A 72089-nucleotide genomic window follows, 5' to 3' on the forward strand; every position below is an offset into this window, starting at 1 on the left:
GACATGACGAAAAGACCATGTAGGAGATGTAGCAAGACAAAAATGATCAAATAAGAAGTAAAATATATAAAATGCGTCACAAGACAAAAAAAAAGAGGTAAAAGATGTAACAAGACCTTAAAGACCTGACCAGATGCACAAGAGTAGTAAAAGATGTAAAAGATATCACAAGACAAAAGATGTAACAAGATAAAAAAAGTAAAAGACGAAAAACTATGTAAGAGACGTAACAAGATGGAACAGACAGGGCTGCCTTTTATTTTCATACTTTTGAGAACATTTCAGAGCCTGTACTTTTTCACTTTTACTTGAGTAAAGAAGTTAAATAAGTACTTCTACTTGTACCAGGGTAATTTTTATACGAGTGTCTGTACTTCTACATGAGTAAAGGATGTGTGTACTTTTAATACGTCTATCTAAAGTACATATCTCTGTGCTGCACTGAGACATCTGAACCACAGACTGTACAATCTGAACCAATATGGTTTTGTTTACTTCTTTTTAAACACCTCTGTGCTGTGATTGGTTCCAACAGGACGACACCTCCTCCACACCTGCCATTTGCTCAGTAAAGCCTCACATTGCATTGTGGGACTGTGGGCCGCAGACAAACTCATATTAACTAACCCAACAACAATCTTTGAAATGTCTCTCTCCAAGCTGAAGAGAGAGTAAAGTTGATTTTGAAAACAGATTTGATCTTCTTTGCCAGCTGCTGCAGATAATAAACATTGCTGTGCAATTGATGCAGTGTTGGAATTATTGTGGACTAAGCAGTCAACGCACAAAGAACACAGGTTTAAAGTAAAAAAAAAGGGGTTATTTTCCCCAAAAAATAGATTTCACAAAGCAAATAACTGAAGGTAACGAAATTAGAGTTATAAAGCCGTTAACAGGGGAGTCAACAGACCTGACAGAATGAGACACTGGGGCAACATATATACCAGCTGATCGGACCAAATTAAAACTAGCACAAAGAAACCCTAACCCCCCCCCATGATGTCAGAGCTCTTGGTCTGGTCCATGGGATGCCTTCAGCATAAAGCCATGTTCTGCCCTCAGTCCCATCTTTTGCCTGTCTCCAACCAGGAAGTTCCACGCAGCAGTCAGGTAACTCAAAGACAAGAATTTATACAAACAAATAGAAAAGTGACAAAACCATGTAAACTAAATGCGCACGCTTCATCTAGAAAAACAGTGTGATGTCAAAGTGCTAATAAAGTAATTTTAAACAAAAACTGTGTGTTGAATATGTATTGCCTGCTTGCTCCTGAAAGATGAACAGCTCTGAAGTAGCGTTAAACACAGGTGTTACCAATGATACTAATTAAGCTTCCATGCCATTTATTGTAGCAGAGCCTTTCCAGTAAGCCAACATGCACAATAGCAGCACTTGGACTCAGTTTGACCTGGAAGGAAACCTTAATTAGTGTGATTGTTGTTTACACTGTTTCATGTCAAAATGACTTGTGAAAAAAGTCTGTTAACGTTTTCCAGTTCCAGGCCTGTGGGAACGAACATGCTGGCTGGTACAACTTACTGGGGCAACCGAATAGAATGGAGCCTTTGTTAATGTTATTAGTTACAGTACATGTGTGCTTTCCCCATTAGGACAAAACAAAATGTGATTTGTTCGGGGGCCCTGAAATCAGCTGTAGCCCTGCAGGTTTGCTGATGTTGGACTTGAACCTGTGGTGAGACATTCAAGTCCCTTTTATGGAAGCCCATGCCTGCCAATTTGATGAAAAACAGATCCTGTAAGTCATGATCATGAGAAACCTTTTCAAAAACAATGACTTAGTATCTTAAATGATGAATTAGTTTCTCAAAATTATAACTTAGTATGTCAGAACAATGACTTGGTATGTCAAAATAATGATAGTTTCTCAGTTTTAATGATTTGGTATATAAAAAATAATCACTTAATAATTAAAAATAATGAAAGTTTATTGGAATAATTATTTAATATTGCAAAATAATGACAGTAATTTCAAATAATTAAAAAAATCTCAAAATAATGGGAAAATTTCTCAAAATAATTGCTCAGTATCTCAAAATAATTACTGAACATTTCAAAATAATGACTTAGTATCTCAGTATAGTGAGAAGGTTTCTCAAAATAATGGATTGGTATCTCAAAATAATCACATAATAGTTCAAAATAATAAAACTTTCTCAAAATAAATATTTGGAGAAGTTTCTAATTATAATAATTTAAGATTTTTTTTCATCACATTGGTGGAAAAAAGAGCTTCCATACACTTAAACCTTTCATTAAACCTTTCAGGGCCTCATATTTTATTTTGTTCAAAATGAGTCATTTAGTCGTGAGTTATTTTAATGTTAGTTTTAAGTGTGGAAGAGGGATTTCCAGTGTTTCTATATAAAGATGTCCACAGGGTGGCACTGTGCTCACACTGGTACTCGCTGTGAAGCGGGCTAGATTTTGGGGTAACAAAGGTTACCATGGAGACCTCTCACATCCTTTGTTTTGGCCTGTAAAGTGGAAAGCTGCCTAACAGCTGCTACATGAAGCCCATTTTCAGGAAAAGCCACGTTATTAAGCCACAAACCAGTGACTACACAGGCAAGCAATAAGGAATGTGTCTGTGGACTCAACTATAAACTTGCATAATTCATTTATAGGTCAGACGCCCCAACAAACTGGCTCACTTTTAGCTAGTTAGTGCTAACATTAGCCAGGCACCGCTAACGCTAGCTAGGACTTCCTTGCTGCCAGCCGATAGCTAACTCACATACAAAGTCAGAGGGGGATTCGCAAATGGCATTCTCCGGTAAGAAGATTACATTTTTCTTCATAATATATTTGTTGCAGACTGTTCACGCTGGATGAAAGCTGTCATGTATCTGGTGTGACGTTACTTACAGGTAGGGTTGCCAGGTCTGTGTGACAAAACCAGCCCACCACCAGAACTCAAAAATGCCCGTACAAAACAATCGACACCAATTTGCGAAGTCCAACATCATTGTTGTCGTTGCAAAATATATAATATGTACAAAATGACACCATAAATGTTAAGTGTGCCAGCATTTAAAGTAAATTTCCCCAAACATTTTTTTTCCACGTGGGTCCTGAAACGGTCTTGTGTAATTACATACAGAATATTATTACTATTATTATTATTATTATTATTATTACATAAATAAATTAAAGCTGTCAACACAAATTAACCTCTTATTGCAACTCAGACACCTTACTTACTCTCTAAATTTTAATCATAATCATATACAGTAAATACATGTGTGTATGCCTGTTTGTGTATGTGCTGATCTGGCCCAGAGTCAGTTTGGTAGGATTTGGGTGTGAACGTATCATTTCATTAAAAATATGGATCTTTATCCATACATATTATTCATGTAATTGGTATACAAATAGGTCTGCCCAACCCGCGGACAAAAATGTTTTACCCGCGGCAGCACTTCAAAAGAAGCCAAATTCCGCGGAAAAACCGCGGACCTGGCAACAGAGCGTGGAGGACGTAGCTGTGGGCGGAAGTGTGGCAGCCAGTAGCTGGCTGGCTGAGGATCTTCGTCGGCGTTAGCCAGACAGGCTAGCAATGACGGATAGGATTATTCCTGCCGGGGTCTGGATTGTGAGCCAGCAGACATGATTTTATGGAGACCACCCTACAAGTAAGAGTTTATGTTGCGTCTATGAATGTAATTCTATTGACCGTGGTCCTTGTGTTAGCGAAAGTATGAGAGTATAATGGTAGATAGGGTGGATTTTTCTCTATGAATCCAGAGGAAGGAGGTCGACAGATTTGATAGGAATGCGCAGCCATCGTTTGGTTTCCTGCTGGCTTTTTCCCTCAAATGTTATTCTGTTTGATGCAAAGCAAACTTGCAAAGTGCAGTATTATTTTGCCAATGTAAATATACATTTCTGTGTGTACAATTTACGAATGTGCGGCTTCAGCAGGACTCAGTATGTGACAGTGACAGCCATCTTCAGCAGCCTACATATCCACTAGCTGCTGCCTACAGTAATATAGGCGGAGCTGTCTGTCTGTCTGTCTGTCTCTCTCTCTGTGTGTAAGGCTTTGCTTAAGAATTAGTTTTGTAATGCTGATTGCTTGCGTGTTGGAGTCTATTCAGAGCTGGGACAGAACACAGGGTGGTGTCGCATTTTTATGCGCTGTGTGATTAAAGGTCTTCAAGCCAGCAGTGTTTATGACAGGAGAGTGGAATGGCCTGTGCTGCCTTCAGGGACTCCAACTGAGCCTGTTCATCCGTACGTAAATTCAATTTGTGAGGTATGCTTTTTGAATGGAAATATCAAAATGTTTGTTGAATTAAGCACTAAGGCACAAAGCTTATTTAAATGACAGTGACAGGACAGAGAAGAGAAGTGTGGCAGTGACATCTCATACATTTGAGTTAATGTAATAACTAATAATAATAGCTGACAGATAAAATGTGAATCTGTGTTTCTAACTGTTCTATTATGAAAGACCGTTTCTGCCAGTAAAGAAAAAACATTCCCCATGTGCAGTTATTATGAGAGTTGTGCAGTTATATAAAATAAGAGTTTAAAGTCATAATTATGAGACATATGGTCGAAATGAAAAGAGCGAATTTTGAGATAAGCAGTCATGATAATAAGATTTTTAAAAAAATCTAAATTATGTAATAAAAACACGCAATTATGAGATACAAAATCATAAGTACTCAAAATTATCAGCTAGATCAAAACTATAACACAAAAGTCATGAGATTTTTAAAGTCATAATAATAATCATAGTCAAAATAAAGAGATCAAAGTCATAATTATGTGACATAAAAGTCACAACTGTGATAAAGTCAAAATGATAAGAAATTACGAGATAGGAAATTATGAGATAAAGTCTATGAGACAAAAATCATGATCCTGATATACATTTTAAAAAAAAAATCATAATTGTGGAATAAATTCTAGAAATTCCAAGATAAAATGAGATACTTATAATACGTTAGAATTATGAGATAATATGTCCTAATTATGAGAAATTAATGAATGAATTAGAAATTATATTAAAGTCCTAATTATGGGATTTTTTAAAAGTCAAAATTACGAGTAAAAAATAAAAAATATGAATGAAAAAGTAATAATTAAGAGAAGGAAAATCATCACTTCGTCAAAATTATATGATTAAAAAATAGAAACTCTTTTTTTTTTTTTTTTTTTTTTTAAGTTAGAATTGGGATATAAAAAGCCGAAATTAATTAGATTAAAAATCATAATCATGAAATAAAAAGTCTAAAAAAAGTATGAGTTACCAGGAAGATCTTTTTTCTTTTACTGACGGAAATGGGCCTCCGCAGCTCTCCACGCTGTTCGTGTCGGACTGGAAACGCTCTGATTCATATTACTGGATTGAGTCGTATCTCGTGTGTGTGATGCTGTGTTTAAAGATCCTGCATGAGAAACAGAGATTCAGAGCTCTGTGAAGGCGTCGTGTGTTACGTAATAGGGGAGGGCCGGGCGTGCAGAGAGGTGGAGGGAGGAGGGGGACGTAGGAGGAGGAGGAGGAGGAGACGTGCAAACACACACTCCAGTCCGTACACAAAGTGGCTATCTTACATTCCTGGTTTTTGACAGCTTTTGTACAGACACTGCGACAGACAGACGGACTGACTCAGTGACAGACAAGAGTCGGGACATTTTGACAGAGGAGACGCGGTGTACGAACCGAGGAGACCTCCATGTGATTTGTGTTCAGTGCTGCTGCTGGTAAGGCGCTTATCTTCATATCTTATATAGCTTTAAAATCGTGGCTTGCGATCAAAGTGAGAATACGAATACATATTTAATCAGTAGATATTCGTGGAAACGCAGCTGGGGCTCACGCAGCCAACACATGCAGCCTACAGAGACAGTATCGCTGTGTACCCTGGCTGCTTTATCTGTACAGTAAGTTAGAGTCCAGATAGCACCGCAATAAACACGAACGCAGCCTTCACTTTGCTTTATTTGAGTTAATAGTTGAGCGATTGTCCTTCCGAATGTTGCGTTCAGGTGCTACATGTCGCTGTGGCTCGTTGTTAATCCTCTAGGAGCTGTGTGGTGTTTACATCGGTGCTGGGCGCTTCCAACTCGAACACGTGTTGGGAGCTGGGGACCATGTGGCCATTGTAAACACTGCTGCCTTGTGGGTCTTTATCTGCTTCAGCTGCCTCGTTCTGGTTCTTTGAGTCAGAGTCATGGCCCAGATAATCCAGACTCTAGTGTTTCTGTTTTTTTTAAAAGTTTTGGATTTGATTAGGGCTGCGATTATTCCCATCTTTGATTTATCTGTCGTTTATTCTCTTGAGTGATTTATCAGTGGTTTGGTCCATAAACTGTCAGAAAAAAGTGAAAAATGTTGACCAAAGCCTAAGGTGATGTCCTCAAATGTTTTTTTTTTTTTTTTTTTTTTTTTTTTTTGTCAAAAACACAAAGATAATCAGTTTACTGTCATAAGAGGACTAAAGAAAGAATAAAATATTCACATTTGAGAGGCTGAAAACATTTTAAAATAAAAAAGCTCAAAATGATTAATCATTATCAGAATGAATAATTTAAGAATTGATTAAGACTTAATGGAACTTGGTTGGAAGTGGTTGACCAGGAGCCAGTAGAGACTGAGTCAGACAGGCTTCCATTGTGCTGTCAGGAGGAGTAGTTACTGTATGTATTATGTAATAACAATAATAGCCTTATTTGCATGGAGTTCTCTTTTCCATAGTATTGGGTCCAACTACTTATCAGCTTAAATGTCAATACAGTTGTAGGAAAGGTCAGAATCCCACACGAGGATCAACAGACAGTTTGGGATCATCAGCAGGTCATGGACCTCCCACATGTCTTTGTATATGTGCGTACAGCAGTTAATGGTGAGATTATGAGTGACAGTGAAAGATGAGGGAGAGGCTTTGTCAGACAGCTGCTCTCTCAGATCGTCTTTTGTTTCAGGGCTCTACGTCCACTTTATAGCTGCAACAATTAGGCTGATCGATTAATCCAACTATTAAATTAATTAATTCATTACTATTTTGATTATGGATTAATCAATTTTTTTTTTAAAGAAAAATCTGATTTTAGCTTCTCAAATGTGAATATGTTCTGGCTTCTCTCATTTTCTGTGACAGTAAATGGAATAATTTGGGGGGATGTGGAAAATTTGAAGAGGTCACTTTGGGCTTTGGGAAGCAGCGATCAACTGCCTAATGAATCAAAGGTAACATTAGTGCATCAACTAGTTGTTCATCAACTATATCAGTGGGCATAACACTAATCAATGATTACATGCTTTTTAAAGGGACAGTTTGGGCACTGTTACAGAAGCTAAGCATTATGTATATTAGCCACCTAAAAAATCAGCATCAGGATATCTGTACGCTATATTTAGAATATTTTCACTGCTTTACCTCGCTGTCAGACAGCCTTTTCTGACAGGAAACCACAGTTATACAAGCCAAATATTGCTCTCCCTGAAGCAACCAGACTCCTTTAGCAAAATCAGTGATTTTAACTTGCAAATGTAATGGGAGCTGCTGGTCTACTTGCACGTTTTGTGAGGTAAAATTTTCATTGATAGTCTGGTGGCTTTGGAGACATTGATGTTTGGCTTATATAATGGTGGTTTTCTGTCAGAGAAGGCTATCTGATGGCAAGGTAAAGTGGTGAAAATATTTTAAATATCGTGCACACAGGTGGGCAGTAGATTGCGTAGCTTCAATGCTGGTACTCCTCTGCTTCTCCAAACTGGGGGTGTGACGACCGCCGTGTACTGTAGGTAATCCACTGAATATGGATAAGAAACTCATACAACCCAACTTCAAATAACCCCAACTACCACTTTAAAATGAAAACATTTGTTTTGTTTCCAGGACCACACCCCACTGAGATGTATTCTGATTGCTTGTTTTATTTGTTTTGCAGTTCAGAACACAAAGACATTCAGTTTACTATCATATATGATAAATCCTCACAGTCGAGAAGCTTGAAAAATTACCGATGAATCAATTATCAAAATAGTTGCTAAAATTATTGAATGTATTTGTAGCCTTTTAATCAACCTAACTCTAATGTTTTCCAGCAGCTACAGACTTTGTTATGGTTTTAGTTTTCAACAGAAGTGGATTAAGAACGGTTTTATGTACATTACCATTAGAGTCTTTTCTATCCATGATTATTTATTGATACATTCACACCAAAGGTTGCAAACATTTGTTTAACCTGCATTTGACCCTTTTGTTCCAGAGGGTGTGTCTCTTTTAACACAAGACTGCAATTGTTGTTTCATACATCAGTGTTAAAGCACAGAATTACTCAAAATGTCCTAAAATAGGTTTGCTCATTGTTTCCACCTTTGAGTTCATTAACAGTTCGCTGCATCACCTACACTGGAAATTCAGTGGCTTTGCAAACAAAGTAGTTTAAAGGGACATTTCACCCCAACATCCAAAATACATACTTTTCCTCTTACTTGTAGTGCTGTTTATCCGTTTAGATTGTTTTGGTGTGAGTTGTGGGGTTTTGGAGATATCAGCCTGTCTTTCCTCCAGTATCATGGAACTAGATGGCACTCAGCTTGTGGTGCTAAAAACACAATGGCAGCAATGTCTCTTTCCACAAATCATGACCCTGGTATTCAAGATAATCCACAGACTTTGTTGTCAGCAGTTTCATGTAGGAACTACTTTCTTTCAACCAAACTACATCCACCTATCATGTGACTGCGCTGCATGCATGGATCTGCTCATGGACAAGGCATGTGCTTGTGACATAAGTGGTGGCTGAGCAGTAACCTCTCATCCATGAGTAGATGCACGCTTCGACTAAAACAGTTAATCTATTATCCAAATTAGAGCCTGACTGATATGTTGACTGATATCACAATATATGTTGCCCAGTAGGTGCTGATATCTTTTTTTTTTTTAAGATTAATTTTTTTAGCTTCTTAGGCAGCATTTTATGTGTATTTGATCCTTTCTCTTGAGTTTCATTTATATATATAGTTGTATTTGTGTTTTTATGTATAGAGCTGCAACAATTAATCAATTATTAATTGACTGTGGAATTAATCCCTAACTACTTTGATAATCTATTAATCATTTTTAGTCATATTTTTACTCTAAAAAAGGCCAAACATTTTTGGGTTGTGGGTTGAGAAACAGTGATCAATATTTTTCACAATTTTCTGACCTTTTATAGATCAAAAAACGAATCGATTAATTGTGAAAATAATCGACCAATTAACCGACCATAAAGATAATCATTAGTTGCAACCCTAGTTATTTATTATTATGAAAGATATCAGTGAAAGTTTGCTGTTTCAGTGCCCTTATGTGATTTTGGACAATAAAGTTTATTGTTGAACTGTAATATATCCTGCATCCATATCTTTGTCACAAATGTTTGATAACTACATTTGAGGCATCATTGCAAAATAATGGGTGTATATGTATATATATATATATATATATATATATATATTCTATATTCTATATATCATATTTGTATAAAGAATATTGGCGGATCGATATCAGAATTTTTATACTATCTAATATTGGTGTCCCCAAAAAAATTTGTCCCCAAAAAAAACATATTGTCGGGCTCTAATAAAAATAGTTGGCAATTTCTTTCATCTTGACTAATAGATTAATGAACTAATGGTCAAGCAGCATCAACTGTGAGGTAATAGTACATTTATAGTTAATTGTGTGTTTGAGACACCTGTATCCACACCTTCAGACTAATGCAGAACGGTATCAGATCAGAATGGAAGCAGTGCTGTCATGCCAGCATGTGTGTTAATACATTCAGACCAACCATCAGCACAGCTAATGAGATAATAACTCATCAGTTTTAAAGGCAGTTCAGCATGATGTATGGTGAGGTGATGGTGCAGATCAGTGTGTAAGTGACACAGGCGGCCTGGAGCTCAGACGAACAAGGTGTCTAAAAGTTCAGACTGAAGGTCGGAGGACATTCATTAGGACATGGCGACTGTGTGCGACTGTCCCTCTGATCTCTCCTCACCTAAACCTCACCTTCCTCACACCACCATCTCTCTCTTTGTCTCTCATCCTCTCTCCCTCACACACACACACTCACACACACATTCGCTCCACTATTGTCTCATTAATATCATTGCCATCTGCTCCATATGTAACAGCCCAATTAGAGAGATGCACTTTGACCCTACCTGTCCAGATTTAATTTGAAAGTCTACAGCCACACTCCTCTTCCCTCACACAGACACCCACACATATGCAATCACAGCATTCTCTTGGCTATCCAGACTTTGACCTTTCATTGTTGTCTCTCTGCAGGACCTGAGCTGATTTGTCAGCCTTGTGTAGGTTTGGTTTTCACCCCCCAAGTGTCCTCTGGATATCAGCTGACCATGGTGGTCTGAGCAGAGGGAACCTGGCACAGTGTGTTCACTCTAACACAGCGAGGCTCGACCGAAAGAGGAGCAGAGACGGACCGAGGAGGAGCAAAGAGGAAAAACGTATTTAAACACAAAATGTCTCAAAACAGAGAACTGGTGGTTTTCTACATAAACTATAAACTCTCGCAGAGAAACTATCCTCTCACCCACATGGGACTCATAGAGCCTCCGAACAGGACTGACGGGGGGGAGGCGGGGTCGGGTGAGGAGCAGCGGGTAGCGACGCATGCCAACGGGACTTTTAATGGCACGAGTCCTGGGACCCCGCCAGCGTCCCCGCTGCGGCAGCAACGGTTGCCGTCCACGACGAGCCTGGACGCGGTGAAGGAAGCCCTCCGGGACTCAGCCAACGAGTTTGAGCTGCGGTACGCCCGCGCCTTCAGCGATCTGCACAACCAGCTGCACATCACGCCGGCCACGGCCTACCAAAGCTTCGAGAACGTCATGGACGAGGTGTTCCGGGACGGAGTCAACTGGGGCCGCATAATAGGGCTTTTCGCTTTCGGCGGGGCGCTGTGCGTGGAGTGCGTGGAGAAGGAGATGAGTCCGCTGGTGGGCAGGATCATAGAGTGGATGACGCTCTACCTGGACAACCACATTCAGGAGTGGATCCAGAGCCAAGGAGGATGGGTGAGTCTCAATCAGTGTCATTCACATGCTCAAAAACACAAAGAGAAGAGAAGTGTATCCATGTGTAGGGCTGCAACCAACAACTATTTTCATCATCAATTAATCTGTTTATTATTTTACCAATTAATTGATTAGTAATCGATCAGTTTAGTCTATAAGAGGTCAGAAAATGGTGAAAAATGTTGATCATGTTTTCCAAAACCCAGTGATATTCAGTTTACTGTTATAAGAGGAGTAAAGAAACCAGAAAATATTCTCATTTGACAAGCTGAAATCAGAGAATTTGGACATTTTTTATTAAACCATAACTCAAAGCAATTTATTGATTCTCAAAATAGTTGCCGATTAATTTAATAATCGATTAATAGTTGCAGCTCTATTCATGTGTTTGCAGTGTGATGCTGTTTGCTGTTGTAGCCCCTTACATGTGTAAGATAAGCTGTAAGAGGTCGCCTGGATGGAAAATTTCCATGTTGACACTTAGCCTGCACACCACAGCTGGCAACAACACTGAACAGTGGCCAGTTGGAAAATTTGGGTGAATCCCGCCCTTATTTTTCCCTACTAGCTCTGGAAAATGTGAAAAGATGCTGATGTCTTTTGTTGATATGATAACCTTTTTGGTTGCCTGGTGGTTCTCTGTTAAACACTTAATGTCACTGAAGACTTGGTTTGAAATAGTAAAAATGCATTTATGATGTCAAAGTTTAGTTTCTCATTAAGCATCTACAAAGATCTGAATGAAAATAAATGCCCAGTGGGGGAAAATGTTTTTATCAGTGAAGTTTTGGGGCCGTGAAGAGAGCACAGACGGCAGCTTCAGTTAGCCGTCAGTCGAAATTGTAACAGCAAAGTAAAGAGGGGAAAATGTTCCAAAAAATGTGTATGCTTAAACCAGTAATGATTTGGGAGCTAGGTAAAAATCACTGTTAATTGTTAAAGGAGTGATATAACAGCTTCAGCTCCCAGTCTGAGTTGGCTCAGACTCGGAGAGCAGCTGCAGCAGCAGGAGGAGAGAAGTTTTGTTGCACCCACATAGCAACTGACGTGGATCTTTTATGATTGGTTTGTGGAATTGATTGTGTACACCATGCCCAATTCAAATGCAAGACATGAAAGTGTACAAAAACTTAATGACAATATAAATCTGATTTCTAATACTTTTTATATGCTCACTATTATGCACATAAGACCCTAAATAACATGGTCAGAAGACTTTAGTGGATTTGGGTTTACAGAGTCTTTAAAGGAGCGGATTTGCTTATAGTTTCTGGAAATTTGTCTTGAAGTAGTAAAAATGCATACATATCAAACTTGAGTGTCTCATTAAGCAGCCACAAAAAATTGAGCAAAAAGAAACATTCATAACTTTTAGAAAACAGCTATTTTAGTTGTTAAGGCCATTTCTCAACACTGTGTAGGCATGGCAGACCTTCAGGAGTAGTGGCGTAGGAAGCTAAGCAATGTATTGCTGTGAACAGTGCCAGCAGCAAAATGTATTTTAGCCACCTAAAAAAAAATCAATATCAGTTGCAGAGTTTGCTTTATTTAGAATATTTCTACCTCGTTACTCTGCCGTTAGACAGCCTTTTCTGACAGGGAACTGAAGCCGCCATCTTTGCTTCTGTCAGAACCACCAGACTGCTTTGACAAAACCAGTCATTTTACCTCACAGAATGCCAAGAGATGCTGGGCCACCACTTCCTTGATTGGTCTGTTTGCGTGATATGGATTTTTTAACAGATAACAATAATTACCTGCTTTTCATGGCTGATACCAATAAGATAACTGATAATTTCATATTTTTGTATCTTAAAAAGAAGCTCACATAACCTGTAGTTTATGCACACTGGAGAGTAAGAAAAGCTAAGATGTAGTGAGCAATAGATGGATGATTGGATGATTTAATGTTCCACAGCTCTGACTGAACCAAATCTGACATCACTATGACAACAAAAACAAAGAACAGTTCTGACTCTTCAAATGTTCATTTATTTTATTTTATTTTTCCTTGACAGTCTGTCCAATCAGATACTAGTATAGCTGATATTTGTCTGCTAATATATGCCAGTACCAGTAGAAACCAATACTATAGCTTGATTGGCCGATATGTTGTTTATCTTGCCCATTTGGTGGGAAAACTGGGCTGCGTTCAGTCCTGACAAAACATAGCACAACGTTTTTGTAAACAGAAACGGTGCTGCGTTGCGCACCCTGTTCTGTACACAAGCGCGCTGCACTTTACTGCCTTTTTAATCCGGCGGTGTTTACATACATATCACTTCTGTTTGGTTGGCACACCCACCAGACAAGACAAAACGTATCTCAAAGCCTCTTGCACACCAGAGCGCACCATTCTGAGGAAATGTGTCGTTCAGTCTGTAAACCATAGCAAAACATTGCACAAAGTTTTCAGATTGAACACGCCAAAGATTTTCCAATGATTGCTTGCGGAGTCAATTGCAGAATTGTTGTAATAAATGTCTGAGTATAATGATGCCATAGTCAAGCTGAATATCAGCAATTTCTTTTATATGCTTACTCTTCTGGACATAACAACCTACATTACATAGTCAGGAGGCTGTTGTTGATTTGTGTTTCCAGTGGCTTTAAGTGACTTTGTTTTGGTACGTTGTATTTTTCATGTATCTGTTGGTCAGTTGTCGCTGTCTACACAGTGACCTGACCTCCAGTCATACTGTATCATTAGTGGGGAGTTGTAGAAAGAAAATCCAGCGTTTTTTATTCAATCATACGTGTTGTGACTGAGCTCATGCAGATGGACCCAGATAAGCCAGCATGCCAACATCTCAACTATATCAGGCTCCATGATACTGTGACACGGCGCAGGGGCGGGGTTGGCTCTGCGACCGGTAGAGGAGAAAAGACTCCAGATAAGATATAACAGAGAAGAACTAGATAACAGGCAGCACACGTGCTCCAAAGTGACCGTCTGTGCTTAAAAATGGTAAAAAACAGAATGTTTGTGTGGTCAGCAGCTGGTTCAGCTGTTCTCTAATTGATCAGCAGCATGGGGCTCAATGAGCTGAATCGAAGTGGGAGCTTAACAGGCTACATCAGGGCTTTGTAGCTCTGCTGCCTGGGGATCGAAGTTCTCTCATCACAGGGTGGGATGAAGTCCAGGGCTTTTACAGATAGCCCTTTGTTTTAGTCCGGTCAGTTGATTGGCTCTGTGCTTTCACATTTTTTTTCCTTCTTCCACTATCTGTCCATTTTCTCCTCCCCTGCCCTGTCCTCCCCTCTGTTGTGTTCCTCACCAACCCAGCTGCATGCAGATGAAAGCTCTGTGTTTGTTCTGGGGTTAGCTGGAGAGTGGGCCGTCCTGGTACTGGCAATCCTTGTTTGTGTTTGTGTTTGTGTGCGCTCATGAACACCTCAGGACAGTTAAGGTCAGCTCCTCTCCTTTGTGGCGGCCATTTGATGGTATAGAGGAGAGCGCGGGCGAGGGGAGGGGCTGTTTATATTTTCTCTGGCGCTCGCCAGGTCGAAGGTCGATCCTATGGAAACTGACATCCCAGTGGCTGAACAGCGTGCCTAAAAGAAAATCCCATTTGGCAGAAAGCGGCTTTGTGTTGTTTGCACTGCAGACATAGAATTAATTAACTTATTTCAGTGTTGGACTGAAACCTGGAGGTAACAAAGAGGAGGGGGGAGCAAGGATGAGGGTATGAAATCAGCTGACAGAATATGATATATGATGGTAAAGGCTAAAGCTTTGCAACATACTGATGTTAGTTGTTCCTTTGTTTGTTGAAGGGATGCTGCAGCATCCTTGTTACCAGCTCCTGGAAGTCTGCTCTAACAAATGCAGCACTATGCCATCTCTGCCGCTGATGTTTTTAGCCACGTTGGCGTCATTATTAAGGATGGCAATGTTAAACTGTCAGTCCACCACTTTGGTTCAGACTGAAATACCTCAGCAGCTCCTGAATGGATCACCATTAACATTCATGTTTCCCAGTTCTTTGATCCCCTGACTTCTCCTCGAGCACCACGATGAGGTTGACATTTTTGGTTCAGAGTGATTTGTCTTGACAGTTATTGGATGGTTTGCAATAAAAGTTTGTACACACATTCATATCTACTTTTGGATGAACTTTTTACAATTTCGGTGATCCTCTAACTTTTTTCTAGCACCACCAAATTTCAGGCTGATTTGTATAAGTTTGGATTTAGGGCTGCAACTAATGCTTATTTTCTTAGTCGATTAATTGATCCATTATTTTCTCGATCAATTTTCCAAAGCCTAAGACGACATCCTCAAATGTCTTGTTTTACTCACAACACAAAGATTTTCAGCAAACTGTCTGGGAGGAGTAACGAAACCAGAAAATATTCATGGTAAAGAGGCTGGAATCAGAGAATTTTGACATTCTTTCTTGAAAAAATACTCACACCAATTAATGGATTATGAGAAAAGTTGGTGTTTAATTAAATAAGCGATTAATAATCGATTAATTGTAACAATACTATTTGGTTTATGACCAAATTTCTGCAGAACTGATGACATTCCTATCAGCCTCGGCTCCCCTTTGAGTTTAGTGCTAGTTAGCAAATATTGCATGTTAACACTCTAACCTGAGATGGTGAACATGGTGAGCGTTTCTTTCTAAACATCAGCATGTTTGCATGTAAGCATGTTAAAGTTAGCATTTAGCTTTAAGTGCTGCATGAAGGGATGAAGGGAAGGCTGATGCATGTGAAGCAGATGTTCCGGCAGGTCTATGTGGGTTCATGGGATTTTGTTTGTGAGGGGAGTATTATCATTTGGTTCAATACCTGAAGGTGGGTGGTGCCTGATTCAAGGTGTACTGTATTAGCAGGACAGATACAGTGGCATTTGTCCCACCTCTCATCCACAGTGACTGGAAGGCTGGGTGAAGAAGTGGGAGTGACAAGCATAGTGTTTTACAAAGAGGTGAACTCCAGTTGTTCTTGTTCACAAACCGGAGGCATATTCAGGATGAAAATAGATCAGCGATGAAGAGGTTAATCTAATGGTTCATCTGATTCCTCATCCCGACCACTAGTAAATATTTTTACCATCACTGTGGTCAACACAGTGTAGCTAATCAACACTTTTGTCATGTGTGTGGGTGATCTCCATGATCTCATGTAGTCAAAATTATCTAGGCACCCACACAGACACATACTGTCAAACACAACCACATTTACACATTCATACAGGAAAGTTTCCCTAGCAACACTTTGGACTAACAACATCCGCTAGCATGCTGAGTTTGGCGGCTTGCATGTCAGCGTAACCTGGACTTGGAGAAGTGAATGACTTCATCTGAAACGCTCAATGGATCAGCATGTTGACAGTATCCACTGCCACGGTTTCACTTCTCCTGCCACCGAATAAACACTGTCTCACATGATGCTACTTCCTTCCCCAATAAGTTTTCTATCATTCACTTTTCTTCTGTGCTGCATGGGGACAGAGCATTGCCTTGACAAGTGTCCCCCCTGTTACATATTCATCAGTAGACACACTTGCCACAGGGATAGTCCCTAGCTAATAAAATATACAGCTCAGTAGGTGGTTTACCACTAGAGTCTTATCATTTCTTCCCATCGCTCTGCTGTTTTTCCCCTCTTTGTCACAGTATTTCTTTTTCTTGTGGTTCGTCTGTACGAAGCCACCTACACTTTCCCTGAAATGTACCATAGTCCCCAAGTAAACCCACATGAGACTTTGTTTTTCTTTCTTTCTGTCTTTTATTTCCCCCTTTCTTTCTTCCTTCCCTCCCTCCCCTGGCGCCTCCTTGCAGGCATGAAGCGCGGAGCCGTTGGCAGATGTGGGAACCTGAGTAAAGCTGCGAGGCAGGTGTGCCCTTAGTGTTAGCTGATGAAATATTAGTCTGCTCTAAGCTGCAGCAAGGTCACTTTCTCCCTCTGACTCTCTTCCTCTCTGTCTCATGATCCTGTTTTCATCAATTGTTAAATATTTTCTGTTTGTTGGGATTGTGACAAAGAAAGTAGAGGAAGAACGAGAGGAAATGGACAGCTTGTTTGTTGGATTGGAAATCAGTGAATGATTTTAGTCAGTCTCATAAAGCTAATCATGACATAAAGTGATCAGTGTTAACATAATTTGTTGATCCGAGCTCGGGGGTTTCCCAAAAGTTGGGAATTTACACTACTTGTGCTTTTCTAGTAGGGAAGCAGTAATTTTCCAGTAGCCAGACACACATGAATGCACCATTCTGTCTTATGTTGAGGCAATGAGAGGATTAACTGATGAGTAGATTGATTTAAAAAAAAAATAATTGCTAACTATTTTGACTAGGGATGGGAATTAAGATTTTATTGATACCAGTGCCCTTATCGATTCTGCCTATTGGTCCGATTCTTTGTCAGTTCTCTTTTTGGTTCCTGATGGATTTTCTACAAATTCTGTGATTGGACAGTAGTGTTGCACATTATGGTAAAAAAAAATCCTATTGCGATTATTTTAACAGATATTGTGACTGTAATATGATTCATCATTAGTGGGAATGATCACTGGAATTTTCACTGGAAAATACTTTATAATCATGATGATGTGGCAGTTGCTGGGGTCTGTACCAAAGAAACATGTTTTCATACATCTGAAGATTTACTGGTCAGAGCATCTCGGCAGCTACTTAACTGGAAATAAAACCAATTCTGATTTGGATTATAATGCTGTATGTTACACATTTTACCTTAATCAAAAAATTGCAGCTTCTGCAGTTTGGATGTTGCAATTTCAATAATATTTCACTTACTTGTGCAGCCCTGGTGCACAGTGACATTTGTTCATTTCTTTCTTCCCTCATTTTCCCTCCCTGTGCTGTATGGATGCACCTGCAGATTATTTACAGAGTTGATTAATTGATTGATTATTTTATAGATTAATCAATTCCTCCTTGTTAGAAGTTTCCAGCAGCATAGATGTGTGAGTTTGATGTCACAGCTGTCACAGTAACATGCCAGCATCGATAACATGAATCAATAAACTTGGAGGCGTATGACTCAAATGGACCTGGTTCTCAACTGGAACTGGTTCTTGTTTTGCATCCCTAATTTTGCCAAATGATTAATTGTTTCAGTCATTTTCCAAACAGAATGTCAATTATTCTGTGTGTCCATCATTTGGTGCTTTTCTTTGTCATATATGATAATAAACACTATCTCTTTGGGGGTTTGACCAGTTACAACAAGCTATTTGAAAACACCTCCTTGGGCTGTGTGAAATTATGTGGCATTAATACATGTAACATATTTTATGACAAAACAGTTAATTGAGAAAATAATTAATGTGTCACATTTGGCTCTGTTGAATTATAATCTGCTTTTTTCAATATTTTCTGACATTTCATGGACATAAGCCATATTTTCAGGTAGATTTTCAATCCGCAAACACAAAGAAAAGTGAGGCAGTCTTTTGAGCTGGTGAAATAGTCGAGGTGACAGTTAAATATTGAAAAGTGAAAGGTGTTTTGCACAACAGAGCAAGCCCTCGCTGTCATAAAAACTGATAAAGCCGCAGCCTAAATGATCCCGCCGGAGCTCATTTTGGAGCCTCCACTGTCCGGGATGCTGAGATATTTGATTGTAGCTCGGGACATGAGATAAATATGCTCATCCAGATCCTCCCTCCATAGCCTGTGGTTTTAAAAGAAGCGCAGGAGCAAAGCCATATATCGTCAGATAATAAACCTTGGCAGACAGCAGAGGTAGAGACAGTGCCATCGACCTAATAATGCTGTTTCCAGCAGAGCAGGCGATGGCAGTGATTACTCAGTGGAGATTGAGCCGCCTCGGGGTGGGGGTACGGGGTTATTACCAATTATAGATGAATAATATCTCGACCTGCTACTGGGGGAAACAATGTTTTTTTTCTCCCTGACAGACTAATAAAGGCTAAACTCATTTAGAAGAACCACACTGCCACGGTCTGGGGAAGCTTGGCTGGAGCTGGACGGGAGGAGGGTGGGGTGGGGTGGGGGGAGTGGGAGGTGGGGGTGGGGGTGGGGGGCGTTCCACCGGAGAAACAAGGGAAAAAAACGAGACCATTATCCCAGTTGTTCTGCTTTGTGCTGTTGATGGTCTCTCTGAGGTCAAGGAAAAGTTAACTACAAGAAAAATGTCCTCAAGCAGTGAAAGTCTGTCTATATTCCCTTGTTTTGTTTTGTTTTTTCACCTCTGCCACCTATATGGCTGCATATGGAACATGTTGTTAGGCCATGTTCAGCACAAACACGTCAATGATAAGTCCACTGATATTCTGTGTTATTCCTGCTGTCAACAAATCCAGTTAGATGCCAACATTAATGAATGTATCCTACTAGCAAGTATTTTTTATGAATGTAAAGCCTGATATACAAACAACATTCCTCATTGTTGTCCAAAAACAGTTCACAGTTGCACATGTTCCTTCATCACCATGAACACGTACACTGGTGTTTATTTTGAGGTTATTGCACCATAAAAACACAGATACTGCGTTTGTGATTTGTGCATCTGCGTGGTCGCCATATTGAAAAGATACAGTGTGTATTGAGAGATACAGACATCACTGCTTTCACTGCTTTTCAGGGTACTCAAAGACAATTCACACAGGTTGAAAACATATAAAAAAGAAATTATCAGCATAAATCACAGTATGTCTCATTTTGTCTAAAACCCAAAGACATTCGGCTGAATATGAAAATAAATGTAATTAAGTGAGGAATCTCCATATTTGAGAGGCTGGAAACAGCATTTTCTGCCATTCTGTATGAAAAATTTGTTTAACAATCAATATTTATAATCCATAAAATTTTTTATAGATTAGTTCTTTTTTAATCACTTGCACTGTCGTTGCCCAATTTACAAGCCTGACATGGAATTTTGACCTTTTTAGCTTTTAAAGATTACTCAAACCAATAAATCGATTATCTAAATAGTTGGTGATTAATTTAATAATAATAATATTAAGAATTAGAAATTGATTAATCAATTAATTGATTAGTTGGGGAACAACACATGCACGCAGGAGCTTTGCCTTGGTCTGAGAATCTGCAGCCTTTATTCACTGACAAACTAAACTGTACATCGCAGCACTGTTGCTGTACATTTGCTGTCAGACAGAGAAGCTCACTGCTCAGCGCATATTCACTGTCTCGCTCTGCCACCATAAATAGTAATCAGTCTGCCACTCACCCTCTCTCATGCTCACTGCGCTACACTACCCTGAACAATTAGTAGTCTGCAGTGTTTGTCAGCTAACCTTTATCACATTTTTTTGACTAGTTAGTCCTATTACAATGAGGTATCTAGATTTATATATCTATAGACCCCCCCTCTCCCACTGTACTGCTGCTTGAGATCTCGATGTGTTTATTTCTGCACCTGAAAATAGTCCCCAGCAAACACTGTGTGCTCCTTTTTAAGTGAAATTATGAGCCTGTATAAAAAATAAAATAAAACTATATATAAAAAGACTTATGCAGTAAGAGCCACAGGCAGGCTCAGAAAGTCCATCTGTAATGAGAGATAGACTAACATACTGTATATTTTAATCTACACTAATAAAGATATACACAATTGTAACATAATTATTGTGTTTATCTGTATGTGTGATTATGGGTAGTGAGGCTGGCTGCACTGTAAATTGGGTTAGACTCTGAGGCTGTAATTTAAGGCCTGTGGAGGGTTAAGTCCATTGACTTGTTTTGACAAGGGAACACCTGAGCTTCCTTTGTGCCGCTCTCCTCAGCAGACTCTCTCTGTAATTAACATGCACATAGGATAGGCAGTTAAGACCCACCGTGTCGTCTGTCAGACTACCCTACCAGAGAAGAGCAGAAAATGTCACCCCTGGGACCTATCCAGCCCGCCTCCACCTCTCTCTCCTTCTCTCCTCCTCTCTCCTCCTCTCACCCCCCCCCCCCTTCTATACGTCTCTCCCTCTGTTCCTTTTCCGTGTCCTGCCACCTTCTCCACCCGCTCTCCTCCTCCCCCTGCTGCCGATCGATTTTTGTCCCTTATTTTTCTATCTGCACCTCCTCCCCCTCCTCCTCTATTCATCACTTTATTTCCTCTCCTTGTCTGCCCTTCTTCTCCAGCCTTCCCCTCCTCCTTTTTGTCTGCTTCCGACCATCTCTCCATCCGTCAATCTCTTGTCCAACCTGGTCTTACTCTACAGCGTCTGAACAATATCACACAGCAGACATGCTACCACACGCCCCGTCAATCTCGCTGTTAACCCCGTGTACCCGTGTTCCTCTGCTTTTTCCCATGTTCCTCATGTTTGTTTACCAAAAACACACACACACACCCGTAACATCGTCATCAGCGCTATCGATTTCTTCTGACTTAATCCCCGCTCACTACCCCCGCACCTCCACCCCCACCTGTGCTGTTGCCACCATCCCTTCATCCCTCTTCTGCTCCCTCCATCCTCCTCCTCCTCCCTTCATCGTTAATGGCTCACGTGTGACTAATTAGGAGAGATCTGTGCGTCTTTTCTTGGTTTTGGTTCAAGGAGAGTGTTTCGCTCAGCAAATAAAGTTTCCGTGAACTGATTTTGTTTGTGATCACACGTGGTGCGGCGGGTTGTTGTTGTTGTCTCATACGTTTGAGCGTTTTATTGTATGGTAGCGCGCTGCAGAGGGGAGGGGACGGCGCCAAGTCAGACTGGTCATGTGACTTTCTCAAACAAAGGACCTGTGGCCACATACACACACAGAGGAATTTGCTTTATTGGCTTTTTGGTTGTGCCCACCACAGGTGTGTTGTCGCTTTGCAGACAAAGCCCCGGCTGAACGGGACACGTTGATCTAAAAGTGACTTTTGTTTTGTTTGTCTTTAACTTGTGACACATATAGAATCCACACACACACACACACACACACAGTTTCCCCCGCAAACCCTTTTTGCATGGGATCAATGGCAGACACTTTTGTTCCAGTGCCGTCAATAAACGCCTCTTTGTGGTGCAGATTGATCTCATATGAATGTAGCTGCTCAGCCATGGATGTGTCTCTTTTGTCTTAGCATGCATGTGTTTAAGCTCACGCGTTTGTTTTTCATGATCTGTGAGATCCCACATATGCATGTATGCGTGTGTGTATGTGTTTGCAGTCAATGGTGTGTGTCAGAGTCACAGCTTGAAAATGGCAGCAAACAGATTGTTTGATTCGGTCGCCTCCAGCTCCATGACGAGAACATCAGGGACATGCCACTTGTTTTTAGGAATGTGTTGATTGTGTTTATGCGAGTACGTGAAAACGTTCATCTTACATGTTTGTATAGAGACTCCAGTTTGTCTTGAAGGAGAAGGACTCGGCCAAACCGTACTTGTGTGGTTGCCGGTGGCGGCTACATGCTCATGTTTGAGGAAAAATTGGGCTGTACAATTCCTGCAGGCTCATCTGGTTTAGATGTGACAAACTGCCCCAATTGGAGTTTTATCAGTGTGAGTAATAAAAAAAAAAGAAAAGAAAAGTAAAAGTTCTCTGATTTCAGCTTCTTAAATATGATTTTTTTTTTTTTTGCATGTTTGTGCTGTGAGTCAAACAAGACATTTAAGGACGTCATCTTAGACTTTGGGAAACACTGTTATAAAATGCCAGAAAATTGTGAAAAATGTCAAACAACTATTTAATCCAGAAAATAATCGACCGATTAATCAACTGAAAATAATCATTAGTTACAGCCCTAAAATAAAGAAAGCAGGAAATCTCCATATTTGAGAAGCTGAAAACAGTGTTTTCTGCCATTTTGCCTGAAAAATGACTTACAATTAATTGATTTGTCAAAATATTTAAAGTTTAATTCTTTTTACAACATTACTGAGTTGAGTGAGTTGCCGATTTACTGGCCCAACATGGCACGTTGCTCGCTCTGGCCTTATTGTTGAGCTGGGGTAAACACAGGTGTTACTAATGATAATTATTAAGGTTCCATTCCATTTAATGTAACAGAGCATTTCCAGTGAGCCAGTTTGACCCGAATGGAATGAAACCTTAATTAGTATCAGTGGTAACACCTGTGCATGTAAAAATTGCTGCTGTGAAAAAGATCTGTTGTGATAGTTGTTAAAGAAAAACTGTGTTTTGATGCAAAGAGATATTTTAGATCAATAAACTGATCTGAGACCAAACTGACACTGTATAGGAAGGGTTGGAGGTTCCTATAGAACATAATTGCTAGCAGAGCAGGCCTTTAGACAACAACTCCCCTCTGTGTGTGTGTGTGTGTGTGTGTGTGTGTGTGTGTGTGTGTGTGTTTACAGCTTGTGTCAGAACATCAGTTGGTCATGTGAAAGACATGACCTGTAGCCCTGCAGCAGCGTCACCACACACACAGAGGGAGACACGCATTGCAATGAGACATCAGTACACTCTTAATGATTACATTTGCCGCATTTAGACTGTTTCTTTATCCGTCTCTTCTTTTCCTCGTTTAGAAACACACACACTGGTGTCACAGCAGCGCGGCGTCTGATCGTTCCACATCCAGACGCTGTTTATGTATACAGGACAGATCTCCAGCTGTGTAATAGATGAGCGCGCGTGTGTCTGTACTGCCAGCACACTGCAGAGCGTGGAGCTATTAGAGCAGCTTTGCCAGACTGGAAGACATCAGACTTCCACCGTAGTGCACCATTACGTGCTGCCCCCCCACCCCCCCACCCCCTTTGGACGTGTCTGGCGACGTTCTGGCAGTCGAGAACGAAGGAGAAGACGAGGGCAGAGAGATGCAGATGGCGAGGGGGAATGCAAACAGAGAGGAAGACGAGGCTAGTGACTCAGCTAGATGAAGGTGCAGCATGTAGGTTAATAGGTTAGACTGCATGCTATGCTGCGGCTCGTGTGTGGTGCACATTTCTATATGCATGCAGCTCACGTGTTGTACGAACAGAACAGCTGGATGTTTGTGGAGCAGAGAGCGAAGACGCTGCATTGGGTTTGCCTACGTGCTGCTCCACTTCTCCGAGGCTTAGTGCTAAAATCAGGTCACGAGCTCGTCTTTCCCCCTCATCTCCTCTCCTCCTTCCATCTTCCTCTCCCCTCTCCTTCCCTTCTGTCTGCTTGGCCCCATCTTTTTTTTTTTTTACCTCTCTCTGCTCCAGCCTACATCCTTACTCTTCCTCCCGCGACACATTCTTTCTTATTTTCTCCATCTTCTGTCTTCGTGCAGCCGAGTGCAAAAGCATCCTCCCGCATCCCTCTCCTCTCTGATTGCATTTCATCCCTCTCGTCCTTCCCTCTCTATCTGTTTCTCTCTCTATGCTCATATCTGTGATCAGATTATGAGGCATATCATGGGATTAGTGAGTCTCATGGCATGTATTAAAGTGGGAGAGCAGAGGGATGGATAGAGAGGGTTGATGAGTATTTCATGGTAATGTGGCACCCACTCTCATATAGCGCGAGGACTAAATGATGATAAAGAGCATCAAGGCCATCATCGTTATATTCATCAAGAGCTTGTTTGAATGGCCAAGGGGGTAAAGCAATAAAGACAAAAGATATCTTCAGTAGCTCCGCAATAAGAGAGAGTAGATAATAGAAAGAGAGTAAAGATATTCATCTGTGCTGGAGTGATTCTGGGGATTCACTTTCTTTCTTTCATGTTGCTGAACTTTTTAAAAATGTACAATAAGTGATGCAGGCCTGGAATTAATTTTTAGGGCAAAGCCAGTCATTCTTGAGAATTGAGACAAAACAGTATTTTGAGGGGGTTTTGAGTGATTCCATATTTTCTTTAATATTTTTGACAGACTTGATGTCTTACAGAGTTGGCAAAATGTTTCACTTTTATATTTCACAGCATCATCATAGTGTGTATTAGGGATGGACATTGTCAGGATTTTATTTATACTGATATACTGATTATCAATACGGATCAGTTTTTGTGAGTTCTGGGGTCTCATTTCTCAAAATATTCTTAGTTACACTTGAACTAAGTCTTACAATTTTTGACAGTGTGCTTGTGTTCGATTCATAAAAGCTTATCAGTACTGATACTTTTTGATACTACTTTCCATGACATGCAAATATGTGAAAAAAGTTTTTTAACTGGTGTAACTGGTAACTCTGGTTAAAGGCTGTGGTCATCTCCAAAGCAAAGGAACAGCAGCTTGTCACTGAAATGAGAATAGCTGGCCTGGTCTACAGTAAATGTCAGCCCACTTTAAGGAAGCCTGTGTCAAAGTTGTGACTCTGCACACTGCTACATTCTTTCCATCTCTCTGTCTCTCTCATCACTTAAAAAAAAAAAAAACATGATATATTAATAATTTATTACGTATCTGCAAAAACGCATAATTCTAGAAACACAAGATAAAAGGCCTCACAGTCGTCTTGTCAATTCTGCATCAATTTTTTGTTGCTTTGGGCAGAAACCAGGACATACTGTTCAGGAAATGAAAAAACCCTGTGTTTTTGAATGAACTGAATGCTGTTTAGTCAAAGTTAGTAGCGCTTTTTAATAATTTTCAATGTATGAGTACAGAAGGTTTGCGTCCAACAGCAATGATATTACAGTGGTATAATTCCTGCCCTGGTGATGGGAAGTGTAGTTTAAAGGAGGTGTGTTGGTGAGCTCTACTGCTGCACACAGGTTCCTCCTCATGGGTTTCAGTTTCCAGTGGTTTTCATCAGCCTTTTTCCCCCTGCAGCCTGCTTCACCCTTTTCCTTTTGTTCTAGTTTCCTCTCATTTTGCTCTTGTATTTCGTCTCTATTCCCTGCCTCTCTTTGTGTCTTTCGTTCTGTCTCAGTCTCACTGTTTCCTCTCTTAATTCCTCTTTTTCGGTCTTCCAGACAGATGGCAGGTCTCAGGGTCATGGTGAGGTATCGGGGGTGGGGTGACGGCCTACAGGGTGGAGGGTTATACTGTCAGAGAGAATCCCCATCTTCTCTCCTGCAGACACCCCTTTCTGTTCTCCTTTTCCATCTTTACACTTTCCTAAACATGTGCTCTCTCTGCCAGGCGTACGCACACAGTCCTGAGTCCTTGGCCTTCCCGCTGTGCCACACATATGTGTGTGTATGTGCTTGTGTGTTTGCTGACAGAATGGGGTTTTGTGGAGAGAGACGGCCCCCAGAGTGGGGCAGGGAACAGATTGGAGTCTGAGCCTCCATGTCCTGACTCATTAATCTCCTCTTTAATTCATGGTCTCACCGCCGGCTCAACACGTGCGCACACACACACTCACACACACTTAGAGACACGCGGAGCCAGCTCCAAGGTCCAAAAAGAGTACATACAGACACATTGATGCCAGCAACTGTCAGCACTGAGAGGAGGTTTAATGATTTAATTTCCTCATTCTTCTCGCTTCCTTTCGACTGCTTGGAAATGATCTATCATCAGACTTTGTTGTCCCCCACCTCCACACCACTCCCCTCCAACACCCGCATTGATCTCACACTTAAGGTGGCAGTGATCTAACCGAGAGCGTTAAATCAACAAGAGTGAGAGGTGGCTCAATAACTGATGGATGATAACATACCATGCAGGTTATTGTTGTGCTGTGAAGCTGCTCATCCTCATTCCTTGGATTAATTAGAGAAATTTTTGATCGTCCTGGGGCCTCATTCATAAAAATGTTCTTAGATTTGTATTTGAACTAAGTTTTAGTTCCTTTCCAACTGTACTTGTGTACTTACTTTCAAAGAAATCCTTGAAAATGCTTGAATTTTAATGTACTGTTTTCAAGGACTGAAAAGTGCTTGAAATTGTAAATTCATTATTTTCACAATAAATATATATCTGACTAATAACTCTCTTTTTAGATAAAGACCTGAAGTAAGTCAGAGAGCCTGGTTGCTTTTGCCTTTCACACAAAATGAAAACAACTCTACTTTAACACAAGACCCATTTTTAAACTTGAAACTTCCTGTAATTTGTCACCCTTTTATAGGATCCTATCACAAAGCATCATTTTGGCTGTTTATAGCCATATAAGTGTGTAAATGTATGTAAATATGTCAGGCTAATTTACCACAGCTGCACCTTCAAAATACTTGAAATTTGATTTGGTTCCTTAGATTTTAGTCATTTCCATCACAAATAGCCAAATATTAAGCTTATCTGAACATTTATGAGTTATGCATTGTTGTCATTATTGTCAGAAAAGCATAGACTCTTTTCTGCATAAGGAAACCATAACTTTATGGCTGAGTTCATCATCGTTTCCATGGACACAGTGAACAAACATTATAACATTATTATTTAACTTTTTTCAACTCTTTTTCGGTTCTTATTTATAACAGAAACTGAAAAAAAGTTGGGGAACAATGGGCAGAGATCTTTGACAGTGGAGCTTTGTTCATTTTTTTTGTGTGTAGTGTGTACAGTGTAGAATGAAAGGCTACAATGGGTAAATACAGGATCTTCAAGGGCTGGCTCGATAGAAAGCCTGGTTTGCCAAGGATTCCAAATGACAAAAGAAAGCTAGATGCAAGTCACAACCACAATCAGGGCTGGACTGACCGAATTTCTCCAATACCATCGAGTATCGGAAAAAGCCTCGTCTTTCAATACCAAATTTCAATCAGTGTCAGTGAGCTGTTAAGCATGCAGCATGCTTGTTCCAAGATCTAATAATGCTGGTGATTGGCTGTCTGACATTAAATGTCGTAGAGAAAACACTGTTACACTCAGAGACTGGGATCATTGTTTTTGGGGTTTTTTTTACCACCAGGTCATTGAATAGTGTCTTCCTTTAAAATGAGCAGTTGCACTGTAAAGTTTAATGTAATTTTCTTTCTTTTAAAATGGATTTAGTATCTTAAAAAGTATCATCCATGAACTGCTATCAAAGCCTTGGTGTCATAAGAGTACCAGGGATTGAAAATCCTTATCCCCAGTCACAATCTTCACAATCTTATTTGGAAACATAATAGCAGTCATAGTCATAATGTAACATGAATGTTAACAGTTGGATTATGGTCTGAAAAATCAACAGAGAAGTCTGGAATTTCGAAATAGAAAATGTGTAGGAGCAGTAATGCTAGCATAACAGAGGGTTTAGGCAGGAATAGTCATGGACCAAAAGAGAAAAGCAAACTTTTTGGAGACAAGATCACTGCGATGGTAGAGGAGATTGAAGCCAGGTAAGTATCAAGGGGTTTACAACCTATCACATGCAAAGTTCATCACAGGCTTGGGTGCATATGCATTCTTAACTGGAATACCCCTACATAACCAGCAACAATCTCTTATGTCAAGTCTAGACTTTTCTAAATGAGGCCACTGCTTTCAACTCAGGTTTTCCAGAAATGGCATGCATAAAAAGACTGAAGTTATCATCACAGCACTTGCTCTTGAACTCTCCCACTTGACGTTAAACTTGTTCCAAAGCAGCGACAGTTGGGTCCTTTTGTGCGTGGAGCTGCTGCCTGGTGGCTTGTTGATTAAATGTCATGTTTCCTTATTCCTGGCAGTGCATCAGAGAAATAAGCAGAGGGGAACGACATCTAGCAGCAACCCTATTTATTCAAGCGAACGCTTAAATATAAAATAGCTACATATGAAACATGCACATTTTAGGCATCCTGATTCGATTGAATGCTCTCTTCTTCAGGCATCAGCAAACGTAATATGTATTTTTCATATTTCCCTCCCATGGCCGGTATTTTTTCATTTCTTTGGCTGTTAGCTTGAGCAGTCTGTCTTTTTGGATTGTGCTTGATTCCCATTTTCCTTGTATTTTGCTTCAACTTTGCCTTCTTAATATTACCCAGCGTCTGCTCCTGTCACTTGCTGAAGTAGAATCCGTAAACCATGAGTTTCCCTACTCGCTCATAAAAGGGTATCAGCTTAATGCCTGAATTACAAGATCTGACTGTGCTGTGGGTTTCTTGAAGCTCTGTGCTTAGCTCTCCAGTAATTCCTACCTATCCCAGTCATGTGGGATTTTTGGCAGACTCCCGTGTGCCTCAAGAATGAAATGGGGACGGAAGTCCTTGAGGAGGAGCAGGAAGAGATGGAACTCGTGAAGAAGATGGGGACATTGATAAAGAAAGAGAAACAGGCACTTGCATTGTAGGCATTTGTTTCTTACTGGACACAGATTTGAAGCTATAAAAGGTCGAAACTGACATCATGCAACCACCAGGCCACTAGAATTTAAAAAAAATGTTAGTGGTAATGATAAATGCAGGAATTATACTCACATGATGGTGATGATGATGTTGATAAAGATGAGGGTCATGAGGTTAACTGAGGTCATTATTTGTTATTTTGATACTAAACCAAAGTGTTTGTAAAAGGGCAGCACCATCGTTCATTTCAATGAGGCCACTGTGTTGATGTAGTTGTGGAGCCAATGCAAAGGGTTCCAGCAAAAAACAAACAAACAACCTGGTGTTTCCAGTAATGCTGGTAATTCTCTGCTAAAGCATGAGATTTTTGCTAATTTATTTATTTATTATTAATAAGTCTCTCGTTTATGTAACTACTTAGAGCCTTTATTCACAGCCTCGTAGAAGCACCATGCTTCGCGTTACAGATGGTATTCACCAAGTGGTGAGCAAGACATGGATTTTGCCAGACATAGCTTTGGAGTTTAGGCCAAACTGTTCAGGTCTGAGTCATGAGGCCAGATAATCTGTCCTTGTGCTCTCAGAGTCCAAGAAGTGGCTTTTGGGGAACGCCAAGTGTGCAGGCAGGGGTCTGCAACCCGCAGTGCTGGGCTCTTTTGCCCCTCTTCAGTGGCTTCCTGTGGCTCTGACAAAGAGTTATGTGAAAATGGTTTATAGTGGTTGTAATATTAAGATTTTTAGGTTATCTTTTTAAGAACATCTGGCTGAAGAATAAACAACCTATATTGATGCGTCTCCTCAAACATTTTCTCATCCAGACTCATTTAGCTTCTGCATCTGTTTTTCTCACGGCTAAGTTTTACCGCAGCAAACTGTTGCACCACGCCTGTCCCTGGTTTGGTTACATCTGCTTCCACAGGCAATCACGTGAAATCGCGTCCCAGGAAATCTCGCGATATCACATTCAGCTGATTCATAATCTTAATATAAAACTATAATAAGCCCTGGCCGTAACCTTTTGGAGAAAATTTCAATAGTATTTAATGAATATTTAATAGTCAGTGTTTTATTATGAACATCTAATTTAATTTTTACAAGAAAAGTTGCAAAAATATTTGTGAATGCTGTAAATTACAGTTTCTTAAAAAGACTGAAAATCGAAATCGGAATCGACAGGTCAGACCCTTACAAAAAGCCCTTACAGAAATCGGAATCGGCTAAGAAAACTGCAATCGGTGCATCTCTAATGAAAATCGAATAAAAACATTTTTTTAAGCTTCTGTTTTTTTTAAGTTTGAAATTACCACAAAATATTTAGGATATTTTTTTTAAAAAGTAATCAATACTAATAAACAAAGGCATGGTATTTAAATTATGCGTTATTCCTCATTTGTCTGACCAAGTTTAACATGTGTTACACTACATTTAGTGACCTGTTACATTAACACCAGAACATACCTTAGATCTCATCATTGGTGCAGTTAGTCGGGTGTGTTTATCAGAGTTAAAGTTTTGGGTAGGCTGTTGAATATTTTCAGATTTCAAATTGGTTTGTGGTATTCTTCAGTGTGGGAATGGCTGCTCCAAGGAAAATAGAGAATTTAATAGTTGCGGCTCCAGACTCTGTACCAAGGAGTGGAGTCTGTCCAGCCGCTCTATCATAAAGGCCTATAGGTGACAGGTTCTGAAGTTCTGTCACAGTGGTCACTACCCTGACCATGGTACTTTTTTGAGTTTGGCAGGACGTGCAGCTTTGTGAAGAGTCCCAGTGGTCACATCATCTGTTTCACAATGATGGACTACTCCTCCTGCGAACATTCAAACTTCAGAAACAGCTTTCTACTTTTGAGTTTCTTAGAGTTTCTTGGAGGTCTGACCCTGGTTTTAGTCTGACGAGAGCTGTGAATAGACCTTTTTCACAGCAGCCTTGTTGACATGGAAGGTTTCAGTTTCCAGATGAGAACAATGATTTCAAGTGTTGCTTGCTACCAGGCGCAATTAAATACCAGCCTGGTGAGGATTCCTCCTGCTTTGTGTTTACAGTGTCACTCTCCTCCTCTCCTAATAAGCAGTCCTGCTGCCCGACCTGTGTTACCTGGATGCATAAGAACACATGATAGGCTAACTGTGCAAGATCACATGACAATAGCTCCAGGTATTGCAAAGGCTCTACCGGTGTACACATTTCACATGAAAGCCCAACCCTATTCTTAAGATATCTCAAAGATAATCAAAGCAAACAGGATGCACTTGAGCTCAATGTGAAATGCCAGAGCAAAGAGTCCAAATACTTATGTAAGGCTTATATCACATTATTCTCTAGAAAGGTCTTCAGTATGAATTATGTTGCTAAAATGTGGGTGATGTAATTGGATTTATCATCTCAAGTACAGTATGTCATCAGTATGTGTTTTTACTGTGTGTCTGTACTCTTTCCTTGGGTAGTGTACCTGAATCTTGGAAGTTAATCTGCTGTTTTGTTTGATCTTGCCGAGTCATTTCTAATCCTGTCATCAACCTACAGACTCTTTGTCATGGTGTGAGGCAGAGGTCACAGCACACATCACATTGCCTGCGCTCTCATCTTCAGTGACATCATCTTGTTTCATTAGCCAGAACATCGTGACACCTCCCCGTGTCGGCTTGTAAATAACATTTCATCAGTCACACAGATGCAACAGTGACTTTACCTCATAAACAAAAACACAAGATGTGTTCTGTTCCACGTTGTTCTCTGTGCAGAGGGCGTGTGTGTGTGTGTGTGTGCGCGCACACACAAGGCCATGCAGCGTTCACATGTACACATCCAAGTGTCGCAACTGGCAGGAAGTGTTGCTCAGCTACAGCCTGGACACATGACATTTGTAAGTGTATTAAGAGCCTGTGTCTTCTCATCTTCAGTTAGAGCCCTCTCCACAGTGTGGAAATAGAAAGTTGTCTGCCATCAGATTTAATCTGGAGGAGAAACATTCCTTTCCGGCCGTCACTAATTAACTCATACTACAGGTTTTTGGTTCTGACTTGAATCCCAAATATATTTGATCTTAGGCAGGGTTCAGCGTTAACATTTTTCTTTTACTTGTCCAGTCAGAAATCTACTTGCCCAAAGTCTATTTTTACTTGCCCCCTGCACAGATTTTTTAGTGGTTATCAAATAACCAGAAAAACCAAAGTTAATTGTCATGTTTAATCTAGGATTGAAACATCTATAGAGTCCAAAGTGATGTCTTTAAATGTCTTATTTTGTTATTCTAAACCCAAAGATATTCAGTTTAATATTATTATAGCCAAGAAATGCAGGAAATCTCCATATTTGAGAGGCTGCAAACAACATTTTTTACCATTTTCTATGAAAAAATTGTTTTAATAGTTTAATTCTTTTTACAACTTGCCTGGTCAATCAAGTGAATTAACCAGATTTATTTGCCCGACGTGGCATTTTACCTTTCCAGGGCAAGCCTTATTGTTGATCCCTGATTCTAATATGAAGAAACTAGGGCTGCAACTAACAATTATTTTCATAGTTGTTTAATCGATCAATAGCTGTTTGCCTATAAAATGTCAGAAAATGGTGAAAAATATTGATTAGTGTCTCCAAAACCTCAAGGCGATGTTGTCAAATGTCTCCTTTCTGTCAGAGAGGAGAAGAAACTAAAGCGTTCACTTTTTAAAAGCTGAAATCAGAGCAATTTAAAATTTTATTAAAACTGATTATTCAGTTATCAGAATAGTAGGCAATTAATTTAATAATCGATTGATAATCATTGCAGCTCTACAGCAAACCTGCTTGGTTGTTGATTCAGCTTATCAGTTCAAGGCTAAGAGCCAGAATGAAAAAGCAGAATCAAATGTTTTTGAAAAGCTAAGCACACCTAACCATACCCACATTTCTCTCTCATCAGAGAAAAATTCAGCCATTAGCAACTGATTTATTTGTTTGCCTATTTCCTGGCTCCCCACTGAGCGTGACCGCTTGTCCTCTTGTTCTCATTTGTCCTCTCATTCTAGATGGGACTGGTTCAAAGCTGGTTGATCGAGATTGTTTTTGCCCAGTCATTGCTATTCAGAGGGAGTGTTGCACGCATAGACACTCAAAGCAACCCTTATGTGTGAGAGTGCATATGTGTGTCGAAAGGGAAGAGCTTTTGTTCGCTTTCTGTCACAGTAGAGCACTCTCCAGCGAGCCACATGAACCCTGGATTTTTCTCTGCATGTGAATGAGACCTTCCGCTTCCTCTCGAACGTCAGCACAGTTTTGTCACAGACACCATCTCTGCAACCAGTTTCATGCTGTCGCTTGTGGCCGGTGTGGCCTGAACATCATATGCTCTGCGGGTTGCTAGAAAGCGGTTCTTGTCTGTTGAAAGCGAGCTGTCTAGATCAGATGTTGCACACAGAGACAGAGGGACTCTGACCTTTATAAACAAAACCTGTTCATCTGTGGTATCGATGCTTGTGCTTACATGCACAGCTGAGCTTTAAAATTTAATGCTAACCCAGTGGCATAAACATCAAAAGGGAGTTGGTGCCATAGACTGTATATTACATAGGTTGAAATCCTTCTCATTATGTGATCTATGTTTGAAGAGAGTTGTTTCCCCCCACCCCCTCCTCCATAATCAGGGAAGCTTTGCAGGCTGCAGGAGCTCCGCAGGAGCGCAGGATACATGCAAAATCGTAAATTGACAATAACAAGTGATGACAAGTCCTACACTATAAATTGATAAGCTGTTTATAACTGTCAGTTGTCTTTCGAATTGTCTGTGAAAACAAAAGCCCACTGCTCTGAAATAACACACTCTGGACTTTGATATTAGTGACTTCCTGTCTCACTGCCTGCCAAACTCCATTAACATTTTGCTCATTTTAACCGTTATAAACCTCTACGCCTTCTACAAGATTATTAATAATTTCCTACAAGTCATGAACAGACGCTAACTCATTCGGCGATCATTCGGCATTAATATGAAGTCTAATTAATGTGAAATGGGCAGCAATAACAGTAATTCTAGCCCAGAATAGAAATTTCAAAGAGGTACTCCGCAGCTATAGAATTGATGTCAGAGAAGCAAGTATTTCATTGTAACATGTCTCCTTAATCTCTGATGAGATATCATTGTCATTTTATGATTTATTATAGTAAATATATTACAGATATCACCTTTAAGCATTTATAAATACTTTAAAAAATGTTTGTGGTGGTTTGGGCATCGTAAATGTCTGAGATACTTGAGGAAATAAACATGTATTCCTGTATGTGCTGATCACAAAGCCTGGTACTATCTGTAGTCATCTTGCCACCATGATTTCACATGGAATTACTAGTATTAATGTAATATGCTATTTCAGACTGGACTGTCCCCTGGTTATTGAATTTCTGTTAATCACCAGCCCCGTTTTGCATAAAAGGAAAAGGATGTGAGGTGTCAGCCAACGTCTGGCGCACGCGCGCGTGTGTGTGTGTGTGTGTGTATGTGTGTGTGTGTGTGTCATGGTCAGGGGGTTTCACAATCAGGGGATTTGAGCGTTGCAGCTTGTTATGGTGCAACACCGGAGCAACAGACAAGTCCAAGCTGATGAATGGGAAGCTGCTGCTAATGATCGTTAAAATGCTCCTTTCTCCACATGTAGCATTGGGCCATTTATCAGCCACAGGATGGACCTACAGGCCCAGACACACTCGCACACATACACACAAGCACACACACATCACACACGCTAATCAGCTGCTTTCTGGTAGCCGTGGCAACCAACTGCAGAATCTCCTTCCCTGTGCCCCTTCACTATTTCTTTCCCTTTCTCTCTCTTATATCCAACCTTTTGCTTTCATGAGCTAATCCTTCCCTCATCCTTTTTTTCTCTCTGGCTAACGAAGAAAGACAAAGTTAAAGGCACAGAAAAGCAGTAAAAAAAAAAAAAAAAACAGAGACAAGGCCTGAAAGCGCTCTGCAGGCCGCTGCCTAGCACCTGATTTCCTTGGGGAACGGAGCAGAGAGAAAGAAATAAAGGCGTGACCGTGTGAAAGGGAAAGGGAGAGAGCAGATAAAGATGGGGTTTACCTGCCAGGTGGGACTAAAGGAGATTGAGCATATCAAACCAACAGTGCTGCCTTGACATGTGCACAGTGAGCTGACTGGTAATGCTGGTAAAGAAATAAACCAGGGCCCCCTCAGATATTCTGGTAAGTCTACATTGAAACTACTGGGAAGATATATTTTCAGATTCCCACATAAAGAAATGAAGTTTATAGGCAGAGAGGAACCGGTAATGCAGAGGGCAAAGGTGGAGGAGCTACACTAGATAGCTGCAGGCGCTATTGTTCTGAGTTTAAATATAAACCATCTGAGTAGATTTTAAATAATGTTATGACGTGCAGACAGTGTCCTTGCAGTGAACCTGTTCCTTCATTATTAGAAACACACACCCTGTAGTTTATTTCAAGTCTGTCCCAGAAATAGCGTCCTACTGCTTCATTCCCAAAGACTGGGTCGGGACCCATAGGTGGGTCACAGGAGATTTTATTTGGGTCAACAAATAAATAAAAGCCTACAGAAAGAATTCTATAAGATTTAAAATGTGTATGTTCTTTTACAGATGAGAGGAAAAAAACGACAGCAAGTTGATTCTGCAAAAATGTCTTTTATGAAGCAGGCTAAAACACCCTCCTATATTTTTCCTGATGAGAGGAAATGAAAATAATAAGATGGCCTGTTAACTAATGGTTAGAAATGTTTATTTATACACAACCAAGATTTTTTTTAGGGCCTAAATGGGGTTATATTTGTCCTGCTGCTGAAAAAAGGCCCAACAAATGCACTATTTTCCTCTGTTTGAGTAATGTCTGCAAAAAAACTACAGTGCCCAGCTTTGTTAGCGTTTTTGGTAACCTTTTAAAAACATGAAGGTATATATGTGTAGCCTGTTTTGAAAGATTTCCATACTGTAGTTAGTAGTAAACAATGGGGAGATGGGAGACAACTGTGATCACCACAGATCAACACATTGTTGGCTCTGATCTCTACATGTGATTTGTTGACAATAACAAAAATATCAAGTATCACCAGCCTTATTCTCCAAGCCACTATCTACCCTCTGGTCTGTGTGAGCATTTCCAATTACATAAAATGAGTCTGGCTGCTGCAATAAAATCTGTAACTGCCACCCCACGTTTGCGGGGATTCTATTAAAGGCTGTTTTAACTTATACTTTCTATAGAAGAGTCTTGGTTAGGGCTGCAACTAACAGTTTTTTCATAGTTGATTTATCTATTGATTATTTTCTTGATTGACCTGTTAATAGCTGTTTGCCTGTAAAATGTCAGAAAATGGTGAAAAATGTTGATCAGTGTTTCCCAAAGTCCAAGATGACATCCTCAGATGTCTTGTTTTTTCCATAACCCAAATATATTCAGTTTACTGTCAGAGAGGAGTAAAGAAACAAAAAAATGTATTTTTTTGTATTGCTTAATCATCGATTTATCGTTGTAGCTCTAGTATTGGTCTTGCATACAGTAACTGTAAACATTTACTGTTGAGCTGTTGCCTGATATCAGAATTCATTGATAGACTCTTATATTTTTAAGCACTGGCCCCATGGGCCACAAAGCACCAAAATTTGGTGGCCAAAATAAAGTTTTGGTGGCCCAAATATAAACGTCTGTCAAAGCTACCCAGAAAAGGCAACTTCACGCAGACTTTCTGTCTGTTGTCCACTTTATCCATGAATTGTGAGGTGTTGTTTTCTAAAGGCATTGTTCCTGATGAAAAATGAGCTGGACTTCTTGGTTAGTGAAGGAAACTGCAATTACATCCTTAGTTGTGTCAGTTTCTGGCAACTTAAACTCCTTCCTCCATTCTTGTTTTTCACAGTTCACCTTCTGTGTCTCTGGTTCCCCTGTAAGGATCACATTAGCAGCTAAACGCTGGCAGCAGTTAGATTTGGTTTATTAAACCCATACTTCAATAACCCCGACATATTGGTAGCTAGCCTCTGATAAGTACCGGAACGAAAAGGTTCAAAGGAATCAGTATTTTTGTGGAACTACACTATGTTGGCAAAGGCGAAGGCCACAGGGGGCCACCTACATGGAATATTTGGCCATGATTAAAACCCTGGACCTGTCAACTTGTTACACTCTGTTTCCATCTTCAACTCCAGCATCAGCTCTGTGAAACCAGGAAAGTTGAGCTAACCAATTGATTCCACTGGGCATGGCACATCCATGCCACAGTTTTGAACCAGTCTTCTCACAGCTGCATGTCCCACTAGCAGCATTTCAGAAGCATTTCTGCAGCGGAGCATTTCGCCCGCCTAATTGACCCTTCGCTAAGCCCTCCAACAGCAACTGTCCAGTCATAGCTTAGCAACCATGACTAGAGCTGTCAAGCTTTCCATTTCTCTACATGTTGATGTGGTGGGCAGGAGACTCTGAGAAGAGTGATACTCTGCGTTTCAAACAGTGACATCTTTTCTTTAGTCTCTCAAAAACATGAAACACGAGAGAATATGTGATGGAAATGGATTAAACTCTGTCTTCATCTGCTCTAAGGTAAGCTGCAAACATTAGCATGTCTGGCTAACTAAGACCAGCTTACTAGCTGCATTAACTTTACCTCCAGCCAAACTTGTTAGATGCATCTGCATTTGTTCTGTGGGGACTTGAGGAGAAGGATGTGGGTTTGTGCAGAATCAAAGTGGGTTGACGACAATGGCTTAGGGGTCTGTCTACAAGTCCGCTGCACTAACCTAGTCCCTGCACTTCCTTTTCCCACGTTAATGAGTGTATTTCTGTCATCATGTAGATATACCAGCCATATTTCACCATCCGACCAATGTTTGCTGAGATGTAAGCTAACTTTAGCCTCAGTCTCTTAGTATTTACATTATACCATGTACGCAGCTGTCAGGTAACTTCACATTTACACTTTCACAGGGTTCTTGTTTTAAAACGTATCAGATGTTAACAAGTCAGCCAAGTCAAGGAGTCAGCAGCTTACATCAGCCAGCTACTATAAAATCTGCTTGAGTTATTATTTTAGCCGACAGAATTCACCGTCGTCAGCTTGAAATTAGAAACTGCTTTTGTTTACTTCTCTAAGGAATCAAAGACCTCATGTTTCAATAATTACTCCCAATTTCGATGTTATATCTGCCACTGTTACCACTATAAACTGCATAAATGCAGTGTGAGAATGGAAAGTTTGGCAGACTTACCAACAGTAACTAAGGAGGGCGGTGCTTAGCAAAGGGTCAATTATGTTGATTTCTCTTGATTTCGTCCTCTTTCCTTGCTTTTTGTGCTTTTAGTGTGGGTCAGTTAGCTATGAAGTTAAATATTTTCTTTTTTGTCTGTTTTTATGACCAGTCTGAATGGGGTCTTTTATTTTGAAAATTGACCAGATTCTCCAAGGTGATTCTGTGTCAAGATGTATTAGAGCAAATTGACAATATTCTGTCTAATTGAAGCTTCAGTTAAATATTTATCATTAAACATTTATCGGTATACTCCTGTCAGTATGCTATATCATCACACTCTGCAGTATAATACACCAAGTTCATGAACAAGTAATGATGAACAGCATTTGAAGGAGCTTTCCTCTGCATCCCTTGGCACTACCACATAATCAATACACATTGCTTCATCATATATTTAATGGCCCACAGAATGAGAACATGTCTGGACATATCCGTTTTACAGGTGTCAGTCACCATCACAAGGCGTAGTTTGTTCTCTACACCCACATTCCTCACATTGTTCTCAAGTATTTCACAGGAAGGGCTCAGCAGCAACTTTTTTACTAAGAAATACTTAAAAGCTACAATAAAACGCTGACTCATGTTACAGGATGTACAGCACTGTCCACCACGTCACATGCTTACTTTTGTATCACTTATCAGTCCCTTGGCTCGCCGATTGCAACTGTTTTACATTAATGCAAGCATAGTCATCATGTTCCAGCACATATTTCTACCGTTCATCACATATTTCTACCGTTCAGACACTTTGTGGTCTGTTGGGACTCACTTTGACTCCTGTGTATCCTCCTGTGTTGCTGTGTGTGTCATAAGTAAGAAGTTTCCCTTTTCTGAAAATGTCCACATGCTGTATCAAGGAAGTCAAGGTGAGGCTGAAAGCAAATATTTACTCTTCCGTGGCAGCAGACAGCACATAGTCTCTTTGATTCCTCGCAGTCATTAACCAGGCCTTGGTGGAGTGGGTCAGAGGGTCAGTATGTGAGGCCATGCTGTTCCAGTGAGTCAGAGATGAGGAATGATTGATTGAATTGAAGGTGAAATTCTCGCCTTGAGTGAACTTTGTATGAGAGACGGCATGGCCTCGAGTGAAAGATTCCAAACCTGCTTTTGTGTTGCTCTCAGTTACATATTTACACATTTCTACCCATTGACTTGAAGTACTGACTCAACTCAAGTCTAAAAGCTTCTAAAGAATGTTTGCTCACGGATTATGGCATGTATTTTACAGTGGAAGTGTTGGTGTGTTTATTAAGGCTTAAACCATGAATGAAAGGAGCTACTATATGACCCTCTTGGTCCCCTCAGAGCCTTCCAACTCCCCCTCAGAACCAAAGAGCAGTGACTGCTTCAGGCAGTGGTCACCACAGAACTTTGGCTGTGAACAAACAGGGTTGAAAGAAACAAACAACAGCACACAGATAGCAGACATGAGAAGCTTAAAGGCTTGGTTTTATTGACTGATCAGCTTTAAAATGATGAAAACACACAATGAAAGCTAGATGAAATATAAAGTAACATAGCTTATAATCTACGTTAAATCAAATGTAGAAAGGAAGTTAGTAGTTTCCTTTTGTGCCTATATTTTCTTCTATCGTTTTAAAGTTGTTGTTTAAAGGCTGTGAGCAGTTCAACCAAAATCTGATTCTTCTCTCCAAGAATGTTTCATTTGAATACTCTTTATCGACCAGAGGACTTACAGCTATCCAATAATTAATTAGGCAAAGGATAGAGGAAATTCTGGAAAAACTAAACCTAACTTTGCATAGCAGAAATTAGGGCTGCCCCCAACTAAAGATTTTCCTTGTCAACTAGTAGGCCACAGTTTGTACCATTAATTGATTAGTCATTGTACATTTATATTTAATATAGTTATTACAATAAATATTCTAGAGGCACAAAGTGAGCTACTTGTTCTGAATGTGTCGCAACAGCCACCAAACAGACTGAATACTTTGTTAATTTATTTCAACACATTATAACCTTACACATATACACGTATTCCTGGTTGTCAAATTGGCCTCCATCGGTTGTGGAGGCTGTGTCCCAGTCTAATTGGCTGCAAACTGAGCTAACTTAATTTCTGAGAACAGCTGAACACCTACAGTTTTTAGCAAAGTTTACAGAAACAGGCGAACAGTATGTTTTTGTTAGGGACTATTTTCAGCTGCGGACTAATCCACATTTGGTGCTCTACTGTATATTTCCAGCTGCAGGGTGGTTTATTTGGGATTGATTTGAAATAAACTACTGTGCCCATGTTCATAATGAAGGAACATGTCATTGTGGCTCATTGATGTGTTTTTAATAGCAATGGAATACAATGGCACAGTGGACTAAGATATAACAGGCGTTAGATACTCAGACAATACTTGTTAGTCGATACATGTAATTTTGGTTTTGGCTTTTCGTGGTATTTGATGACAATAACAAAAAATTGAGTATCACCCTTTAAGACATTGGTAATAAAGGGCTCAAAATAAAACTTAAAAAACTAGATGTGACGTATGCATGTTACTGCAACCATCTTAATACCATTATATATATGTATGTTACTGCTGTGGTGATGCATTAGTTGTATTACCAGTTAGTTTCTGGTTAGGTTCTAGCACACATCACAGAAATGAGGTCATCACCGCATCATTTCCTTCCTTATCTTCCACTAGCACATTTCTGCATGTTCTTAGAAATATTAGCCACAAAGCTACAATTTCTTTCCTCAGAACCCCACTCAGCACCATCCTCCCTCAGTCGTCTGTACTGCTGTGGCTCATTGATAATGGTGATGATGTCATCACATCATACAGCAAGAGAAACTGAGGGCGTAAAGGAAACTAGACTCCTCCATAGTTGAGTTATCCAGCAGAAGTCAGAATGACTTCAAACTCCTGGAATGTCTCAGGAATGATACTCCTACGCCACCACATCCCTCTGTTGTGCATCTCTCAAGCTTGTTTATGTAAACCCTGATTTGAGCGAAACTCCACATGCAGAATTCAGAGTTTGTGGGTGTCCCCGAACCTACAGGTCTACCAGGGGACTAGAGGCTAACATTTTTCAGGAATCCCACAGGACACTCCAGTGTCACCCTCTGCTTAGGCAATAGTGTCTAAAAAGTGAAGCCTAAAACATGCATTCTTTTTGGCCAGCAGGGGGCAGTTCCACTGTTTGCAAAGTCCTGTACTTGTGGTAAAATATCACTTGATTTATTACTCCAGTAAACAGTTTCCATATGAGTTTATGGTCTCAGTCACTAGTCTTCTTCAACACAGAGTGATGATATAACTGGGCGGGGCTACCCTGGGAATGACAAGTTCCTACCACAGCGTGTGTTTGAGTTCTCAGTCAGATCTAATCATTGTAGAAGCGTAGCAACGCTCCACAGTATCATCCAGATATGCTCACTTGACCATATGACCACAATGCCAAATTTGCCCCTTCAAAATAGGGTTCTTCAGATGCCAGTAACAGTGTTGGAAATGCTTCTGATACAGCCTAAAATGCTTGATCAGGTATCAGCGGTTATGTGAGTCAATGCACCGATCAGATATCACGCAATTTGTTACTACTTATTGCTACTTCTTAGCAGGGTAACATATGCCAGTTTTTTTTTTTTTCACAATATTGACTTGCTCACTGTAGGTAGAAAATATTGATAGATATTGCAATATCATGTTTTGTGGTATTGTGATATTGTAATACATGCAAAGATTTGTGGCAGTCATTCATTTTTTGTTTAGACCCGTCTTAACAGTTCAGATTGCTAAAAAAAAGAAAACTTTGTAACTCAGATTTTATGCATATGATGATGTGTTCTTTATACGATGACAGTTTTCCTAAAATTGGAAATAAAACGGTGACATCTCACCAATCATAGCCCCTCTATCGTGATACATATCATATCATCAGATTAGGGCTAATACACAGCCAATTATAATGTACTGCAAACAGAGCAGTACTTTGTATCAGCCGATACACCAAGTTCAGGTATCAGAATAGGTATCGCAAGGAAGAAGTGGCATTAAAACATATCACCTTCAAAAAGGTAGTCCACAAAACAATGGGTGACATCATGGTGAGTTTACACAGGTGCTGTTGCATTTCTTTATTGATCAAGATGAGAAAGATCAAACTCCTGGTTGGATATTCATCAACCAGGACTGGATCTCTTCACTCTCCTTCAAATATCGCACAGTGTGGATTCACCATCAGCTCAGAGTAAAATGTGTGCATTAGTCTTCATTTTTGCAAGGCAACTGTCAGGTCGTCAGAACCTGTACTGAAACTTTTAATGGAAAATACTGTTGTAATGTAAAAAAGAAATGATTCAGTGTGAAGTTTTATATACACAGCCACGGAATCAATAAGTAACAACCTCATATTTGTCACAGATTGAACACTCTCGTCATGGAGTGTCATTTGTTCCTGCATCATGTGGACTGATGTGGCCTCAATCACTATTATTGGATGAGGTTCCAATCACAGGTCTATAAGTAAAATATTTTGAATTGTCTTCATCATTATTAGCTTTTTAAAATATACATTTGAAATGTCAATGTGATTGAAATAGGCCTACAGATTTGTATTTCATCTTCAGGTTACAGCTTAATAAATAAATTTAAAAGACAAATGCATCATATTCAGTCAGACCTCACCACTTTATTATCCATTAAGGAAATCCAAGTCTGCTAGATAATGAATTAGTGGACTATGCTAAATTAAAATTAAGTTTTGACTGTTTTCTCCGCTCCATCTCAGGCTCTGTCTTTTTGCTGCTGCTTCAGTGTTTTTTTTTTAAAGTATCATGCATTAATACGTGGAGCTCCACTGGATTAAAATGGAGGTTCTGCCCTTTATTCACCCGTTGCCATGGTGAATTTTATTAGAGCTGAATTGATGATGGCTTTTTTTTTTCCAGTCACCACGCACGTGGTTAACTCAGGGTGCAGAGTTTCCCGTCTCAGTGTTAGTCAACTCACAGTTCAGGGTTAGGGTTCTGGCTTTCTGGAACACGTCCCAGGTCCTTGAACTCATCGAACACTGCTGCTGATACTTAATTAGTCTCTGTTTCCAGTAACAACGCCCCCCTCACTCCCGTTCCCGTTTTGCATTCTTTCTTTAACTGATAACGTCTCTGTCCTTTCACTCTCTTCTTCCTGTCTCCTTTCTCAGCAGAGTTTCCAGTAACAGCCCCATTCTGCCCCCACCCATGAAAGAGCTTCTGTCCCATCTGTTGAATCCACCTCTGACTAAGAATCAGACATCTGAATTACTCATTTTCACATTTGTTCAGATGATTTGCTCTTAAGCAGCAGCAGCCTCACAGCTCATGTTTACTGAGGTGCGGCGCAGTGAGTTTTGTAGTGTGGACAACATGAGCATCATCATCAGCAGTGAGTCAGTGGGCCATGTCCAGCTCCTCAGCTGATCTGCTGTCCTGTTTTGTGTGTGAGATTTGATTCTGGCTGGCGCCTCCTTTTGGTCAGATATGAAAACTGCAGCGCTCTGCAGCTCATTTCCAGGAAATGATTTCAGTGGGCGGCAATGTAGGCTTGGCAATCTGAGGACAACGGTGGGAAAGAATGTCAGCATCGGTTCTGCAGGGATCTGCTGCAGAACTGACAGGATGCCGGAGAAGGGAGGGGAGGTGGAACATTTTTAAAGCCACCCTCACGCTGAATTTAATGATTTTTTCCTTGAATCAGTGAGATCTTGTTGTTACTGTGCACAGCATCCATGCAGGTAGCTTTTGGGGCTTTTTGCCAGTCGTGATGTTACCTGTGTGATTTGCTGCGGTGGATGGAAATTTCCACATGTGACTGTGTGGGCTGTGCCAGTCATATGGACACCCAGCTGTGGGTGGCTCAGCGGCAATTTGCCTGTTAGAGGCCGAGAGACCTTTGCAGAAGGGAATCTACCTGACTCTCTCAACCTGCTCATGGCTTTTTTCTTCTTTGAAGGGGAGTTTCAGGGAATGCGTGTGGTTTTTGTTCAGATTTGAATACATCTCACATAGTCTTCAGCAAATACGGTCGTGTTAACCCTTTCTAGGGCTTTCCCCTGAAAAGTCGGCTGGAAACCCCTCTGTAGGGTGACTGGATGAGAATGGGTGAAATTCAGGACAGGATGTGGGAGTGGGCGTCATGTCAGAAGGATTAAAATAAAATTATTTAGAAACATCTTTTATTATTAATATTATGAAGCTCAGTTTCAGATTCTGTGGATGATATGAAAAACTCACGTCATCCTGTCCTGGCACAGGTGACAGGTGTGTTACAGTCATTTCAAACATCTTTTTTAGCAGCTGATCTTGTCATTATGCCGTAAGAGCTTGCAAAACCTTTATTTTTGGATTTTTTGCATCACAAATTCCTCCCACGGTTGTGACAGCATTCTCTGTCAGCTGGCTTAAACAGGTCAAATGACCTGAACAATCCCTTTTTTGATAGTCTAATCAGTGCAATAGACAAGTAAAAACACATCAGCAATACTCTTATGTATTCTACAAAAACGAACAGGACCAGTTTAAATAACTAAAGGCAGGAATTATAGGCAGCATAAGTGATTTAATCAGAATATTTTTACAAATTCATATGTTGTTCATTTTATCTGTCACTGTACTAAAATTGTTAATTTAGAGGACAAAAAGGACAGGATTCAGGATAGTAATTCCTGGCTGTTTTTTTTGTTGGTCCATGTGCATTATAGTAACAGGATAAAACAGATCGAAGTTACAAAAATGCAGAGGGATAACATTTCAGTGAGGGGATAGAAATAATAATCACTATAATTGTATATGAAACTGTCTCACTGTTTTATCTGTTTTCTTTAATTTCCTTTTTTTTTGGCGGGGGGGGGGGTTTAGCCTTTATTGACAGGACAGTGATAGTTTTATTTTACCTGGCGCACTTATTGAAAAAAAATCTCCATGGCAACATGCGCTGGTGAAAGAATGTGAAACAAGGAGTTGGTAAACAACTTCCAGTTGTTGTTTTTTTAGCTGCATCAGCGTACACAGAGCAGTGCAACAGCATGACATGGCAGATTAACAAACCCAGTCTAAACATCAGCACAAACCTCAAACTCTGACTGTGATTGGAGCAGGAAGAGGGATGGAAACAGAGCGCAGGTGATGTGCTGGCAGCCACTTCAGCCGCCCCACCGCAGGGTGGAGCAGGGCAGGAGTAGGATACCAAAACAACATTTTTATGGTTTCGATCTTGCCGAGTACTGAAAAATGGCTGGTCATTCTGTGCCAGATCTTTTATCACTGTCAGTGACAAATAAGCACACAGCATGATTAAAGCAAATGTAATTATGCTTGTAAGCTACTGTCTAATACCTCTAGTGAGGTATGCAGGAAAAACTCTACGCTGATGTTTGTTCATAATCCACTCAAGATGGAAGCCTTTCCTCATGTGGATAATGTATCCGGATACAGATCATATTTTAATTGTAAATGGTGTCATGTAGGCAGATATAGGAGTTTAGTGTTGTGCTGAACTGGAATGGAGCATCCAGCCAAATCTGATCAGCCCTAACCCTCTCCTCTCCCTTTTTCTCTGTCTTCCAGGAGCACTTTGCTGAAATCTTCGGGCAGGACGCGGCGGCGGAGAGCAGGCGGTCTCAGGAGAGCTTCAAGAAGTGGCTGCTGGCGGGGATGACCCTGGTGACCGGGGTGGTGGTGGGCTCACTCATCGCCCAGAAACGCCTGTGAAGGGAGACAACGCGACAACCCACCTAACCACCCCCCCCCCCTTACCTGCCTCCTTCACTCCCCTCAACCTACACACCACGGAAGTCAAAGTGAAGGTCCCGTTTGTCTCGTCAGAACTGCTGATGATGTTTACTTTCTGTTTCTCCCCCCTCACACATCCCACAGTGGACTAAGAATCCTCATATGTCGTTGAACTTTTGAGAAAAAAAAGACAAAGAAGAGGAAGAGGCACTTGTATTCATTTGTTCACCTTCTTCCACCCTGATGAGAAATCTGTGGTTATACAGAGACAGACATGTTATTCACTCATTCACTGAACCAATTGTTTCCTTTTTCCACTGGTTCCTGTATTATTTTTCTTTCTCCATGTTTGTTTGTATTAGTTTTAACAAATTTTGGTTTCCCATTTTCAAAAGAAAACTGATCACAGTTAACCCAAACTTATCTGATGATAGAGACAGTGTGTCGTGGGGCCTGGGCTGCTCTACATGTCTCGTCTTGAAGCTTGTTTTGTTGCTGGTCCCCACAGACAGCTCTACAATAGCTTTTTATGTGCCATATGGAGAGTGAAAGCAGGGGAGGATGTAGCACCTGCCCCTGAGCAGCGTCTGTAGTTCCCATTTCCTGCCAGCCATCCTGATCACCAACACATAATCCATGACTCCATTCACTGATTGTTCTGTCCTGCCTGGTCCTTCATGCTTTTGTTTGAATGGTAAACAGATTTTAGTTAATAAAACCTGGGAGTCTTAAACTAAAAAAACCTAATGGGAAAATAACTCCCCTGCCTGTTTGTGTTTGTTGGTGCGTTTTGGATTTTTGGATTTGTGAACCATTAAAACCCCACTGCTCCTGCTCATCTGTGCTCCATGGTCATACTTGGCCTTGGTTTTATCCTGTTTGTGTTTAGTCAGCCTGCTGAGTGCCAGACCACTGTGTGTGGCAAGTTCTCAGAATCAGTGTAACTGCAGTTCATACGAGCAGGGCGCCATGGCTCACACCGTCCATGTTTACCACACAGTAGCTGAAGAATGCAGCAAATACCGTAGCAACACGTATAACAGATAGAGCAGCACTGGTCACAGCAACACTCAGCATGACAAACAGTCTTAACTGGCTTCAGGGTCGGATATGTGGATGTTACGTTTTCATTTTGGTAACACTTTGTTTTAACCCCCCTATTTAGTATTTATAAGTAGTATATAAACATTTAATAAATGCTTTATAACACACTGTAACAGTTGGGCGCAGGTGTAAGGACATTTTGGTAACACTTTTAATGAAAGTCATGTCTATAATGCACATTCATAAGACATTATAATGCATTTATAAGGCTTTATAAATCATTAGGTATTTAGACTGTTGTGTAACCCAAGACTCATGTTTTTCTTTTCAAATGTTGTCACTTTGGCATGAAGCTATAAGCTGAACTTATAATACATCATTTCCACTACTAAATAAACCTTGTGCTAAGTCATGTCTATAATGCATTACAAGTGCATTCATAAAACATTATAATGCAGGAATCAGCAGGCTTTGTAAAACTCTTTATAAATGTTTATGATCATGCATAACAAGGTTTATTAAGTATTATAAGTAGTGGATATAGTGGTTCAAGTTGAGCATTCATATTGCTTTATAACTCCATGCCAAAAGGACAACAGTGTTTGAAAGAAGAATGTCAGTCCTGGGTCACACAGCACATTATAACTACCATTACTTAAGTATCGTAACAGATTATAAATAAGTCCCTGAAATGGAATTATGAACATCATACAACTGCTAATAACCTCATGCAGTGCTGTCACTTTACTTATAGTTTATAATGTTACATATAGCATGTAATTGAGGTTTATTATGCATTAGAAGACATTATGTCCACTGCTTGTAATACTCTATAAATATTTGTTATAAGTTGTCATGCATGATTATAATCATTTATAGAGTATTATAAAGTCTTATAAATGTATTTTAATGTTATACAAATGTGCTTATAATGTATCAGAGTCAGAACCTTCATAGAAACTTTTACCAACATTTGTTAGTGTTTATTATTGTATTTGCCAACAATTATAACTTCTCCTATGAAGCATCCATAACTGGTGTATTAACAGTTAATGAGTGATGTATGATTACTCACATTAACAAATCCTTACAGTGTGATATTAGACTTTTATTAGACATTCATACTGGGCCTATAACTACTTTCTTAACATGCAAATAACACAAACAACTTACACTGTAAACTCTACTTGTCAGAGCACTCTGGTGAACAAAGTGTGCAACAACTCTTTTTACCGGAACCATTATTGATCCACCTCTAATAATAATGTTATATTGTTATTCATTAATTATCTGTTCATACTCCAGTTATAGATGCTAAGTTATAGTTGTTGAAACAATACATTTGTAAAAAATAATATCCTCTTATCAGTTAACATTGCATTGTGTTATAAACTGTTAACTTATTGGTTATACAGTTGCAGTCATTTGTCAACTGATCAATTAGTCAGGGCAACAATTTTAATCAATTAATACCTCAAAAATATGCCGGTTCCAGCTTATCAAATGTGAGGAGTCACTGCGTGTTTTAGATATAATTTTTTGACATTTCATCAACTAAGCAATTGAGTAACCAAACAAAAAACAGTTGACAATGAAAGTAACTTTAAGTTGCAGCAAAAAAAATGGTCATACTACTTAATAGAGGGGGTTAAAATGAAATGTTAAAGTCATTTCCATGATAATTTTGCAATAAAATCTTAATCATGTGCTGCAATGCTCAAACAGACTATTTTTCCTGTTATTCCTCTGTGTGCTAATTTAATAATCATTTCTTATTTTTGAAGCTCAAATCAAACCTTCCATTTATCAATGACACAGTTCTGCTTCATGTTCTCACCACAGTGAACATCATAGCCTTTTGAAGATTTATGTAGCAAACTGACGAAGCAGCTGTCAATGCAGTTCTGCATCAGACGTTCTTTGAGTTAGATTTGATTAGAAACGTGTCACGATGTGTCTGTTTACCGTCTTAAAGCGAATCAGCAGCTGTCAGCAGCTGTAGGACCGTAAAACTAGACACCCAAACCTTCACATCCCATCTTGCACACGCTCACTCCAAGTTGGCCATGCGTCGCTTTCACAGTCTCCTCCTCCGTCCTCCCCAGACACCACAGATCTGTCAAACCTCCATCCATCTCTCCTCCTCTTTCCCTCGCCATCCAGCTCCACCTCTTCCTCTGCGCTCCCCCGGCTGTCACTGCACCTAGTCACGTGTGTCAGTCACAGCTGGCCCACCTGCTGCCTCGCACAAACACACCTCGGCGCGCACGCACGTCTGTAACGTACACACCTGCCAGTCAGGCGTGGTCCACGAGAGACGGGGAGAGGAAGACCCCGTCTTTGTTTCGAAACATCTTCCCATCTTTAATTTAAAGCTGGAGTGTTTGTCGCCTGCCGTTTCATGCACCAACAACTGGCAGCTCAGTTAATTTACTGGGAAAGGAGGGAAGGTGGGGTGTACTCCTCCCTGTTCCCCTGTTGATCTTATTCCAAATACTGTCTCCAGTGAACAACATGTCCTGAGTTCTATTCATGTGTGTTATTCACTGTATTCACACGGGGACCATTCTTCTCTAATGTCACACTCAGGCTGAAAAGCTCAAATGTTGTACTTCTGTGTTTCAAGTTATGAGGCATATAAACAAAGAGACTCTGACAAATCATCACTTCCAGATTGATCAGCAACTGAAAGACAATGGATAGTGAGAATCTGGAAGGACATCGGACCATATTTTAAGCTATAACAACACACATGATAACCCATTAGCTAATGTAGCTAACACATACAGCCACTTCTTAGCTAACTAAATCATGAAATGATCACATTAGAGTGTCATTAGAGATCAAGGAAACATGTTAAGTTGGAATACTCTCTGCCCTGACATCAGCCCTGCAGCTGCGGTGTCCCCCTTTGAAATTTCTATTCTGCGCCAGACAAACTATTATTGTTTGTCTGTTTCATGTTTATTACAGTTTAAATGAATGCCGAATGTTCACTGAAGGAGGAAGTATCTGTGAACGAGTTGTAAGAAATCATTAAAAATCTTGTAGCAGTTGTAGCTTTTTTAACGGTTAAATTGAGCAAAACGTTAATGGAGTTTGGCAGGCAGTGAGTGTATTTTCAGAGCAGCTGGCTTTGGTTTTCAGGATAACGGGCGTAACTTTACAATGACAGACAACTGACAGTTATAAACAGCTGATCAGCTTATTATTGTCAATTTCCAATATCGCGTGTGTCCTGCGGTCCTGCAGAGCTCCTGCAGCCTGCAGAGCTCTCCTGAGTCTGGCAAAGAGGGGGTTAATTAATAAATAGTCTTTGGCTCCACCTTGCTATTTTGACTGCTGCACTAATTTTCAATTCTAAGCCTGGAAGGAAAACACACTGGATGTAATCAACCTTACAGTGTATGCTAACGTTAACTGTCTCTCACTGTCTGAATGCTAACATCAGGGTTTCCCTTAGTTTATTGAAAGCCTGGTGTCCCACTGGGCCTAACTGACCCTAACCCTCCAAAGGGCCTAAGCATCGGGGAATTTTATATTAAGGGAATGTATTTTGAATATTTCCAAAGACAGCTTTTGGCACTGACTTATTGTAGGATCCTATGAGGTCTGTGAAATGGCTTTTTTAAATCCTCAATTCTGCAGTTCCAGCCATGATTATGTTATCACAGAAACTATAAGGCTCTACCTTAATGTTGCCATCAGTCTGTGGCTCCTGTCAAAGGAGGCCAGGCACCGCTGGCCCCCGTCAAAAGATATTTGCCACAATCTGTTGTGAATTATGCTGTTTCACCTTGAAATATGGCCTGATTTCCCTCCAGATTTCCACTGTCTTTTAAGTTGCTGATCAATTTGAAAGCAATCAAATGAAACCCATTTGTCACATTTCCTACTGTTCCTTATGACTTCAACACAGCAGTACAACAATGGAGCTTCCCACCCTCAGTGTGACATCACATTAAAATGTCCACCGTGTGAATGCTGCGAATAGCAGCTCAATGAAGCACAATGCAGCTTTTGTGCAGAACAGATAGGCGCCATTTTCTTATCAAAGACATCGGCACTAGATTCAGCCATGTGCAACTCAAAAAGTTAAAAAAAAAAAAAAAAAAAGCATCCATCAATGCATTGTCAGTGCGAGCGTCCAGCAAAGCAGGACTCATCTCTCTTCACACAGATTCTCCTCGCTTTCCCTTTCGAAAGTCCCAATAGTTGTCCTTGAAACAGACATGTAAAAACAGACTATTGATGAGTATCCTCCTCTAAATGCTTGTGTCCTGAGCATCTTATTAGCCAAGGTCTGCTCTCTCTCATACATTCCAGTACAGTATATATATATTTTTCTAGTGTCTGCCCCAAGAAGCTGCTCGCAGGCTTTTCTCTGCTGTCCTGGCCCTCACTGAAACAAATTCCCCTCCTACACATATGTGAGTGTGTGAGTGTGTGAGTGTGTATGTGCGTGTGTGTGCATGCGTGTGAATTTCCGTGTGGCGAAAATGTTCGTGAAGGAGGCACAAATGAAGGAAGTGTGACAGCATTGGCACGATCCTATATATATGCTAGTTATTTAAACTGATTAGAATAGTATGTTAGCTTAGTGACATATTTAAGAAAAAGCAGAACTGATGGCTTTTAAACATTATTTATATTTGGTGTAAAAAGCATAATTGTGCCCCTTCAAATGGCCTTAAACTCCATCTTAACATTGATGTGAATTGTCATTCGTTGTGTTTTTTTGTTTTTTTTTGGTTTTCTTTTAGGATTATTGGACTGCCACTAGACAGGAAGATGCAAAGTGAGAGGATATTTTCAAAAAGTTAGGTCTCTGATGCATTCTAGCTGGTCATGAAGAAGACAAAAGTTAAAGATCGCAACCATGTCCAATGGTCTGTTTGTGTCTTAGAATGCCATTGTACAATTTAAAATTACATTGAACCTAATAAAGCCCATGTTGAAAGATGAACTGAGTCTGTGTCTTGGATGGTGGGTGGGTGTGTTAAAGCACGCATGCATGAAGAGTCGCACATTAAGACACTTTGTTAAATATTCATGGTTTTTCCAGAAGAAGAAATCAGCCAGATGAAAGTTAATTTCATGCCCAAAATGACTCAATGTGAGGAAATGAGAGTTGCACATGTGAAGAAAGGTCAGTCATTACAACTAATGCGCAGAGGAAATGCAGATAAACACTACTTATTTTATCCATTTGGTTAGTTAAGTTCTACACCCCAATAATCATATTATTTATTGTCTACTATTTAACAACACTATGAGCCTACAGTCGTGACAGCAGCTCTGTGCTGTAGGTTTTTTTTTTAACTTTATTTACAGAATGCAATTAACAAGTTCACAATTTCGACAGGAATAACACCTCAGTGTATGCTAGGGGTAGTTCGAAAGACGTATCTACGCCTGCGAGTGTAGCTCAGTAGAAAGAAAGTAGTTCCTACGTGAAACTGCTCACAACAGGGTTTGTTGATTATCTTGAGTGACTGGTTCATAAAAAAAGAAGGATGTAGCTGTTGAGTTTTTGTCTCTAGGAAAGTTGAAAAACAGTCAAATTCCCCCATACTGTATTTCTGAAGTATCTCTTTAACCAACCACACACATCTAGGCTGTTCTATGTGATCACCTTTTGATAATTAATGTAAGAACTAATGTAATACTTTTTCACTTCCTTTCACTGAGCCTCCACTCCAACTGTTTGGAGGCCCCCTGGGGGAGGCCCACTTCCCACTGTGAAAACTGGAAATCTAGCTGGATGAATAGAACAGCAAGTAAGAGGAAGAATGGGTATTTTTGACTTTGCTGTAAAATGTCCTTAAGAATTTCACTTTTCTTTCCTTCTTTGTTGTCCTCGCTTACATTACACACCTGTGGTGTTATTTATTTATCACTTTCATTTGTCTTTTTTGGGGGGGGGGATTCTATATTGCTTTTCTTATTTCGGATTTTTTTTTTCTTTGTGGAAATTTTGTTCTGTCATGTAAAGAAGGGTGGGATGGGATGATTGTATGTATTGTTCTCTTTCTATAGAGAGCAATGTCACCGTGTTTCTCTTTATAATCAAAAAGATAATAAAGATTATTTAAAAAATAATGAAATAAGTTTTTTTTATAATCACTGAACAATGCATGATTTTCTAGAAGCTGATCAAATCTTTTGTATGAATACAACCTGCAAAGTAGCCAGTAACTATAGCTGTCAAACAAGTCTAGTGTAAAGACACACTATCAACCTCTCAAATGTAGAGAATAGCAGTATAAAATGGCATAAATTGCACTGGCGGACTCAGAAGGGGAGGCAGAGGGAGCAGTTGCCCCATTTGTTGAGCCCATGTTGGAAAGAAACTGCACAAATGCCTTCTTGGTCACCCCCAAGGCTGATAAAACTGGATAAAGTGCCCTCTGAGGTGCCCTTCCAGTGGATAAAATGTGATTAAGTGCGTTATGACTTTTGATGCACTGGTGCCCCACCACACACAGCTTTTGCCCCTGCCCCTCAGACACAAAGTATCTCACTGCTTTGCATTTGAACAAATATGACCTTTGCAGTTGAGCAGAGTTGACTCAAGACGATAAAAGAGTTGGACGGAGACATAAGCAAAACTTTATTATGATATCATTACAATAGGACGGACACAGTTATAACTGTGACATAAGGCTGCTGACTGAGCGCCACAGGTAGCACAGAGTCACATGACCCCAGAGATGTTGTTCTAGTGGTTTTGACAAGTTGTAATGCAACATTCGTAGGCTGTCAGCAGCTTCACAGAGGACGGTGTCTCTGAGGTGACAGGTCCAAACTCTGTGCCACCTCAGCCACAGTCTCTTTACTTCCACTGGCCCTTCTCATAGTCCCACTTGGCTGAGAAACCCTCCACAGGGTTCACCCTCATGTCCAGCATCCTCTTCACCTGTTTGGCCTGCCACTCTGTGTCAAAGGTCCTGGGAGCCTCAGGATACACTACAGCAAAACAAGGAAGACACACAGTACATAACACTTCAGTGAACTGTGTAGAATCAGTATATTCACAAACATGCATATTTTGATATGATACTAAACAAAAAAACATGTTATTATGAGTTTATTCTTGTACTTAACTGTGGAAACCAGTTGCTGTTAAAATATGATGAAAAAAAAGATCCTGTAAGTCATTATAATAAGAAACCTTAAAATAATTATTTGGTTTTTCAAAATGACTTAATATCTCAAAATAATAACTTAGTTTTTCAAAATAATAACTCACTTTTTCAAAATAATGACTTAGTATCACTAAATAATGACTTCGAATCACTAAAAAAATACTTTGTGTTTCAAAATAATTACTTAGTTTTTTTTTTAAATAATGGCTTTGTTTTTCAAAATAACTTATTTTCAAAATAATGACTTTGTATCTCAAAATAATTGCTTACTTTTTCAAAATAATAACTTAGATTTTCAAAATAATGACTATTTTTCAAAATAATGACTTTGTTTTTCAAATTAATGACTTACTTAAAATTTTTTTCAAAGTTTTGACTGACTCAAAATAATTAATATCACTAAATAATTATTTAGTATTACAAAATGACTCAGTTTTTCAAAATAATGAAAAACATTTTCACTTCCTTGCAAAGATCACTGACACCATGTAGCCAAAACATGTACTGTTACTGAACACAATAAAATTGGTTTAAAACCACCACTGAGAAATAATGATGTAGTTTCTCAAAATAATGAGAAACCTTCTCAAAATAATTAGTTGGTATGTCAAAATAATTACTCATTATTTTGAGGAGGTTTCCATTATAATGACTCACAGGATCTTTTATTTTCCCGTCACATTGGTGGAAATGGGCGTCCACAGAAACAAGACCTCCCTCACACCGGAACTTTTGACCTGTCAAACACTGGTGTAACTCATAATACAACTAAAGCCTGAAGTCCATTCAGATGAGTCACTTCCATGGCTCCAGTGCTGTGCATGCTGGCTAACTGGTTTTTGCTTACAGGGATATTTAAAAGGAACAGGGCTATTGTTAATGTTACTGGTTACAGCTATGACAAGTCAAAATGTCTGCTGTGAGAAAGTTTGTGATGTCCAGGCAAATAAAAAGATCTTTTGCTGGCCAAGTTTCAAACAGTCCGTTCAGGCACAGTGGGACATTTACCGTAGACTCTCTGCCACCAGACCACCAGGCCAGTGAAGCCCAGGAAGATGAAGATGCCCCCCATGACAGTCTTCCACTCTGCTGAGGGCTGCTTCATCTCTGGGTAGGTCTGACAGAACGTCAGGCGGTACACTGCAGGAGAGGGGAGGGAAGGGGTGAGGCAGAGGTCAAGAAGTGAAATTAGGCAAGTGTACCATAAATGCAATATGGAAATATTTCTCCTGTGTATTGTTCTGTGTTGTGTCACTATGGTAACATTCCTTGATATGCATGTAAATGCTGCCTTCCTCTGTTTGTTCTGGCTTTGATGCCAGCCGTGTTGTGTGTGTCCTGTGAGTGGATCTCCTTATTTAAGTTATATTTACTTTAATTATTGCACACAGATATTTGATTTTATTTGGAAAAGGAGGTTGGTAATTATCACAAGAGAGCTCGGGGTTGGATCCATTTTTTGGGAACAAATTACTCTTCTTATCCAGTGGTTCTGGAGACACACAATCACACAAACTGTGTATACTTAAATCTAATTTAAGACCATTTATGTACAATATGAAGCTTCACAAAACACTATTTCTGACCATCATTGGTTCACTATTTAAGACTAGACACAAGATGGTAATAAAGGGACACTAAATGTGACCACTGATCACTTAAAAGCACAGTTCCACCCCAAAAATCAAAAATATATATTTCTTCTCTAGCATGTGGTGTTATTCATCTAGATTTCTCTGGTGTGAGCTGCAGAGTTTTGGAGATGTCTGCCTTCTCTCCAGTGTAATGGAACTAAATGGCACTAATCCTGTGGTGCTAAAAGCACCATACAATATATTTTAAAATTTCTAAACCAGTGTTTCTTTCCAAACATCAAGAGCCAGTTGCTCAAGATAATCCACACACCTATTTGGAGCAATTTCATGTAACAGTGGCGGCTGGCCAATAGAGGGCGCTGCCGCCCACCATATCTAAAAACTTCAGTGAAGAAGACTTAATTACTTTGAAATATATACTGTCTATTTATTAAATTAGCAAGGATAGTATTGTGTAGATAGTCAGTAAAATGTATAAACTGCAATAAAATGTCTTATTACAAATGGTGTATGTTGTTTAAAGTTACGGATAGGTCACGTGCATGGAGCGCAATTGAATTTTTTCGCTTATTGACAGCGCTGTATAATATTATATATGATATTATAGAGCGCTGCCCATTGACTCTCGCTGTAAGTTGTACATGCGCAGTTTGGTCTTCTCAATACAACACGACAGGAGCACATTACGTTCAGCCTCTGCGTTCATCTGAACGGTGCTGAATTACACACAATCCACCTGTAGGTGGCAGCAGAGAGCGAGCGGCTCGATCCACATCTGACAATTAATGCAGCAGATTGAGATGTGTTGCTAGATGGAGGAGTTTAGCACGTGAGCTAGCTTAATACGGAAAATTAAGTAAAAATCATTAAATAAATAAAATAAATAACGTCTGTCGACAAGCTGAGAGTTAACGAACATAATAAACCAACAAGAATAAGAGGAAGAAGATAAAGTGTCTGTGGAGAACATGGTGGCAGTGGAACTCAGCCTCACTCTGGGACCAGGTGATCTTCAGACAGGTGAGCTGTGCTGGATAAACTATTCACATCCTTTACTTCAGGAAAAACACTGTGGAAAATACTCCACTACAAGTTAAAAGTCCCGTATTTAAAACCTTACTCGAGTAAAAGTATGAGTATTATCAGCTGTTATCAGTATGAAAAGTAAAAGTAACCACTATGCAGTAAAATGCTCCCTGTCAGTACCTGTCAGGTAAATGTAGTGGAGTAAAAAGTTAAGTAGTACTTGAGTAAATGTACTTAGTTACATTCCCCCACTAGAGATGATAGAAGCTGAATGTGTGGTGTTGTAGCTGTTTTGCGCAAAAAACTGGGCAAGTAGCTTAAAGTAGGTACTTTATAAACCTGTCAAAGACATTTATCCACAGAGTCACTGAGACATTTACATCTCTCAAGGATATTTTTATTTATTTATTCTTAAATTATATTATTGTCTAATAGATTTTAGTGTGTTCATACTTTTCTCCTGTCGTTTGAAGGTTTGTGGTATCAGATTTCTTTCATGCTTGTTGAGTTACTGTTTGCTTGCTTTATCTTTCAGCAGAAACTGTAAAATAAAATGTAAATATTTTAAAAGTTTTGCAGTAATTGAAGTACCTTAACTTACCTTAACCAAGCAAGTTCCAGAAGGCTAAAAATGTTCATTTAATTTAGCAAATACAAATGCAGGCCCTTTTCATATGTTAAAACACACTGGTCCGATACCTTAAGACATTTACCTGATTTTCAGGTCATGATTTCTAGAAAGAGATGCAGGTGTTCACTTTTTCAAATGTTTTTTTGAGTACTTTGAGCACCACAGGACTGGTCCCATCTAGTTCCATTCACACCAAAACAGTATAGATGGATAAATAGCACTACAGACCAGAGGAAAAATATGTATCTTTGATTTTGAGGTGAACTGTCCCTTTTAGGATATATGATCATCCTCTGTAATACTAAAATGGAAAATGAGTGGAGTTTATTAAAATGTCCCTTTATTGCCATCTAGTGTTTGGTCTTAATAGTGAATCAGTGATGGTCAGAAACAGTGTTTTGTGATGCTTCATATTGTGTGTAAAAGGGCTTCCAGTACATCAGATTTAACTATATACTAGTGATTGGTTCCTGTATCTAGAACCATGGGATAAAAACTGATTGGTTCCTAAACTCTCAGCTGTGTATAATCTCTTCCCTTGTGTTTATTACTTCAAACGTTCTGTTCTTAAACGCATAAGCATTTGTGTATTTTGAAGTGAGCAAAATAAACAAGCTAAATGTGAATATTTTGTCCTCTTTGACTAGAAAACTTTGAATGTGCAGCCTTTTTAATTTTTTGGAAGGTGAAGATGTTTGTAACGGTTAAATTGAGCAATATGTTTATGGAGTTTGTGAGGCAATGAGACAGGCAGCCACTGACAGCCACAACTGACAGGGTTATAAACAGCTGATGAACTTGCAGAGATAGACTCGTCCTCACATGTTATTGTTAGTTTACAATGTTGGGCGTGTCTTGCGCTCCTGCAGCACTCCTTCAGTCTGCCTGAGCTTCCCCAGGTCTGGGGAGGAGGGGGAGACCATTGATCGTGTAGGATTTCAACCTGTTTAATACACAGTCTGTGGCTCCAGCTCATTATTTGGACTGCTGTACTCATTTCAGCACAATCGCTACATATTGCTCCTTTAAAAGTATTACAAGTAGTTTTTAACTGTTTATGAAACAATCTCAATTTAGTACTGATGCCTGTATGTGACCTACATAAGTTAATGTGAAAATATTGGCTATTTGTGTATAGTTAATCTGGAGTAAAAGTTTAAACTTGTTGTGTGTTTCTGGCTCTACTGTGAGTGAGGAAGAACGTACAGGCAATCTTCTCCTCTTTGGTCAGCTGGGTCCAAGGTCCTTTCTCCTTCTGTTTCAGGCTCTTGTCAGCAGCAGTCAGGACGTCTTTGTAGGCTTTGTCGGGCAGAGGGATGTCCAGACGGTCCCAATACATCGGCTGGGACATGTCCACAGTCTCTGACACTTCTGGATGGATGGACAGAGACAGGAAGGATCACTTTTGGAAACAGCAGCTGTAACAATGTACAGTCAAGCTTCGAAAATGGTAACTTTTCCTCTCATGTGTTCTACATTTGATCAAACATAGTATCCATCTGTCTGTCTAATCATGACAGTACAACAGCACCATCTGCTGGTTTGAGGCCACTTTAGGCCTTTGCAGCTTGTTCTGGTACATCAACCCTTTGAATAATGCAGAAAGTTGCATGAAATTAAAACACTGACAGTGACATATTAATTCATATTGGTGTATTTAAATCTGGCATGTATTTTAACCTACTGCTGTCAATCTTTGTTGTGTTCTGCAGGTTTGTTTCAGTATTTGGAAAATATGTACTGTATTGGTGTTACACCAAATTCTGAGACCTACCAGATCCTGTGACAGTAGAGCAGGGGTCTGCAACCTTTACTCTTCTTTTCCCTGAAGACCTTTTCAATTTGGCTTTCACTGTTTATAGAGGCTCAATAAGACGAGCCACCGTCAAAATTTAGAAGAGAGGATTTTTACAGTTTAAGACTGTGAGAATCAGTTTACACTAAAAAAAATAGTTGAGACAACTTAATATTTCAAGGCAACATACTGCAACAGATTTGCGAGTTTTGAACACAAATAAACTTAAAAAACAATTTTGCTGACCTATAATAACCTACTTTTCTTCTATAGGTAAACTTGAATCTTTGAGTTTCAGAAACTCAAAAAATGTATGAGCTATGAACCTGATTTGTCATAATTTTGGTGCTTGAAAATTAAATGGGTTTAACTAAAAATATTAAAATTTTGACCATCATTCACTTCCACTTCAGTGAATTTACACAATGATTTTTTAAATACAACCTTTTTGGTTTTCTAAAACTCAAAGATTTAAGTCCATCCGAAGAAGAAAAGTTAATAATCGCAACAAAAGATTAGTATTTACGTGAAACTTAGTTTAGTTAAAAAATCAGTTGCAGTATGCTGCCTTTCTTCGTTTTTTTTTTTTAAAGCAGAACTACAACGATGATAAATGAAAATAAAAATAGTAAAAATTAAAACTGGTATTAATTTCCATATTTTTTTCCAAAGCCAAGGGGAGCCACTGGAGAGGAGCTAAAGAGCCACAGGTTGCAGCTTCCTGTTCTAGAGTATTAACTACACAAAGAAAGGACCAATGATGGTCGACTGGGTGTTGACGAGTGTTAGTGCTCTACACTCACAGACCTGTTCACTAGGGGAGCCCTGGGTTGGTTGACACTTTTCACTCTGCAGTATTTCTCTGACATAATTTAAATGAGAGTATTCTCACCAGCAGAAAAAGAAAGCTTAAGGCCTCAGCTATTATTAAATATATTTTACCCAAATGTTTTTGCAAATTAGATGATTAAAATCAGGCCGTGCATTGCCAACCAACCACGCATTACCTGGTTGGTTGGTAAATTGTCAAACTGCTCTCGTTACAATTTACAAAACATGAAACAATTTAATTCAAACAAGGACATTTAAAAGAATATCTGCCCATTTTTTAAAAACAGAGTATTTTTAAAGGGGTCAGTCAAATTGTCAAATTGTGACTACATTTGCAGTACGTTATACCAGTGTTTCTCAAACTTTTTACACCCGTGTACCACCTCAGAAAATATCAGGCTCTCCAAGTACCACCATTGTGACTGAGGTTCAAATACAGTAGTGTAGGCCTACCTGTTCATGCAGCAGGCAGGTTTATTTCTAATAAGAAGATAGTTTACCGTTGACTGTTGTCAGCCACAAGCACACTGCTTCCACAGTAAGGCTGATTAGCTCATAACTAACCACCATGACATGTGCACGAGCCATGTGCCTGATTGTGACGGCATAGCAGACTGATATTGAAATTTTAAAAATTACAGGACAAGACAAAACTTACTTTAAATTACATTTCAGTGGATGATTTTTTTAGTCTTTTGATGTTTTTGAATAAATCAATTTAAATAAAAAAAATTTAGGAGATTTCTCAGTGCACCACTAGAGGGAGCTTAAGTGGTTTCAGTAGTATCATGGTTTGAGAATCTTAGCAGTTTAAAAAAAACGTCTCTATTGGTTAACACGCCCCCTCCAGTGAGAAAAAATATGAAAGGTGGTCTTTTGTGAGACAGTGGTCTATGTCATGATTTGTACATATGTTTGTCATCAGTTGGACTCAGTGAACTTCTCTCGTCTCACACAACATACCTCATCAACACCAGCATCGCTGTCCTTTTTAAAGTTATTTTACCTTAAGTGTTTTATACAGTGACTGTATTTGCATTGTTTTTGTCGTAAAAGCAAAACAGTCAGCAAGAACCGTTGCATGGTGATTATATCCCGGTACGAAAACACGCAGGCATGGTACCTTCAGTGGCTAACGTTAGCTTTTGGACAGAGAAAATCATGACGTCTTTTACACGACCATTGGGTTTGTAGTCTTTCTAATAACATACCTTCACAGTCTAGTATTTCAACAGATTTATGCCAAACAGTGACTTTCTTGTAACTTGTAAAACTTGTAAAATTAACCTTTAAATGAACAAACATTATGTGAGTAATTCATGATACAATTCAGATGGGATCAAAAGATTATTTTTCTCTCTCCATTGTCTACTGTTATATTTTTTCTGAGGTGAAGCCCCGTCAACCAAATTCACATGGCAGCCATTTTCTTCTGACGTCACGCTCAGGGTGAGAACGTTGTACAGCTGTGTTCGAGGTTGCAAGTCAGAAATGTAAAGAATCTTACAAATTGTTCACATTTCACTGCTTCCCAATTGATCAGCAACTGAAAGATAATAGTTAGGGGACGCATTCCATTCTATGCGTACTGTGATGTCATCAGGTCTATATATAAGCCACCATCTGTGCAGGCAGTCAGATCATTTCGGCAGGTGACACACTGTGCAAACGTGACAGGAAAGAAAACTTCTTCAAAAAGAGTATGAGGAGCTGCAAATGGCATCAACTCAGCCAGGAGCAGTTCACAGCTGAGCTCTAGGTCCAGCGTGGACAAGAACAAGCAAAGAACTGGAGAAGAGCTGAGTTTCACAGTACGAGATCTGCCAAAAATATGAAGCTGATATCATCACAGCCAGCCAACAGGTTGACGCCCTTCAGCAAGAGCTTGAGAAAGAAAAGAAGGATTGCGAGGCCACAGTGGCGGAGGGCTGGCATGTGGTCAGCTGTTTGAGGGCCAAGCAGGAACGCCCTCTGTCAAGAAATGGAGCAGCAGATCAACATCCTGCAGCAAAATGCCATCGAGAAAGAAAGGTCTTATAAGAGACCGCTGGAGGAGCTTTTCTGCTGAGGTAGAGGCTGATCGCCCTCCCTGAAAAAGATCCAGGTGTGAGGAGAAGAGTGAAGAGCAGCAAGAAACCATCATTAATGCACCGGCCATTGGACACGTGAAGGAAGCTGAAGTCCCTGAGGATGAGCAGCGCCAGCAGCAGGAGAACATCCCTACTGAAGGGACCATCGAACCCCCAGATGAGACTGAAATCTCAGAGGAGAAGCTGCCAGAGATGACAGAGACGCCTTCACTCTGGAAAAGAACACGCCACTTCCTGGGACTGAGGAAACCAGAGAAGTGGAAGAAGAAGAATGACGAGGACAAGGACAAGGACAAGGACAAGGACAAGGAGTAGGAGGACTCAGATCAAACAACAAATCAAATCAAATCAAATCAAATCAAATGAATTCAATTCAGTTCAAACCAAATCAAATGAAATCAAGTAAAAAAAATGCATCGCATTCCATTCAGATCAATAATAAAATGAACTAATATTTAAAATCAACTTCTTGCTGTTGTGTTTGATTTTGTTGTATTTTGTTGTACTGTCAGTTTCTTCAGGACCTTGTCTCTATTAACACAGAGACACATTTAAGCCCCCCAGGTGGCATTTAATCTTTTCATGTGGTCATCAAGGTGTGTGTATTAATACTAATAAAAACTTAAAAGTTAACAGGACTATGAGTCTACAGTTATGCTAGTGGCTTGTGCTTGCTGCTAGTGTCAGCACACGCTCATAATGACAAAGCTAATATGCTGATGCTAAGCTAACGTGTACTGTGTTCACCGTCTTAGTTTAGTTTCAGTTTCAGGTATTTAACTCCAAACAGTTGTTCACTAAGAAACGGGTTTGAAGTACTGATACTGATTGTTACTGTATAACAGGTGTGTTCAATTGATGGCCTGTGTGCTGAATCTGGCCCTTTAACAACCTCTGTCAGGCCCTTTGATCATTTATAAATATGAAAAAAATGAATCATTGTGATTTTATTGAAATTACCAGCTAACATTCTGAGTTTATGGGTGTTTACATACTTTAGAAACTCAAAACCAATGCATATGGGCTTTTAGTAGTGTTGTTGATTGATTCAGGTCCAAAAGTTGATATTTTAGTGCAAAGTACTTGAATTCTACATGTTGTGTTATCAGTAAACATAATGACTGCCCTCTACTGGTTCAAACCCAGCTAATACAGGTTAATTTTGTTATTGGCTGGCCTGGAGGCAGGTGATATATGTTGGCAGTTTTTGTCACCAACTATCGACCCCTCCCTCCTCACCCAATGCTTGTAAAATTATATCAGAAAAAGGGGATATTGTTATCACATAATACTTATCGTATCGTGCTACTATGTTAGAGACATGTAGCCTTCACCTATTTTGATGCACTTTAAAACGGAACTTAACATTATATTGGCCTTTAATGCTGAGGGAATTTAATGAAAGGTATGAAGTGTGATTTTTGGGAAAATGGAAGGTCTCTCTACACGTGTGTGATTCCAGTGAATAATTTCCAGGCAGGAACATTGTGATGTCACAGTGAAGTTGACCTTTGACCTTTGGATATAGAATGTCATCACCTCCTCGTTTTATCCTGTTAGATATTTGTGTGCGTCTGTATTACTGTGACCTTTAAACACCAAAATGTCATCAATTTATTCTTGAGTCCAAGTGGTCATTTGTGTGACGTTCAGAGGAGGTGGGAAACACAAATATCATACTGCTGTGTTTCAGGTTGTAAGTCACATTCACGCAGACAATCTGACAAATTATTATCATTCCTGATTGATCAGCAACTGAAAAAACAATAGATGTATGTGTATCTGTGTGATCATTACACAGAAATGTGTGTTCCAGTGAGTAAAATGTCACATGATGTGACGTAACTAGAACATTTCTGAGGTCAGGTGAGGAGACAGCAAGACAGCTAGCTAACATTACATTAGCTCCATGATTAGCTCCAATTATGGCCTGACGCTCCAGACTTTCACCATCCATTGTCTTTTCAGTTGCTTACTGATTAGGAAACAATGAAATAAAATTATTATTTTTTTTATTTTATCTTTATACAGCTTGCAACATGGAACACAGCAGCTCAACATTTGAGCTTCCCACCCTGAGTGCGACGTCAGTGAGTTAAATGGGAGATATGAAAAACACTTTATCATCATGGTACCGTGACCGTGGCTCGCCATCCTCGCACTGCTGGTGGTGAAGGCTGCTGTGGCGCGCCTGGCCACCAAGCTTCCCACGCGGCCTGCGGTCAGGCGGAGCATCTGTAAACAAGTTAGTGACATAAATATACAAGTTTATTACATATTTAAACAACACGTCTTAAAAAATCAGTTGCTATCAACTTAGTTTAACACACAAGACTGTTAATGCACACAGACAAAAATACACAAATGCAATTTCCCTCTTTTGTAGATGGATGGAAAAATATAACTAGGGCTGCATACAGTCATATGCTTCACTAGTTTATTCAGGAGTGATAAAAGAGAAGTGACCTACTTTTAGAGGACAGTGACTCTACCAGATCTCCAAAAGCACAGAAAGATTTTTTTCCCCAGACAAATAACATTTTTGTCAGGAATTAGGGCTAATTCCTTGAAAGATGTTTGCACAATTCAGCTGCTGCAGCTGATATAGCTGACACTGATGCTTTCAGGTTCTGTTGGAAATCATTTTAAAAAGTAATATTGTAGCTTGTACTTTATACCTAAGAGGTAAGTGAGAAAAAAATAGAAGGTGATCCATTATCTAAGTCTGATCTTAACTGTTTCTTCTCCTGTGTTTTAGACTGAAATAAAGTTTTGCCCGGTTACTTTTTTTCATCCGTGTAAAGAAATGTACAGAAGTGTTTGTTGTTGTAATACTCATTTCAGCCACAAGAGGCTGAAGTGCACCACTATCCCATGTTCTAAATCAGACAAAATGCGTTCATATTTTCTTTGAGGTGAGTTTTAATTGCTCAGTGCACGCTAAAGACAATACATTGTGTCTTTGCAAGTTAATTAACATTACTGTCATGCCTTTTGTCTTTGACTAGAAATGTTAATGGGAACCACAAATTGTCAAGGATGAGTTTTGCTACAACAAACACCTGGAAAAAAAGATCCTCACGAAAATAAATAGAATAAATAATAATAAATAAAGTAATAAACAGCTTTTTTTTCAAATGTGTGTAAGCCATAAACACAGGAGAGAAAATAATTTAAATCATAGCAAGAAAATAGATCACCAGATTTTTTTTCTCACTTGCCTCTCAGGGCTTACATACCTTCAAGAATAATTGCAGCAGCTGGTGCAGCTGACACTGATGCCTTCAAGGTCTGCCGGAAATTCTTTTAAAAAGTGGTATTGTAGCTTGCACATTCTCCCAAGACATGAGCCCAACTTTGTAAGTTGTGTGTAATATGTACAACCGAGGGCCTGTTTTAAGGCGACATCATGCCGTCACTCTAAATGAAGGTAGGAGGGCTGAATTTAATATTTATGAATGGCAGATGTTTTTTTGTGCCTACATATAGTTGAGATTGTTGATAGTATTTCCCCTATTTCACCGTCCCTTTGACTCACAATCTTATTTACATGTACAACAACTTATTATGGACAGTAAACGCCAAGCCCACACACTGTTATTTTGTTACATGGTTAAGCAGGACACTGGAATGCACAACCGGTTTCATTTATGACTCACAGAGGAGCACTTGAAGGTAGCAGCAAGATAAAACAAACAGTTCATTAAGGCCAGAAAAATGGCAGTGAGGCTATTTTTGATTACGCACAGACACAAATTTGAACGCTCTCCATTTACATATAACAGCTCATTTAATTGGCCATCATTGATTCTATTTTAAAAACAAACAGTGGACATGCTTTTCTCTCTGTGTCTGTGTTGTGAGTCAGAAGATCTAATTAAGTGCTTTATAATGGCAGACTGGATGAATGTCAAATCCCTTCTTAACCAGTCTGGCAACCTCTTTAGCTTTTACTGTTAAATACACTACAGTGTAACATTAAAAATAACTACAGCCAGTTCAGTTTGATAGTTCACATATGGGTAATACTTTATATTAAGGTGCCTATAATAAGATGCTTATTAACATTAATATGTGTTAATAATACTATATGTGTATGTTTATTTTTAGATTTTATTGCATGGCTTTGTTAAATACTCAATTCTGATTGGTCATTATAAGTTCTGTTATTACTGTAAGCAGACCGTTGCTATGAAGAGCACACTGTTGCTATGGACACAGATCCGATCACAGACTCTGTAAAATCAATAAAATAATTTTTAAAACAATAAAATCAAATTAACATTTTGTGTCAAATATCTTATTTGGTAAGTAACCATGTAATAAGCAGGATAATGAACAGTGAGCAGCTCATTATCATGAAATAAAGCCCAATGTTGTGATGCAGGTTTTGAATCTTCCTGACTGTACATTATGTACATTATCTCTTACATAAAACATTTATCAGCACCTAAAAGAAACATGTTAACAGTTATTATGCTTCCTAAGAAGGTAAATAAAAGCCTTGTAAGCATTGTTCATGCTATAGATCCAGGAGTCACAGAATGCATAGTTAACTGTTAATAAGTGTGTCATAAAGTATGTAGAAATCTTAATAAAGTGTCAACAAAAGCTTAGTAAAGGTTAAACAATGACATTATACAGTAGATAGGTTTGTTAAACTCTATTCAAATAAATGTGTTTATAATGCTATTATAGACAATAATAATAAACTTTTATTAACATTCTTAAGCAGCCTGTTAACACATTTCATATAAGTGCTTATAAGTGTCATATAATCTAACAATAAACATGTTTATTGTACTATTATGAACATGGTGCAAAATTCAGGCCTCTGAATTGACACGAGACGCCCAAAAAGCCTCAACAGTAAAATTCTGGAGGCTTTCTGGGAAAAAATCTTTGAAAAATTATTTCTCGCTTACAATTGTCAGTGTAAAATTTTAAAAGCGCACTATGTCCAGTAAAATTGCAAAATATTATTTTTTTTACAAATATGAATGGAGAAAAATACTGTATTATTGTTTCCCCTTACATTGTCATTAAATACCCACTTGTTTTTGGTACGGACGTATTTCATGGGCGGCGCTGCTGCAAATGGTCTGCAAACCAAATGTTGTATTGTTTCAGAAATGTTAGGAGTTAAACATTATAACCCGAAAAGCATTTTTTTCCTGCTTCAACATTATGGTTATACTCGTCTGTGTTTATTTTTAGCATAAAACTTGAGCACAATTTTGCACACTCCTTATTAACACATATTTAGCATCTTATAAGGGCCTTATTACCTTTTGACTGATGTTTATTCCACTTATTAGTTCTTAGGTAGGTAGTATCAAGTGTGACCCTTATCTCTAAAAAAATATCTCTCTTTTGTTGTGAAAAGTTTTGTGTAGGAACTACTTTGTTTTTACTGGAGAGAAAGTAGTTCCTACATGAAACGGCTCACAACAAGGTCTGTGGATGATCCTGTGTAACCGGATCAATTATAATAATTTTAAATTCAATTGTATATTTTTGGGGCTTTGAGTGCCATTTAGTCCTGCTATAGTGGAGAGAAGGCAGACACCTCCACAGCTTATATCTGCAAAACTCCACAACTCACACCAAAATAATCTAGATGGATAAATAACACTACAGGTCAGCAGAAAAATATGTGTCTTTAATTTTGGGGTGGACTGTCCCTTTAACTACTGGTTATTACAGGTATTAGTTAATCAATAGGAAATATAACATGTTAACTTTCTCTCTAAAATATATGTTTAATGCAGCTGCGTTATTGATGTTCAGATGAGAAGGGGGTGACTTAAGGTGACAGTGAGAGTTACAAGTTGTTTTTTGTAGTAATTTGCACAGATGATCTGTCTGATGATGTCGTCACGGACATAAAGCGAAGCACATTTAGATATAAAAGCAAAGGACAAAGGTCAGTCACATAGAACAGAACATATTATGGCATGCAACAGTGCACCTTGCACTGATTCTGGAGAGACCTGTTCAGGCTCATAGTTTGTGACTTTAATTTTTAAGTAATGAGAAATAATATTTTTCTCTCATGTTGCATTTGTGTGTGTCCTTTTCACCTTTCATTCTGTGGCCTATTACACACACATGCTCACACACAAGCAAAGTAAAATGGCGGAAAAAATTGGCAGTTTGTCAGTTTAAGAGTCCGAGCTGACCTTCTGAGAGGGACAGACGTACGCAGAGACATTTAACCCCTTTTCTCCCCTAAGTTTAAGAAAAAAATAAGTGAGCTTCTTACAAATCAGACAGAGTTTGCCCTGAATTCTTTCTTTTATTGCACAAGAAAAGCTGCTGGATTGCTCTCAGTAAGTAAGGGAGGAATATCATCCAGCCTTCATGTTGCAAACTTTTAAAAACATTTTATGTAGTGCTTTATCAAAAGTTGCATGAAATTGTAGGCATCAATCATTTTTAATCACTAGAAAATACTTTTATTAGGTTTTGCTGGTATAAATATAGCACCGTTAGGTTTGACACACTTCAGCCTGTCTCCAGAGCTTTTCTAGTTTCCTGTACGAACACAGCTGCTGCACAATTAGCTCTACAGATCTCTCTGCTCGATCACTGTCATGGTTTACTGTCTTTTCTGCACGTCCGCCACTCTCCTGTAGCCGTGTGGGGTTAGAGGAGCGGGGGAGTCTGTCCCCTCTGTCATCATCCCCTCCTCATCAAAGCACAGTTACAGCCTGTTTATTTCATTTGGCAAAGGCAGATACTCACGGTAGTCGCACGAGTGTAAAAGTGCAGGACTGGAAGATGCAAATCTGGAGAGAAAAGGTCTGTTTGGGCCTTCTTTCTTTGGTTTCCACTCTTCCTCTCTTATCGCCACATAACACTACGCAGGAACCAACTGGTGGGCGGGTGAGAGAGACTGGATGAGAAGGACAGAAAGCGAGGAGGGAGGGAGCTTAGAAAGCAGAGAGGAACCAGACAAAGTAAACAATCGAGCAAAGCATGTGATAAAGGGAATCAGAAAGAGGGAGTGGTTTGAATTAAGATATAAGATATTTTCACCTTTATTTCCTTCTCATACACCCTTCATACACACCATATATCTGAAAATAATATGGGGTCGCTTTAGGTGAGGTTACTTCAGGACACAGATGGGGGGGACTATATTTTTACAGTGGGCGGGACGTGGGAGTGGGAGTGCGCGCATGCGTCTCAGAAAGCGAGAAGGAAGTTTGTGGGAATAAAAATGAGAGTAAAAGAAGGCAGACACAATAAGAGATAAGTGGCAGGATTTTACCCCAGCTAACGCCTCCACAAGTGCAGCCTGGCACCGGGCCACCATTATCCCTGAGTGGGCTGGCCGTGTGCCCAGGGGGGCTGGTGCCTGTGGGTGGTGCAGAATGTGGAGCACAAGGCAGCCAACAGTCACAGGAGGAGAAGGGTCGGATAAGGACAGACTTGTTGATAGTAACTCACACTGCTGCTGTGTGTGAGCTTTCCAAAACACAGCTTAGAATTTAAATGTACAATAATCCCTCTCATAAAGAGAAAATCAGCTATTACTCTGGCTACACTTCACAAACAAGGTTCAAACTAATGTTCTTTGACTTTTTATTATGTTGTTTTTGTGACCTTAATAGATCTTTCATTCTTGAGAACGTGAAACATTTATTTTGAGGTAATTTTTACTCTTCAATTATGCTGGGAAAGTATGTTAAAACATCAAACTCTCAGCTATTACCTTGTAATGAGCAAAACTCATTGTGATTATTTTTATTTTTTATTGAATGTAGAGTGTAGAGTTTATAAAATGTTACATGTTTTCATTTCCCAGCATGGCCGTAGTGAGTAGACATGTTTTTTTTTTTGTTTTTTTTAAGTTGCTCAGAGTTCTCTCAATGTTAATGAAAGTGCACATTTTTAAACTATAGTTCTTATTTAGCTTTGATTCAGAAGAGCTACAGAGTTCACTGATAGCAATATTATTTGATGACTTGAAAAACACAAAAGCTTCCCAGTGCTTCAGCAGCATTCCTGCCTTTTTAAACCAGGAAGTGAAACAGGGGTCCTTAGGATATAGCTAACCCTTTTTATGCCTAATTAAATAATGTTTTTGTAAAAATCTGACAAAGTTGCCTGAAATCTGGGTTACAATTTTAACAGGCCAACATCTTCATGAAAAAAAATCCATTTTAAAACAAAGATGATCATAATAGCACATTTTAATATCTGTGTTATCAGTAGATTTTTTTTTATTTGAAAACTTTTTAACATATTTTTATTTGAAGTTGTGAGTTCTTGTCTGGGACAAGACTATTTTCTGAGTAAGCTTAGACATTTTATATTTGTATTTCATAAATTACATACATTTAGTATATACACATCCTTAAATAATACATTTTAACCCCCTCAAAATGGAATTTAGGTTTTAGTGTAATATGATTGTCAATATGATGACGTGATTTGTCCCAGTTGTCAAGAAGATTTGGGATATGAGATCTGATCTCAGTACTAAGCTTTTATTATTTGATGGCTGAGGTGTGGACTTGGACTTGAGTCAGACTCGAGTCACAAATTTGTTGACTTGAGACTCACCTAAAGCAGGTTGCCTGCAGGTTGGGGACATACCTACACAAGTGCAAGATGAGTGCAACATTATACATGCAATGAGAAGCCATGACTCTTAACTGATCAGCTGTTTATAACTGTCAAGTGTCTGTCAATGTAAAGTTAAGCATGTTATCCTAAAAACAAAAGCATCTTGCTCTGAAAACTCTGGAGGTGGAGTTCAGCAGCTCGCTGTCTCACTGACTCCATTAACATTTTGCTCAATTTAACAGTTATAAAGATCTACTCCTTCTAAAAGATTATTTATGATTACTTACGACTCATAAACAGACACTTACTCATTTGATGAACGATTGCCACTAATTTGAACTCTAATAAGATGTGAGATGGGCAAACAAAAACAATATGTTCATGTCAGGAGGTGATAAACTTGCAGATTGCAAGCGCTCTCCTCACCCTCCCCTTCCAAGCATGTAGGAGAACCTACAGTGGCTGCAAAAACCCCCCCCAAAAACATGACATTACTGAGCTCCAAAGATAATAAGATAAGATAACAAAGATACAAAAACTGCGTGGTGGTAAAGAAAAAAATGTTGCAGTATGCAAAAATTGTGTGTCGAAATTACAGATGGAAATGCAACAACTGCAAACTTTCTTCAACATTTGAAGTTGCACAAAGAACGGTAAGTCAAGGCCAATATTAACATAGTTAGGGAGCCGATTCTTAGCTAATGTTAGCTTTATAGCTAAATCACTTTGTAAATCAATGAGGCTGAAAACTCACAGTACTCGTTTAGGAGTCAAGACTCAGTTTAGATCTTGGGACTTGACTCAGGACTTGCCTGCCTTGACTTGGGACTTGAGTGCAAAGACTTGAGACTTAATTGTGACTTGCAAATTAATGACTTTGTCCCACCTCTGGTTGTCAATATTACGCTTGTATATAGATGGGAATGTAGCAGTCAGTCAGGTGCCTTCGTGTCATTGCTCAACATTACTGTTGTGTTACGTAACCCTGAGAATACGTGCTATAGCTCACTAACTCTTCCTTGGTTCACAGTCTGCATATTCACCTGCTGTCCCTGCTGTCCCTCCACCACCACAGGCCAAAGTACATTTACAGTGACACTGTCATTTGGCAGGAGAATGATGCTTTGTCTCAGCAGATAAAATTTGTATTACAGTTGTGCCATAGTGTCTTAAAGTGCAGTGGTGAAAAGTAGTTAGGTACATTTCCTAAACTATGCTACCTCTCTACCACACCTAGCGAAAGTGAATGCAGTCAAACAG

General features: G+C 39.5%; 2 protein-coding genes across 2 annotated transcripts; one reads left to right on the top strand and one right to left on the bottom strand.

The window, feature by feature from the left end:
* Nucleotides 1-3020: 3020 nt before the first annotated feature.
* On the top strand, nucleotides 3021-46181 carry bcl2l1 (BCL2 like 1). The gene is made up of 3 exons (XM_084721820.1): nucleotides 3021-3654; nucleotides 10321-11072; nucleotides 45928-46181. The coding sequence occupies exons 2-3, from the start codon at nucleotides 10518-10520 to the stop codon at nucleotides 46069-46071; spliced, it is 699 nt and encodes a 232-aa protein (XP_084577946.1). The 5' UTR covers nucleotides 3021-3654; nucleotides 10321-10517; the 3' UTR covers nucleotides 46072-46181.
* A 7544-nt stretch (nucleotides 46182-53725) lies between these two features.
* cox4i2 (cytochrome c oxidase subunit 4I2) lies at nucleotides 53726-69150 on the bottom strand. Its single transcript, XM_084721821.1, has 5 exons — nucleotides 69000-69150; nucleotides 64388-64487; nucleotides 58743-58907; nucleotides 55293-55424; nucleotides 53726-54105 (listed from the first exon to the last, which is right to left on the bottom strand). The coding sequence occupies exons 2-5, from the start codon at nucleotides 64485-64487 to the stop codon at nucleotides 53972-53974; spliced, it is 531 nt and encodes a 176-aa protein (XP_084577947.1). The 5' UTR covers nucleotides 69000-69150; the 3' UTR covers nucleotides 53726-53971.
* Between the last annotated feature and the right edge of the window lie 2939 nt (nucleotides 69151-72089).

The sequence above is a fragment of the Lutjanus erythropterus genome, chromosome 6 (genome assembly GCF_056507025.1).
Source record: "Lutjanus erythropterus isolate fLutEry1 chromosome 6, fLutEry1.hap2, whole genome shotgun sequence".
NCBI lineage: Eukaryota > Metazoa > Chordata > Actinopteri > Lutjaniformes > Lutjanidae > Lutjanus > Lutjanus erythropterus.

What these genes read in the sequence shown, in the direction of transcription:
- bcl2l1 (XM_084721820.1), top strand. Translation starts at nt 10,518, where the DNA reads ATGTCTCAAAACAGAGAACTGGTGGTTTTCTACATAAACTATAAACTC. An exon ending in TCCAGAGCCAAGGAGGATGG is followed by an intron (nt 11,073 to 45,927) that starts GTGAGTCTCAAT and finishes TCTGTCTTCCAG; the next exon opens with GAGCACTTTGCTGAAATCTT.
- cox4i2 (XM_084721821.1), bottom strand. Translation starts at nt 64,487, where the DNA reads ATGCTCCGCCTGACCGCAGGCCGCGTGGGAAGCTTGGTGGCCAGGCGC. An exon ending in GATGGCGAGCCACGGTCACG is followed by an intron (nt 58,908 to 64,387) that starts GTACCATGATGA and finishes CCATCCATCCAG; the next exon opens with AAGTGTCAGAGACTGTGGAC. An exon ending in CAAAGAGGAGAAGATTGCCT is followed by an intron (nt 55,425 to 58,742) that starts GTACGTTCTTCC and finishes CCTCTCCTGCAG; the next exon opens with TGTACCGCCTGACGTTCTGT.